This window comes from Haliotis cracherodii, unplaced genomic scaffold, assembly GCF_022045235.1.
Source record: "Haliotis cracherodii isolate W230 unplaced genomic scaffold, xgHalCrac1.p SCAF_3, whole genome shotgun sequence".
In the NCBI taxonomy this organism is placed as follows: Eukaryota; Metazoa; Mollusca; class Gastropoda; order Lepetellida; family Haliotidae; genus Haliotis; species Haliotis cracherodii.
The window spans coordinates 49,080,150-49,152,238 of NW_027266286.1; the positions used below are offsets into that span (position 1 = coordinate 49,080,150).

The 72,089-nt window shown below is 39.3% G+C and overlaps 3 protein-coding genes across 6 annotated transcripts; 1 reads left to right on the forward strand and 2 right to left on the reverse strand.

Moving 5' to 3' along the window:
• Positions 1 to 16,406: 16,406 nt before the first annotated feature.
• LOC139474442 (uncharacterized) lies at positions 16,407 to 46,795 on the reverse strand. 3 transcript variants are annotated; one of them, XM_071257467.1, is made up of 8 exons: positions 46,394 to 46,795; positions 44,099 to 44,398; positions 40,784 to 41,110; positions 40,082 to 40,249; positions 38,720 to 38,794; positions 37,520 to 37,594; positions 18,858 to 18,927; positions 16,407 to 18,693 (listed from the first exon to the last, which is right to left on the reverse strand). In XM_071257467.1, the coding sequence occupies exons 1-8, from the start codon at positions 46,446 to 46,448 to the stop codon at positions 18,111 to 18,113; spliced, it is 1,653 nt and encodes a 550-aa protein (XP_071113568.1). In that variant the 5' UTR covers positions 46,449 to 46,795; the 3' UTR covers positions 16,407 to 18,110. The 3 variants fall into 3 exon arrangements, with proteins under 3 accessions (XP_071113568.1, XP_071113567.1, XP_071113566.1); XM_071257466.1 differs by lacking the exons at positions 16,407 to 18,693; positions 18,858 to 18,927 and adding exons at positions 20,611 to 22,443; positions 22,649 to 22,730 and having other exon boundaries at positions 40,784 to 41,086; XM_071257465.1 differs by lacking the exons at positions 16,407 to 18,693; positions 18,858 to 18,927 and adding exons at positions 20,611 to 22,443; positions 22,649 to 22,730.
• A 2,340-nt stretch (positions 46,796 to 49,135) lies between these two features.
• Positions 49,136 to 56,841, forward strand: LOC139474586 (uncharacterized). Of its 2 annotated transcripts, XM_071257655.1 has the most exons (7): positions 49,136 to 49,256; positions 49,563 to 49,619; positions 50,199 to 50,270; positions 50,755 to 50,811; positions 51,256 to 51,291; positions 53,990 to 54,077; positions 55,177 to 56,841. In XM_071257655.1, the coding sequence occupies exons 1-7, from the start codon at positions 49,187 to 49,189 to the stop codon at positions 55,916 to 55,918; spliced, it is 1,122 nt and encodes a 373-aa protein (XP_071113756.1). In that variant the 5' UTR covers positions 49,136 to 49,186; the 3' UTR covers positions 55,919 to 56,841. The 2 variants fall into 2 exon arrangements, with proteins under 2 accessions (XP_071113756.1, XP_071113757.1); XM_071257656.1 differs by lacking the exon at positions 51,256 to 51,291.
• Positions 56,842 to 62,945: 6,104 nt separating this feature from the next.
• On the reverse strand, positions 62,946 to 65,345 carry LOC139475099 (uncharacterized). Its single transcript, XM_071258343.1, has 3 exons — positions 65,294 to 65,345; positions 64,973 to 65,048; positions 62,946 to 64,511 (listed from the first exon to the last, which is right to left on the reverse strand). Exons 1-3 carry the CDS (start codon positions 65,343 to 65,345, stop codon positions 63,974 to 63,976), a joined length of 666 nt encoding a protein of 221 aa, XP_071114444.1. The 3' UTR covers positions 62,946 to 63,973.
• Positions 65,346 to 72,089: the final 6,744 nt, after the last annotated feature.

Below are 72,089 nucleotides of genomic sequence, written 5' to 3' on the forward strand. Positions count from 1 at the left end.
GACTTTTAAGTTTTTTTAGGTGGTTATTTAGGTTCGTTTATCCTGTTTGGAGTTTTGTAATTAATCTGTCAATTTTTTTAGAGGGGTGTAGGATTTTAGGTTTGGCTAGTGGTTTTCTAAGCACTTTTTTGATTTGGCTATTTGAGTTTTGATATTGATTATGCCATTTATGGGGTATTTTTTGGTTGTTTACACTTTTAATTTCTGATTTTGAGATGGGTAGGTTTAGGCTTATTCCTGGTATTTTGAGAGATAATTTAGCTGCTTTATCGGCGCTTTCGTTGCCGTAAATTCCTACGTGGGCGGAGATCTACAAGAAAGTTATTTGTTTGCCTGCTTTTGTTAGGTCGTTGGAGCTTTTTAAGTATTTGGTTTATTAATTTAGGTCGTTTTTTTGTATTTTTGTTTTGGAGGGCTTGTAGTCCACTAAGGGAGTCGGTGAGAATTAGGATTTTATTATTGTTTTTAGATTGTTGGTTATGCAGGGCTGAGGCCATGCCCATAAGTTCGGCCGTGAATATAGATTGGTTGTTTGGGAGTCGGTAAGATTGTGTGGATATAACTGGTTGTGTGGTTGGAGATCGAGTCTGAAGATCCGTCAGTGTATATGTGACACCAATTTGGCCAATTTTTGTCTATGTATGCAAGTGTGGTGGTTTTAGCTATGTTTGGGTCGGTTTGTTTATTTATTTGGTTAGTTAGTGTTTTGTCTATTTTGGGTATTTTGGGTTTAGGGGTGAAGATATTTGTATTTTTTGCAGTTTTGTTTAAGATTTTGAGTTCATTGAGGTAGTTAGTTATTCTTTGGGATATTGGGGTGAGTAAGGGTTGTTTGCGAGCTAGAGCTTGGTTTCTTGGGCTAATGTTTTGGTTAATTAAGTTTTGGATGAGAGGGTTTGTTTGGGACGCGGCCCAGAAATTAAGGCTTAGATGTTCCCTGCGTAGATTTAATGGCATTTCCCCTGTAAGGGCCTGAAGTGAGGTGTAGGAGGTGTCATGTTAATGTAATTAGTTTAAGGGCTTGGTATTGTATTGTGTCAAGTTTTTTAGTTAGAGAGTTGTTTAGGGTATTGTATATGGCGCAGCCGTAGTCTAGTTTTGATCTAATTAGTGCTGTATAGAGTGAGAGGAGGGTGTCTTTGGAGGCTCCCCTGTTAGAGCCTGTGAGACATCTTAGTGTGTAAGGTCTTTGCTGCATCTAGTCTTTAGGTTTTGGACGTGAGCCTCCCAGGTGAGGTGTTGATCGAAAATGAGTCCTAAGAATTTGGTTTGTTTTTAAAATTTGATCGTTTGATTGTTTAGCTGGAGGATTGGGTAGGCAGGTTTCATGTTTTTATGTTTGAATACTATTCCTGTTGTTTTTTCTGAGTTAAGGGAGAAGCCCCATTTGTCAGCCCATTGTTGTATTTTATTTAGAGATTTTTGGAGTAAATTTTGGACCATTTCCATGCTTTTAGTGCGGATCCAGATGGCTCCATCATCCGCGAATTTTGATGTGTTTACTTTAGGGGATAGGCCCTCGAATAGATCGTTTATCATTATATTGAAGAGGGTGGGGCTGAGGATACTGCCCAGTGGAGTGCCATTTTCTAGGGGACATTGGTCCGATAGAGTTGGGTCTATACCCACGGTTATTTTACGATTGTTTAGACAGTCCTGGATGTAGTTTATTATCTGACCTTTGAGTCCTATTTTTTTAAGTTTGTGTATTAGTGCATCGTGCCATACCATGTCGAAAGCTTTAGAGAAGTCTAAGAAAATGCCTGTGGTATATTGTTTATTTAGTTTTCCTGTCTTAATATCTTGTTCTAGTCGGGCGAGGTTATCTAGGGTTGAGCGGCCAGGAGTGAAACCGCTTTGATCTGGGTTTATGATGTTATTTTGGGTTAAGTAATGGTGTAATCTATTTTTAGCCATTGATTCCATTACTTTACATAAGTTTGAAGTTAGGGATATTGGTCTATATGAGTTAGCTTGATTAGCTGGTTTATTAGGTTAGGGATTGGTATGATTAGGGCCTGTTTCCAGGTAGTAGGAACCTGTCCGTTTAGGTAGATGAGATTGTATAGTTTGAGTAGTGCCTGGGGTAGTTTTAGGGGGAGTTTTTTAATTATTTGGTAAGAAGTTAGGTCTAATCCTGGGGCTGTGCCCTTTTTCCTGTTTTGGATTACGTAGAGGAGCTCCTCCATTGTGTAGGGTTGATTTATTTCTAGATTGTTATTGTTTGGTCCTTTTGTGGGTTTGTTTTCTGTTTTAAGTTTATTTTGGAATTTTTGACTGAAATTGGTGTTACTGCTATCGACTGAAAAGAGGTTGGCGAGATTATTTGCTTTTTGGGCGGGGTTGGTTGAGTTGTCAATGTTAGGGTTTTTTATGTCGTTTTAAGCCTCTGATGGCGTGGATTTTGCGCCTGACCATTCTGGCATCTGTACGGTTATTTATACCTTCGCAGATTTTTTTCCAATCTCTACTTTTGGCTATTTGGACTAGTTTATGAACCTGGTGGTTTAGTTCGTGGGCTATGTTTAAATATTTGTAGTCGCGTTTTGCTTTATTGAAGGCTGATTTACGTTTTCGTCTAGTCTGTTCTATTTCCTCATTCCACCATGCTACCGTCGGTTTGCCTGTCTTAGATGTTTTGAAGGGGATGGAGGTTTGGGCTGCGTTTATTATATAGTCTTTTAGGTTTTTACAATAGGTTTCTGGATCATTATTTTCTATTTCGTTTAAGTTAGCTTCGTTGCAGATATCTTGGAATTGGTCCCAGTTAGCTTTATTGTAATGGAAATTTGGTTCTTGGTTTTCTGTTTGGATTGGTACGTTTGTATTTCCTATGGTTATGTTTATGGGGAAGTGGTCACTACCTAGCGGGACGTCGTGCACTTCCCATTGAGTACTTTGGGCTAGATCTGCGGTGCATAAGGTTAGGTCGATAGCCGACATTTTTTGGTTTATCTTATCGTACCTCGTGGGTTGGTTGCTATTAAGGACGTTTGTTTCTATCCATTCGGAGATTAATTTGCCATGATTATCTATTTTATCATCTTTGCTCCATGTAGGATGGTGAGCGTTAAAGTCTCCTAGGAATATAGTAAATTTATCGCTTATTTGGAGTAGTTTGTTTAGATCCTCAGGTTGGACTTTTTGTTCCGCCCAGTGGTAAATATTTATGATGTTTATGTTTCGGTTATTTAATGTGATTTTAATGCCGTTGGCTTCTAGGTTTGGCGTGTCTATTTTTATTTCTTCGTAATTTACATCTTCCCTGATAAATAGGATTAGTCCTCCTGCGGCTCTTCTTGTTTTAGGTTTAGCTCTGTCAGTTCTAACTGAGTTGTAGTTAGGTAGTGTGAATTTGGATTTTTTTGAGAATTTGGTTTCCTGTATACAAGCAATGTGAGGGCCTTTATTTAGTTTAAATTCAATTTTTAGTTCATGGCCGTGGGAGGTGAGTCCGTTGGCGTTCCACTGAAAAATATTTAGTCCTTCCATTATTGGGTTCGGGTGATTGGTGATTTAGTTTTTAGTTTTTATTTTAGTTCTTTTAGATGGAGGTTAAAGAGGAAGAAGGGAAGATCGGTTAATTTTAGATTGAAAGCTACTTTGTGGAAGGATTTCATGCTAGCTTTTGGTGAGTTTTGACTATGCATGTATGCTAGGAGTAAGGTGAGGTTATTTAGGTTTTGGGTGTTGGCTGGTAGGGGAGTTTGGTTTGTTTTAGTTGGAGTAGTGTCTATTGTTTCCTCAGTAGTGGTTTAATCTTCGTCATCGGTTAGATTAGTTTTAGCTGATTGAGTTTCCATGGAGGAGGCATGTGATGTGCAGGATTGTGAAGGTGTTTGCGGGATGGGTGTTGCTGATGATTTCTTAGTGTTTGTGTTTTGTTGTTGTGCTTGCTTGTGGGAGAGTGTTGTTGCCATATGGGCTGTAGGGTGCTTGGATGAGGGTCGTGTTGTGGTAGTCATTTTGAGGATTGTTTTGGGGGTTGATGTTTTGGCTATGTGAGATGTGGGAGGGTTCGTGGTTGGTTGAGTGGCTGCTTGTGTGTGTGAGGTGGGTGCGGTTTCTCGGTAGGAGCCCCAGGCAGAGCTGTCGGTTATTGGTGGTGGTGTTTGTTTGTGGGAAGGTGTTTGGGTGTGGTGTAGGGAGGAGTGGTTTAGATGTAGGTGTAGCAAATTTTCGTGTTTGGATTTTAGCCGTTTCTATGTTTATGTGTTTGTTGGCCTGCTGGGTGAGTGTGTGTCTGTATGGGCATTGGTTTGAAAGTGAAGTGTGTTGGGTGGATTTGCAGTGGATGCACCAGGGTGTGCATGTGCCTGGGCAGTCTGTTTGTGCGCATTTTTTTACATTTAGTTTTACGGTATGTGCATTGGGAGGCAGTGTGGTTTTATTTGAGGCACTTTGAACATTGCTTAACTTCCTTTATATAGGGTTTGACTTCTAAGTTGGTGTGGGCTCCGAAGGATATGTGTTTGGGGGCTTCAGGGAATTTAGCCGTCTTTTTTAAGTTGATGACAATAGAGGTTGGGACCGTTTTTCCGTTTCTAGTTGAGGTTATTCTACGCGTGATGGTGATTAGGGGTTGAGGGTTTTGGTCTTGGTTTATATTAGCTTCTAGAGAGTATAATTGTAAGTCCTCAGTTGTTTCCCTTGGGTTAACCCTAATTACGCCTCGTGTATATTGTTGCCAATTAGGTGTTTGTTTGATTACCGTGACGTGGATTATTTGAGTTATTTTATTTGCTGCGTTGTAAGATTCTCGGTTAGGAAAGATTATCTGGTATCCTTTGTTGGCTTTTTTTAATATTGTTGTAATTTATTTTTTGTCTTTTGAACCAAAGTCCTATTTTGTCTGCCGAAAGTTCTAGTGAGAGAGTGGTGCCTGAGCCTGCTGAGAAGAAGTAGAGGGCGAAGGTGGTGAGGAAGGCGGCCGGGGAGGGTGTTGGCGATGGAGGTGGAGTGGATGTGTCGAGTTTGCGTTTTTTGGTGTTTTGTGGTGGCGAGTTAGCTGGTTTGGTGGGGTGGTGTATGTCGTGTTTTCGCCATACTCGGTCGGGACGATGTTTTCGAGTGACCTCCCAGAAGTGTTGTGCGCTTCCGCAGGCGTGGGTGAGTAAGGAGCTGGAATGTCTGCGAGTGTGGCGTTGCGGGTGTCAGTCATATTGTTTGGGTGTTGTGTTGGAGAGCGTGTGTTGTGGTGAGCGGTGGTGGAGTGTTTTGGGAGGTGAATTGGTTTGTTGTTTTTACTTGGTGAGTTGTGTATAGGAGGCGGAGGAGGTTGCGGTGGTTATTTGTTGTTGGTTTGAGTAGAAGGGTTTGGGAAATGGATTATTTATTGAAGATTAAGTTTGATTCTGGAAGGCTGGGATAAGGTGAGACAAGGCTAAAGCGGGGATTAAGAGATATTTAGTCGAAGGAGTGGAGGTATGTGAGTGGTGGGCGTGGGTGGTGAGTAGGAAAGAGCGAGTGTTGTGTTAAGGAGAAGGGGGGATTAGGTGTTTTTTGTTTTTAGGAGTTGGGTCAAAGGGTGTGTTTGAGTGGTGGGCGTGGGTAGTGAGTAGAAATGAGTGCGAGCTGTGTTAGGGAGATTGGGTAGGATAAGGTGTTGCTTATTTAGTGTTGTTGTTTTTTAAGGATGTAGGGGTTTTATGATTAATTCGGTGAGAGTGATTTTAAGAGTATGTGAATAAGGATAACGTGATAATTACCGATGATGGAGTTTCCTTGGCTGGCTATCAGGCAATGCTCTGTGCTGTCTTGGGAAGTGTTGCTCGCTGGGAGTACAAACTGCAACTGATTGTCTGGCCAAGACTCGTTTATTTACAAACCGCTGTCCTGTAGCTGGAACACTGCTAGGTTCGGCGTTAAACAACAAACAAACAAACGGTGAGAATGATTGTAAGAGTATGTGAATAAGGCTGAAAGGATGACGTGATAATTACCGATGTTGGAGTTCTCCTTGGCTGGCTATCAGGCAATGCTCTGTGCTGGCTTGGGAGGTGTTGCTCGCTTGGGGTACAAACTGCAACTGGATAGGATAGGCTGACTGACTGACTGACTGATATAAAAGATTTAACGTGCGCTTTCCGACTACAGCGTATTTCGCACACGGGCCTGGCCGGACCATTTAGTGTATTCCGAGAAGGGTGAAAGTGGTGTGTGCAACCCAAGAGGGGGCTTTTAGGGGTTGCTTATATTGATTTTTTGAAATTTTTAAATTTGGAATAAATGCCGAGGTGGGTGGAGGAGGGAACTAAGGGAGCCGGGTGAGGTGCGTGTTTGTATGTTTATTGGATTTTGGATTGGTAGATTAATTAATTTTTAGATGCGCTTAATTAGGTCTGTTTTGATTAGGAATACGCCTAGGGCCTTGAAGTTTTCTAGTTTATTTTGAGGGTTTAGTATTTCATCTAGAGTAGGAACCTTATTTAGATTGAGGGCGGTTTGTAGTGTGGTTCTGTGTGTTTGATAGTGGGTGCAGTGAATGAGTGCGTGTTCTGTGGTTTCGGGTTGTTTGCAGTGGGGGCAGTTGCCTGTGGTGTGTCTTTTAAGTTGTTTTAGGTGGTTATTTAGGTTGGTGTGTCCTGTTTGGAGTTTTGTAATTAATCTGTCAATTTTTTTAGAGGGGTGTAGGATTTTAGGTTTGGCTAGTGGTTTTCTGAGCACTTTTTTTATTTGGCTATTTGAGTTTTGATATTGATTATGCCATTTTTTGGTTATTTTTTGTTTGTTTACACTTTTAATTTCTGATTTTGAGATGGGTAGGTTTAGGCTTATTTCTGGTATTTTGAGAGATAATTTAGCTGCTTTATCGGCGCTTTCATTGCCGTAAATTCCTACGTGGGCGGGGATCCACAAGAAGGTTATTTGTTTGCCTGCTTTTGTTAGGTCGTTGGAGCTTTTAAGTATTTGGTTTATTAATTTAGGTCGTTTTTTGGTATTTTTGTTTTGGAGGGCTTGTAGTCCACTAAGGGAGTCAGTGAGAATTAGGATTTTTTTGTTGTTTTTAGATTGTTGGTTATGCAGGGCTGAGGCCATGCCCATAAGTTCGGCCGTGAATATTGATTGGTTGTTAGGGAGTCGGTAAGATTGTGTGGATATAACTGGTTGTGTGGTATGGACTCCGAAGCCTGTGTGGTTGGAGATCGGGTCTGAAGATCCGTCAGTGTATATGTGACACCAATTTGGCCAATTTTCGTGTATGTATGCAAGTGTGGTGGTTTTAGCTATGTTTGGGTCGGTTTGTTTATTTATTTGGTTAGCTAGCGTTGTGTCTATTTGGGGTATTTTGAGTTTAGGGGTGAAGATATTTGATTTTGAGCTTGGTTTCTTGGGCTAATGTTTTGGTTAATTAGGTTTTGGATGAGAGGGTTTGTTTGGGACGCGGCCCAGAAATTAAGGCTTAGATGTTCCCTGCGTAGATTTAGTGGCATTTCTCCTGTAAGGGCCTGAAGTGAGGTGTAAGAGGTGCCATGTTGGGTGCGTGTAATTAGTTTGAGAGCCTGATATTGTATTGAGTCAAGTTTTTTAGAAAGAGAGTTGTTTAGGGTATTGTATATGGCACAGCCGTAGTCTAGTTTTGATCTAATTAGTGTTGTATATAGTGAGAGGAGAGTATCTTTGGAGGCTCCCCAGTTAGAGCCGGTGAGACATCTTAATGTGTTAAGGTCTTTGCTGCATCTAGTTTTTAGTTTTTAGGCCCTCGAATAGATCGTTTATCATTGGGATGCAAAGGAAAGAATTTCTTTAAGCAAGTCGTCTCTCCTCTCCTCTCCTCTCCTCTCCTCTCCTCTCCTCTCCTCTCCTCTCCTCTCCTCTCCTCTCCTCTCCTCTCCTCTCTTTGAACAGCACGGGCGCTAATCTAAACTACGGTAATCCGGTGTTTTTATAGCAATTACCCATTTCTCGCCTTCGTAGGACAAATACCCCAACTTGGGTTTTCGCTTTACTGATACTAGGTAAAATTGGATTTTCGCTAACCCGGCACGACACCATCGAGAGTTGATCGGCCAGGAGTGAAGCCGCTTTGGTCCGGGTTTGTGATGTTGTTTTGGTCTAGGTAGTGCTGTAGCCTATTTTTAGTCATAAGTTCCATTATTTTGCAGAGATTTGAGGTTAGGGAGATGGGCCTATAGGAGTTAGCCTGATCTGCTGGTTTATTTGGTTTAGGTATTGGGATTACTAGAGCTTCCTTCCATGAGGATGGGACCTGTCCGTTTAGGTAGACTAGGTTGTATAGTTTAAGTCAAGTTTGGATTAGTTTGGTAGGTAAGTGTTTGATTATTTGGTCTAGGTCTAGGCCAGGGGCTGTTCCTTTTTTTCTATTGTTTAGTACGTGATTTAGTTCTTCTATGGTTTAAGGTTGGTTTATTTCTAGGTCGTCTTGTCTGTTTTCTTTGGAGAATTTGGTTTCTTTTTTTAGTTTATCTTGGAATTTCTTACTGAAGTTACTGTTGCTACTAACTTTAGAGAAGTGTTTGGCTAGGTTGTTGGCCTTTTGGGTGGGGTTAGTTGAATTGTTTATATTGGGGCTTTTTTGTGCCGTTTGATGTCTCTGATGGCGTGAATTTTGCGTGTCGGTGTGGTGGTTTAGCTCCTCACAGATTTTTTTCCAGTTTTTGGTTTTTGCAGTTTTAACTAGGTTTTGGACTTGGTGGTTAAGTTCATGGGCTGTTTTGAGATGAGAGAGGTCTCGTTTAGCTCTGTTGAAAGCTGATTTGCGTTTTAGTCTAGTTAGCTCTATTTCCTCATTCCACCATGGGACAGTGGGTTTTCCTGGGTTGGATGATTTGAAGGGGATTGCGGATTTGGCTGCGTTGATTATGAAATTAGTTAGGTTTTGACAGAATGTTTCGGGGTCTTTTGTTTTATAAATCGTTTAGATTAGCTAGGCTGCATAATTCTTGGAATTTGTCCCATTTGGCGTTTTTGTACTGAAATTTAGGTTCCTGTTTAGTGGTTTGATTTGGTATTTTTTAGATTTCCTTGGGTTATATTTATAGGGAAGTGGTCGCTGCCTAGAGGTACTGGGTGGACGTCCCACATCAGACTTTGTGCTAAGCCTGGCGTACATATTGTTAAGTCGATAGCCGACATGGTGTGGTGGATTTTGTCGTATCTAGTGATATGTATGGCTGTATGTACCTATAAATCTATACTATACTCAATAATGTAATGTAATGTACCTCCCCCTTACAATTAAGTATGGTGGTTTATATCTATTAAGCACATTATTTATTATTCAACCCGACCTACCCCGTTGAGGAAATACAAGACTGTGAAGTTGACGTAAAACCTAAAACTTGATTGTGATAATATAATGCAACAAGTGCTGCGTGTGAAGATATATTGAATACGTTTGACACATTAACATATTTCAACACCTTTTTCAACGGTAAAATTAGATATATTTAAACGTAAGTAGCACATAACCGTTGAAATTAAAAGGTGTACAAGAAGATGTATTCCTTTTAATAGAAAGTCCATAAGGGTATTTGACCCGTGAAGATTCCGGGATAGAATAGGTCTTCAGCAACCCATGCTTTCCCTAAAAGGTGACTATGCTTGTCGTAAATGGCGACTAACGGGATCGGGTGGACAGGCTCGCTGACTTGGTTGAAGCATGTCATCGATCCCAATTGCGTGGATCGATGCTCATGAAATCAATCACTGGATTGTCTGGTCCAGACTCGATTATTTACAGACCGCGGTCATATAACTGGAATATTGCCGAGTGCGGCGTTAAACAACAAACAAACCAATCATAAGGGTATTTAGTATTTCGTTATGAAAAAATAGTTCTCTTGATATTCAATACTGGACATTTCCCCGCACCCCACTTTTTGTCTGTTTATTGTAAAAGTTAATAAGAGGAGGTTTGGTGGGGGACTAGAGGTATCTTTTCAGATGGTGTTATTCTGGCATTACCCACTATTTACTGGAGGATATTGGAAATGAATATAGACTGTCTTGTTTGTCTGACTACAGATAGGATTTGTTATCTTAACAATAATTGGGGGTTTCACATTAGGGGTTGTGATTTTTACAATTGCCTAAATGATCCTGCTGAGTATTGGTGCTTAGTGATGTCAAATGGAACGTTTTATTATTAGAGGACACTGGTAGTGAAAACTTAATACCATCTATACAGGATATCCTCAGGATTTTTAGCCCTTTCTTTCTCTGTGTGTAATTCTGATGGAAAGAAGTCACTCAACCAGTTCATGCATTCCATGGTAAAAAAAAGATCAGACTTTGTTAGAATCCGTGTTTATCTGAGACAACTTCCCACTGGTGACATTGTTGTGACCTTGGGAAGTGGTGATGATTTGTCATATTCATATTATTATAATCTGTCAAATTGTACATAAATGTGTGTGTTAAATCATAAGATTCAAAAGGACTGTTCCCTACACCCATCAATATCATCATGAATGAACATAAGTTTATTGTATGGATTATGTAAAGCTCTCACAAAGTATATGCTTTACATGCATGAAAGATGGGATTAAGGGAGGGAGGAAATATTTTCCTGAACCTTTCCAATAACATGTGGAGGAAATTGGAAATGGCTGAACCCGTAGATAGCGTCAAATCCGTGATGGATTTGACAGATCTCACAGGGTAACATTAAACAGGCTCATTAACTTGTGATCATGTAAACATTTTTTCAGTTTAATTAAGCAGTTTAGAAAAAGAGAGGATATTTGAAGTGAACTACATTGGAAAATGAGAGGAGACATTAATAGTCAATGTTTTTCTCATATAAACTCTCTGTTCAGTAAACAACAGTTGTTACTTTAGTACTTTCAAGAGGAATCCCAAACCTTCTCTCACTCTGTTATGATATATGATGTCAACGTGAAAGCAAAATAAAAGTAACTAACTTGCAACAAAGCATTTTCCATGGACTTGTTTATTTGCTTTTTTGATGTAAATGTGTTAAAATTGACTTTATTATTTCGGATGTTACGTCTAGTACACACAGACAGGACCGTTTAGCCTATATAGGGAATGTAGCACGCAGTGGATCTTCCAGTTGGCTAACTTACTGTTGGTAATATCCGTTTTCTTTCAGCAAATTAAGAGGATAGTTAGTAACAAAAATATACGATATACAACGCACATTTGCACAACTTTCACAAAACCATTCGACACTGACAACGCATCAAACACCTGCGGTAGAATGCACACTGTTATGTGCTCTCCGATTAGATAATCCCTATCGACAGGGTGGGGATGGTGGTTCAAAGCGAAACAGACAACACTGTCTGTTGTGTAATAAATGTTGGGCGGCGCCTTTGATCTTGCCTCTAACCATGCGTGAAGTAGGAGTAAACGATGATCAGGATGGCCTGGAAATAAACAAGATTCTTTCTTGTTGTATATCAAGGTACCAATTCATAGGTCACGGGGTTTTCTTATGTATATGTGTCTAGTGTATCCACAATTAACAAGAATGTTTCATATCTACAAAAATGTATATGCGTCAGTGTGGTTTATCAACACATGTATAATGCTTATTCACGCTTGGTGTGCCAGACTGAAATTGAACATTAGGATAGCGTCAGCAGGGATAATAGAGATTAGAAGATTTCGTAAAGAAACCACTGAGTCGTTGCCACAGAAGTGCGCTTGCTAGATTTAGATGCGGGGTAGCCCCATTAAAGTTAGGAACCGGCCGCTATTCTAATATTCCAGCAGAAGAGCGCCTTTGTTTTAACTGTAGAGACTGTGTGGAGGACGAGATACACGTCTTACTTTTATGCCCACTATATAATGATGTGAGAACAGATCTTCTTAAACGATGTACTATTACTGATCCGTATTTCAAAGGCTATTCCTACTGTGAGCAATTTACACTACTTCTATCCAGCTCGAATCTCACCTTTTACGTGGCCAAAACCTGCTATGATATTTTATTGAAGCGCCGATCTATTTTATAATCATGATGTATATATTGTATGTATATTTATTTTAGTATACATGTTTGTTTTATGATCATATCGTCTCTCATAAGTCGTCTTACGACTGGCCGTAAGTTTTACGCGTGTTTTGATTTTATATGTATATTGTACAATGTACCTTATGGGTGAGACGCAAATTATTGTCTGTCTAGAGGTCATAAGACGTGGCATATGAAGATCATACATAAATATGTTTAAGTTACAGGGGCAGTAGGCTAGATTATTTACAGCAATACAGTTCAAATATTGTGTTCAATAAAAGAAAACGTTGATTTTTAACACACTTATTTTTGTACAATTAAACAAACTGTGGACTTTGAAGACATTTTCGCTTATTGTAATAACATCAAGTTAAAACATCATATCTATCTCTGAAATCCACGGGCATAGTTGCTGTCAAACATAAGAACGTAATCAGGGCGGCCAGCTTTGACTTGTTATGTGCCTTAAAGTGAGTTTAAACATGTCAAAAGCGATTGACCCTACAACATAGGGTCATTTACTCCAACGTTCTAACTGTCAATCGTCTAAACAGGACCATAACGTTTGTTATATATCGACTACCTGTCTCAATGTCTTAAGTTGTTAATCGGTAACTGCGGTCCAAATTTATCAACTTATTCATCTATTGTTGCAAACTTTACTGGGTTTTTTGCACAATAAAAATTCTAATTGATCATTCACTACTGAGGCAGTCAAGCACCTGTATAAGAAATATAAAAGCAGCCAAGTTACATGTAGTCCCAAAAGCTGGCAATTATTTCGCCGCAATATGAACTGAAAAAATGCCGATGTGACGTGACATATAAACTTACCAACAGACAATACATTTTTCCAGAGAGTGTAGCACAATTTTATCAAAGTTTTATTTATAATTTGAAAAAATATAATAATATGAATATTAAAATTCATCATCACTTTACAAGTTTACTAAAATGTAACCAGTCGGACGATGTCACAGATAAACAAGGATTCTAACTAAGTTTGATCGTCACAGGTTTATCCCCATTTTGCCAGCACAATGCAGAGGATTAACAGTTACTGTGAGTGAGCATGGTTTTACGCCGCTTTTAGCAGTTACTGTGTTTAAACAAGCACAGTAGTCATGCCAAAAACAATCACAGTAGTTAGTGAGTAAACTCAACTGAGGATTTTACAAGTATCCATCACAACCTTTGAAAGCTAACATGTGAATAAACTCTGTTCACTGAAACTTAAATAATTAAGGCACTTGCAGTGACCAGTTAACAAGTAATCAGTGAGATAGTATATAAATACTGGGAACGCCAAACAACTTCATTGTGAATAGACAAATGCACATGTGAATGGTCAAGGTTTTAAATACCGAGTGAAACAAAGACGAGGTGCCAGCCTACACTGGGAGTGCTGTATGCTGCATGTCCAACCTCCATCAACACCTCTAGTGATCTTTTCGCGATTCCGAGGCTTGCGTATAACTGTTGTCATGACCTAATTGAGTGACTTCCTTCCATCAACGTGTCAGGATTACCCACAGGGAAAGAAAGGATTAAAATCCTAAAGATATCCTATCCAAATGGTATAAGTACTCACAATCAATTTCCTCTAATAGTAAACTGTCACCTTTGGTATCCCCAACAATCCTCACCATGGTCAGGATAACAAATCGACTTTTGTACAAAGGAAAACCACATGTGTTACCAGATGATGTCACAACTGATGAAGAAAAAGCTGAAAACTTCTCCAGATTCTTCTCAGAAAAGATTTGTCTTATCAGAAAGAACATTGCAGACCTTCCTTCAAAACCTGTACAACCCAATCCAACGGCTACATTATATCCAATGTACACAGATCAATTACATCATTTTCATCTGACAACAGAGACAGAGATCAAACGAGTCATCGGTGACAGTCCAGCGAAATCGTGCTCCATGGATCCACTTCCAACTTGGCTGCTAAAAGAGTGCCTTGACGAGTTCACTCCTGTCATTACTCGCATTGTGAATAAATCACTCGAGGAATCCTGCGTTCCAGATGATCTAAAGTATGCTCTTGTCACACCTTTGATAAAAAAACCTCAGTTGGATGCAAATGAACTGAAAAATTACCGTCCAGTCTCCAACCTCTCATTTATATCTAAAGTGATTGAACGCATTGTTGTGAAGAGGCTGACGGATCACGTTACTAAAACGGGAATGGCAGAATGTTTACAATCTGCATACAAATCCGGTCACAGTGTAGAGACAGCACTAATCAGAGTACAGGGTGATCTTCTTCGAGCTGTTGATTCTGATGGCGGTGCTATCTTAGTGCTACTCGACCTTTCGGCAGCGTTCGATACTGTAGATCACGGTATTCTGCTCAGAACACTAAAACACCGGTTTAATGTGACTGGCGACGCCCTTTCATGGGTGACATCATACCTCTCATCTCGCTTTCAATCAGTGCGGATTAAGGATAAACTGTCCGATAAAGTGAAGCTTGTATATGGCGTCCCCCAAGGTTCGGTCTTAGGACCAGTGCTATTCACCATCTATACATCTCCACTTGGTGATATTGCCCGACATCATGGAATACTTTTTCATCTGTATGCAGATGACACACAACTCTATCTGTCCTTTAAACCGAATCAACTTAACTCAGTGCAAAATTCCCTTCAAAGGTTGCAGACCTGTATAGATGACGTAAAGAACTGGATGCTGACAAATTTTCTCAAATTAACCTGTGATAAAACTGAAGTTCTCTTTATGTGCAACAATGCCATCAGAAACCGAGTGAGCTATCCTTGTCTCGACATCGGATGCAATATGATCGTTCCAGGCAAAGAAGTTCGTAACCTGGGTGTGATTTTCAACTCATCACTATCTATGGCTTCTCACGTGGATAACATCTGCAAGCGAGCATATCTGAACATCAGGAATATTGGACAGATTCGCCAGTGTATAAATGCAAAAACAGCTGCTTCTCTAGTTCACACATGTGTTCTATCACATCTAGATTTCTGTAATGGACTACTCATCTGCCTTCCTCATAACCTTTTGACTAAACTTCAAAGAGTTCAAAACTGTGCTTCCAGGCTTGTTACTAAATCCAAAAGGTTTGACCATATCACACCGTACGGAACCTCCACTGGCTCAAAATCAATGAGAGAATCCAGTATAAAGTGATGCTGAATGTGTTCAATGCGAGACACAATCAAAAACCAACTTATATCAGCGAGCTTCTTGAAGAGTACGTGCCTGGGAGATCTCTCAGATCAAGCTGCCAGTCCCTACTCTCTGTGCCTAGTGTTAGAACGGCGACTTTTGGAGGTCGGAGTTTCGCCAAAGTTGCCCCTGATCTATGGAATAGGCTGCCATTGGATATTAGGAACATTGACAGTCCTACTTTGTTCCGATCAAGATTCAAAACCTATCTTTTCACCAAATCTTTCTTAGAGTATTGAGGCTTTGTGTCTTCCTAGCTGTGTAATGTCTCTCTTTTTTTGTAGACTCAAATGAAGAGCGTTTGAGCAGTTCTTCGAACTGGATACCAGCGCTTTATAAATCTGTAGTTATTATTATATCATATCATGGTCATTTGTAAAAATCATCTAATCCCTAACGAGATTCTGTTTACATGGTTACACCCGATGATTGTGAAGATCTAAAATTATATCAACAGTGAGCCAACATGGCTGTTCAAATTCATTTCCAATATCCTCTTAAAATTAGTGATAAATGTTAAGTCCCACACATAGCTTTCTCTTAATAATTCTTACAAAATACCAAACAGAAAGTGGGATGTGGGAAAATGGGACATATTCCTACGTGAAATAGTAAGACATAAGTAGTGATGACTGTTCTCTCATAATTATACTAAATAATTATCTAAAGCATAAATTTGGCGAACGAAAAACGTTATATTTGCAGTCACCCTGAATGACTCACGTGGGCAAAACTTAAAACGAATATGTCCGCAATCCACAAGCAATCACTTCAATAATGGCGAGCATTTACCAGCCCGCGACAATAGTGTCAACTCGGGGATTCGCCTAGCAATAAACTCGAATCTAAACTCACTACTGTTCTACTGTTGGGTAGCCACAATGGCTAGACTGGACTCTCGTGGAAAGTCCAGCAACCGAACACTAATTAAGACGGGCTGACCTTGTGTTCATGGTCTGGTGAACACAGGTCAATGGCCGCGCATTAACTTAAGATTCACTTCTCACTGTTTTTATTTATCTCACTATTCATTTGATATATTTTCCATCTTCAACTGAAATACGTTCCCGTGTTACACGCATGGCACATGCATGTGCAACGAGTGACTCCTTGTTATAATTTTGGGATGCATTTTTACCTTATAACAGTATTCAGAACAGTTGAATAAATAACTAAGTTGAACAACCACTAACAAAATAGAAGTACTTTATTCAGTTCAGATAACAATGAGGAAAAATACCATAACACCGTAATTTTTAAAATAGTAATTGTATAAACGTTGTTAACAGACTGACATATGTCGTATACAGTCCTCTTATTTGATAAAAAAAAAACAGTAAGTAAGATAAATGGAAAACCAACTGGATGTTACATTCCTTATATCAGCTAAGGGTCCTGTTTGTGAAAATATGCACTAGACAAAAGATTTAAAGTCTAATCAAATCAATTTTAGGCCCATGTAGACAATACAACCAAATAAAATATGTCTTGGCATCATCTGTTGTGTATTAGAGGATGGTCTTGATCTGAAATGTTATAGCGTTTTGTTAGGAAGAAGAAACATTAAAGTGTAAAACACTGATACACAAGATACACGAGATTTGGGAACACTGACATGAACAGTAATATTAAGAAACATAAAATAAACATGCATAAAAGGGTATACAGAAAATGGTGGAAACAAATTGAAATAGGTTTTAATAAAGAAAAACATAACTTGCTGTGCACAAGCGGTTACCAAGGATAGGATATAGCATAGACAACACAAAGTGGTTTGACTGAAGACTACACGTATGCTTCATATTACAATTTCAGATATTGGAGCTGAGAACTGAGATGCCAAGTATTACGTGCATTCACGCACGGAATCAATATAATTCATGTGTGTATGTCCATTCCTCTAAAAGATGTAACACTTAAGTATTTTGAATTGTAGAAATATAGTAAATTAAAATGAATAAAACTTAGTAAATCTGGGGTGTCTCCGATAGATATGACTTTCAGTTTATTGACAGATTTGATTAAAGAGGATTACGTAGATGTAGTCACTTTCTCTAATTAATCTGTTAATTTGAATTCAATTGTCATGTAATAGCACTGTTACTAAAACCTGTCTTTTGTTTTTATATCGGGTGTGAATAGTTGATCGTCTAGTTATATATTTTATAGATTTATATAGATTTATGTTTATACTTTATGATATACATGTGTTGTTGATTGTTGTAGATATTTCAATCACTGTTTCTCAGAACGCAGAACTGATAACATCGAAACATGTAATAAGAACACAGAGGATTGTTACATATAATTTCTTGTATATTTCTCCTTGAACAAAGAGCCTAGATGTATTACGTAATCGGTGCAACTTTGTGTCCACATGCACAGTCTCAGCTGTCTGACGTCACATCTCCCATCAAGTCAGCTCTATATTCCAAACATTTTATAATTCCCGAAGACATTTTGAATGAAAGGAATTTAAAAGAAATTCGTTTTATTATCATATTTAACACACCTACATGTATTTTACCAAATACATGTCTCGTTCAATCTATTGTATTTAACATGTGTAGTCATTGTAAAGTTTCAAGGAGTACTGTGATTGTGTGGTATTATCAATAAATTAGAATATGAATATTGTAAAAACAGTCACCATATTGGATGTACATGTATAACTTGTTTTCCAACACCACGCTTGTGCCGACCCCCGGGGTCATAAAGCTAAATGGTGCAATTAGGGGCAATTAGTTTCACAGATTACTCCTCCTCTACCAGTGTCAGTGTAGCTGTCTTCCCCACCACCACTGTTGGCATATGAGGGTTCCCCTATACCGGTGTCACTTTAGCTTTCTTCCCCACCACCACTGTTGGCACATGAGGGTCCTCCTCTACCAGTGTCAGTGTAGCTGTCTTCCACACCACCACTGTTGGCATATGAGGGTCCTCCTCTACGAGTGTCACTTTAGCTGTCTTCCACGCCACCACTGTTGGCATATGAGGGTTCCCCTATACCAGTATCACTGTAGCTGTCTTCCCCACCACCACTGTTGGCATATGAGGGTCCTCCTCTACCAGTGTCACTATAGCAGTCTTCCACGCCACCACTGTTGGCATATGAGGATCCTCCTCTACCAGTGTCACTGTACCTGTCTTCCCCACCATTACTATTGGCATATGAGGATCCCCCTCTACCAGTTTCACTGTAGCTGTCTTGCACTCCACCACTGTTGATGTACGACGGTCCTCCTTCAATACCAGCATCACCTTTGTGATCTTCCCCGTCAACAGTGTTGATATATAACGGTCCTTCTGTAATGATGTAACCATAGCCATGTTCCTCACCACTGTCGTTGCGTAGATGTAGCCTCTCGTAGTTATTACTTCTATCATACATAACCAGATTCGAGTAACTGTTATCCTCTGTAACATTGTTATTTTGTATTCTATATTGACTTGGCGTTTGTAATACCTTTCGGGGGATGTTTTCTGATGCGGATGTCTGCGAATTAGATCTCAAGTTCGTTCTGTAGGGCCTGATTACCTTGCTGCAAAAATTAAATGCATTGAAATATTGAAATACATCCCCATTAATATGAGCAAATAATGATGTCATTGCAACGTTTTTATTATCACGATTACATTGTTTATATTAATATCTCTGTCGTCTTGCCTTAAATGTTCGGATGTAAAGATAACAGGAGATACTTACCAATACACGATGAGCGATACGCCGCATAACGCCAGAATACCAATCATTACTGCTACAGATGTGTTGATGTCTGAAATAAGACATGCGTTACACGTGTTCGATACTTTCGATGTCCTTTAGTAAATAAATGAAACCGATAATATTTGACTTTATAAGGATATACAGTATACATTGTACAACATCATGGTTTTCTGTTATTAATAACGTTTTGTATCATTTCATGAGAACGAGCATTATGTAATTTAACATTTATGTCATTTGTTCAGTAATTATAAAGATTGTGCTGCGTCATGATTGACTAGAATCTTATATTGTGCCTCGTTCACGCTCATGTAATTAAGCACAGCCTGATGGTTTGCTATCATTTTCCGTTATTAATTGGAAACGTTGTAGACCATTTTACTGCAATAAATTAATCATGGTCGTGTGATCCTTCTCCAGACCGGTCAAATCAGACCACTTGTCTTGGTGCTTGTCTGTTGGTGCAAACTATCACTGACGCTGTTCATACCTTGATACGCATTTACCTCTCAACTATTACCACTTCGGCGATCTTCACGAGTACCCCTGTAATACAGTGTTATACCCAACGTTTGAATCTGTAACAGGTGCGCACATCGGTCGGTCAATTCATGCATGTATGAATGTGCAGACGGACCAGTATTCAATATGCAAACTGTGTTGCACTTATGGGGATAATCCCCATGCAATTAGGTCAGCAAGGAAAAGGAAAAGAATGTACTCGATCAGAATATTTTGTTGCTCAGTGTCTAACTATGACCATAGATACATATCATTAGTTTGTATTGCTATTTAACGAATCCAATAGAAGCCGTGAGCGGTTAGTAAGCATTCTATTTTTGGAATTTATAAGGAAAAGTTTTCATTTGATGATGATATGATTGTCGAGTCACGAAAATACAGGTTTTATATGCACTAACTATATAAAAGTGAAACAGTATAAATAGTCATTTTCAGGCTTTTCAGCGACCTGCATTTTCCTCATTTTAGTGAAAGAAGTCGATGAGCCAACTATAGTTAACATATGCTATTCCTAAAATGTAGGTGATACTGTGTAATATCATAAAATTTCAAACTTGTAAGAGATATTACTTTCTAGTAATAGTTGTATGATAAGAGCCTAGATCCATGTCTGAACGAGGTCGATCGTCAACATTTTGGGTTTGTTGGTATGTTCCATAGTCTGCGAATCACACACTATGAAACATTGGACGAATTGGCCACTGCACTCTGACTTCTGCCAGTTTCAAGCATGCAAATAGCCCGTAGAAGATCTCCGCGTTGCAGACGCCTCATTGCTAGTTCTTACACAAAGAAGTAAATCAAGTATATCACAACTGTATGAAAAGCACAATTAATAAGATTGACAGAAATAATGGTCCACGGAGATTAATCGACCTTCCATGAAAGTGTCAAAACCAGAAATGAGTCACGTGATATTGACATATATGTATTTCATGATCCCATATTTTTAGTATATTTTATCACGTTTATCTTCAAGCTTGATGGTGATCACTGTTTGTTCAATATTGCGCATGAGGCAATAGTCATGGGTGGAATTTGCTCAAATTATTTGAAGAATACATACATTCACATAGGAGAATGCTTGGTCGTAGGGAAGTCAATGGAAATGTGTGTATGCGATGTGTTTGGCGTTAAATGTATCTAGTTAGGATGTATAGAATATACTCTGACAAACAGTCAAATAATGTTTATTAGTTTCCATGTGTTATATCAGTGTACATATATACATTTAACGCAATCATCTGAATTATGTAAATTAGAGAAACTGGAGAAAGTAAAACGAGAAAGGGGTGATTGAATCAGTGAACAAATAATATAAACAACATAAACATAAGCATGAAGACATAAAGATTGTTTTACTACTTCTCCCACATTTGGAAGAAGCATTAGCTCGTAAACATCAGGAAACCGACGACTTTCCATGTCATTGATACAGGAAAAAGGCATAAAGATTTTCTGCTGAGGAGAATAACATCGGCCTCTAACATTCAATTTGTTCTTTATTATCGTGTTTCCTCAATTTATATCGTGTTGTTAAATTTCATCACAAGTGAAAATGCAAAAACTGCAATATATGGAGAATACGAACAGGGTATATATGGAAAGAACACATGACAGCACGAGTCAGTCGAAGTGACATACGCAGAGGTGAGTTTATTTGTATCTTTAAATATGAAAAATCTGAAAAGCTGATGTACGAAACCATCTTAAAATTGTTTTGGGTTATAACAGCAGCAAAAGAACGGTATATACCTTTAATTCAGTGTCATTCAGAAGAGGAGCATTGCTTATTTTGAAAATAGTCTTCAACAAAACGAGTTCGGTCGCATTTGAACATTAAATATGACCAAATATGTATATACGTCAGTTGACCAGTGGGTGACGAGGGAAGCAATATGTTCCGTCTAAATTTATACACTTAGATCAAACTAATGTCTCTAAATTTTGATTAGCTATGGACAGTTTCTTTTCATTTGCTGCATTTCTACATATACATTCTTGATTATGCACCCACTGATGCCATGACGAAAATGCCTAATAACCGTTTTGGGTGTAAGTTTCAGATTTACATACATCCATCATTGAAAGATTCATCTTATTCCAATGTCCGTTATATGATATTATCCTGTATAATCATCAGTTCCTATTGAATCATCGTCAACACAGACCTTGTCACCTGCAGCGTCTCTGCTGCTACTTGAAACTGTGGTAGAGACCATTGGACACCATGACGCTATCCTCGTCATCCTGAACGTTTTTATCAAATGCGTTGATGGGAGAAGCGTCCGTTTCGTCCTGTATAGAATCCCTTTCTCTGTCATGTCCAAATTTATCATAGAGTTCATTGTCAACCATTCCCCCACCAGTATCATCACCCGTATCCAGTCCTCCAGCATACAAATCATGTTCTGTCATATGACTTATTTCTGTCGATGTGCTTCTTTTATCAGGATTGTCGTTGTCATCTTTGCTACCAACGTGGTCAGCTGGGAGAGGAGGCCCTCCGTTGTAGACGTCGTTTTCTATCATGTCACAATTTTCTTTTATCGTCTGTTTCCTGATGCTAGGAGAAGTGTCCGATTCGCCGTGTACAGATCCCTTTTCTCTGCCATACTCGAATTTATCATAGAGTCCAGTGTCAACCATTCCCTCTTCAATGCTAGTGTCATCTCTCGAAACCAAGCCTCCATCATATAAATCATTTTCTGTCATATCATTATGATCATTGTCAGTCGTGCTGCCAACAGGGTCTTTCATGAGAGAGAGCGCTGTAAATTTACTGTTGTCGTACGTGTTTAGTCGAGAACTCCTTGGCAACACCGTTGAGTACTGATCTTGCATTGGACGTGTATAGTTCCCAGTTTCGTGTCTACTTTCTGTATGTAATATCGGTTCACCACTTCCAGACACGTTACTGCTCGGATTTTGTCCCGAACCATAGGGCTCTTTTTCAATGTTGATAGAGCTGAGTTCAAAAGGACTTTCGAAACTCTCGTTATCAGGAGGATCATAAGGACGACTGGTCTTCACATCTTTTCGCCTGAAATAAAAATGACAATTAATGGACATTTTGATATGATATAAATATTCATTTTTAACGTGTATATATTTTCAGACAGTATTCAAGGTTGTTAGTTGAAAAAAAGGTAGATTCAGTTAGTGATTACTCAGATTAACTTTGACCGGAGACATGAGTCTTTTAATAAATCTCTATATAAATATATCAACATTAGATTTAATATTACCTGCATAGTACAACTGCAATCACGACAATTACGATCGTGAAAATACAGCCTGATGAGACAGAGGCAACCAAAACTATCAGTCCTGTAAATGTAAGGTTAATACGTTATATTAATATAAGTGAGTGAGTAAGTAAGTTTACACTATTACAACACTATCACGACAGGTTACACGAGTGTCATCACACGTTCTACCCATTTGGGGAATCGAACCCAAGCCTGTGTCATGAGGAGGGATCGTTTTAGCCACTGGGCTTCCCCCCAAACCCCTATAAATTAAACATTACTTCTAGTGGAGACAGCTTGCAGCAAAAGTATTGCCGAGAAGTCCTTCGTAAATGACAGTCCTGAGCATCAAAACATTACATTAACTTTTCTTATGTTTTAACAAATCAACGAGAACAGTCTGTGACTACGATTACGTCTATATATGTATCTTATACAGTAATTTAGTTTACATTTCCAACCATGTTTTATTAAGTTCGTATTTCCACGTCAGAAAGGTTTGTTAAACATGGACTGCTTCATGCAGTTTTATGAAGTCTCACATTGTGACCATGTAATGCTCAGAGGAATACCTTCAAATTACATGTGTTTTTTTGTTAAACGAAGATGTGTTAGGTGTTAAGATATTTACCTGCATCAGAGCTTGCTGCCGTTGACACGGTTGTTGAAGGTTTTGTGTCTCCATATGTTTAATTTTTTGCAGTTGTGACGAAGAAACGGACAAATGTGATGTAAAAGGAATAATTAGATACACAAACTATTTGGGTTTGATATATAATACTACGTCGTTTTCAGGAAGAATAAACTTTAGAAATCTGGTACTTTACCTTAATATGGAATTGTGTCAGGTTGTAGTTAATATTTAATAAATAAAGTTCATGTTATTTCCATCCATTTTGGACATGGTGTAAAGCATACAAGGAACACGATACAACAAGATGTTCAGATTCTAATCAGTTGAATTTGGAGCGCAAGCAGGGCTGTTTACAGCGACAATCTGAGGATATGGATATGTATATATCATTTCATTTTATAATACGACGAGTTCCGCTAGCATGTCTGATTAGTAAATACACAGCGACAAGAGGATATTCAGATTCTTATCAATTGAATTTGGAGCGCAAGCAGGGCTATTTACAGCGAGAATCTGAGTGAGTGAGTGAGTGAGTTGGGTTTAACGCCGCTTTTAACAGTATTCCAGTTATATCACGGCGTGTCAGCTTAATGTGGGAGGAAAGCCCGAAGTGATGCATGTCTCAGACGTTTACCACTTCGGTGTCATCTTACCACTGTAAGCTGTCATCTCACATCAAAAGTGCAAATTGAAAGCTATCATAAATTCGCTCCCCGGATGGTTAAATAATATAACCTTAATGTTAATGACACAAACAAAAGCACACAGGTGATTGGTATTGACATCCAACTGTCAGATATTAGCTTAACAGTAACAACAATCAGAAACTACTACAGGGAACCTACACTGAAATATACCCTGCAAGAAACGCAAAAGCAGTAAAGTCGTAAATATCTGTCATAATGTTGCCGACATCCATACAGAATTAATACCCAAAATGAATTGATCATTTCTACACGGATTGGGAATGTTATGTGTGGAAAGAATGAGGTACTGCAGAAATATGGTGAAAAGATCGCAAAAACACAACCACGTCAAAGCCTGGGGCAGAAACACTCCAACATGACATGCACGTCCAACATCACTTGTTGGGCTATGCAAACTTTGGGGTTTTTTTGCATGCCATCACAATCTTACAACAAGTGAACAACGAAAACGGAATCCCAACACAACAAAGCCATCGGTCGACTTCAAACAGACGAATTATCTTCAGCTGTAGCAGGTTTTCCACGTAGCACCAAGCACCTTTACAAGGCTGTGTAACCGTTATTAAAAGTACTGATGGAAATGAAAAAAAACTGTTTTGCTGGATTTAATAATCGACACAAAGCATTTCGTAGATGTAAATACGAAATAACAAAACAAATGGAAAAGTACTAGTCTGGATTTGCTAGTTTTATCAGTGCTCAATACAAAATGTACTTTACAGGAGGTAATTTGTAGGCACTATCAACATTCAAAAATAAAACTAAGTCCAAATTGACATGGCAGAAACAGGCTATAGGTATTATGCAAATTAGCCTGGAAAAAAGTTATTAAAACAACAATAAAAATAAAAGCTTTGTTTATGTACATAATAATAATGACATGTAAGTTGTTTTTTGAGAAGGGAATATGTTACTTTTACGTTCTGATATTTTGACGATGATTCACTATGCCACAATGCCACTCACAAATCACTAACCACTAACAAATCACATGCACGTGGGTTTCAAGCACCTGTTTTCACCTGTCGCTAAGGTGTCATAGGTCATGGACATTTACCTTGATCTACTGACACCTGGTTATGCTCAGTTCCACAACAGTCTGTTTTGTTCATATTTTTACACACTTTTACGTGTAAAAAGACATAAAAACCTTTGATACGCTGTATTTGTGCCAAGGCCCAATTAGTACTAATTGAGTTGTTTGAATATTTATATATTTTGTATATTAACTGCATTTATTTAAAATCTGAGATCGAAAAAAACAGTTGTTTTTTTATTTCCGTGTGTACACGTGACCTTCCTAGATACGGTCGACTATGTACTAGAGCACAGGACAGATTCATACGATTACGTCACTTCCGTGAAAGAACCACCATGGCCAGACCTACAACAACGTACACGGCAACACCGGGATTGCGTAGGATATTAACCCAGACAGTGGGAAACGTTCACGCGCTGAAGGCATTTGCGCTAGACGACCAGTCCGAGATGTGATTTTGACGGACCTGCATCGTCGGCTGCAACGTCAATGGTGTCCAAGTCACCAATTGCGATGGAGACAAGTTTCATTTAGTGACGAGTCACGTTTTATGCTTCGCTGTCCTGATGGTTGACGTCGTGTTTACAGGCATCGCGGGGAATGTTGTGCATACAGGACGTGGGCGGGTTGGTAGTGGTAGTGTGATGATGTAGGCAACCATCTCCTACACTTGTAAAACAGAATTTAACGGCACAACGTTTTACGGATGAGATTCTTAGGCCACACGTCCTTCATTATGCAACATGCGAACGTCAATTTCCGACAAGACGCCCGACCTCGGTCAACAAGACTGACAACAGTCTCTTTCATGAACCACAATATCCAGGACAAGGCATGACCCTCCAGATTTAAACCCAATCGAACATGAATGCACTGGACCAATGACTGCGAGCTCGTCAGCAACAACCACAGAACCTCTGGTAGTTGACACAAGCACTGCAAACAGAGTGGGTCAACATTCCCCAGAACACAATTCGGGATCTGATTGCTTCCATGGGACGACGATGCCAGGCGGTATTGGACTCTAATGGTGGTAATACAAGATATTGGCCTTTACCTTGAAAATCTACAGTTCCATATGTGCCGTACAGAACCGGGGTTAATGACAATGATGTGTGTCAATTTTGAACAGTCGATTACCGCCTCTCGATTATTTATATGGCATATAAAATATACATCTAAAATAACTTTTTTGCATATATATAACTAGGGGCGTTCAATTAGTTTTGCAACTTCAATATAAGTCCAAGTCGCAGAATAGCTTTTGCACTTTTATTTTGCAATATAATCTCCATTCAACCCAATACCCTTATTCCATTTGTCCTTCAAGCTTTAAATTCCACTTTTATAGAAATCTGCAGATTGGCCCTCTAACCACGCCTCTGTGGCAGCCTTTGTGTCCTCGTTATCTTGGAAGCGTCTTCAACGTAGGGCAGCTGTTGGGTGGGTGATTTAACTGTAAGTCTAGGCTTTTGGGTGGGTGCTTTTAACTGTACAGTTAAATCACCCATTCAACAGCCAAGACTTAGCCCTAGCGACTATTTCCTGTTCGGGCAAATGAAATCTGCCCTATGTTGAATCTGTACAGTTTAATCACCCACCAAACAGCTAAGACTTAGACCCCAGTGACTCTTTCCTGTTCGGGCAAATGAAATCTGCCCTATGTTGAATCTGTACAGTTTAATCACCCACCCAACAGCCCAGACTTAGTCCCCAGTGACTATTTCCTGTTCCGGCAAATGAAATCTGCCCTACGTTGAAGGGAGATCATATTGAAAAATAAATGAGCAAATGATATTCAGCAACTTGGTCTTATATTGAATTTGCAAAAAGTATTGAACGCCCCTCGTATGTTTGAGTATATGTATAATAGTTCTATCCTAGTATCTTAACTGCGCGAGTAGTAATCGAGCAGCCACATTGACGCGCGCCAATTCGAAGCGTATGTTATCATTATTCAGGTTAACAGTTGCCCTGCCATTGCATGTTTTGTAACGGGTGCTTCCTGGTAAACACCTGGTATCATCATTATTTGATATTTATCATAAACACCTCCTACATTGTCGGAATCACATAAATGTTTTATATGATTACGGAAAGGGTTTTGTGGCTTTTCTTTTCCGTTATTTGAATGGCATGTGGAACTGATACACACGAGAGAGAGAGAATTTATTCATGTAGTAGTATAGGTAATGGGGGTTCTGGACCACTTCCACTGGAGCCGGATTTATATACCTATACCACCACTACAGGGGGAATTTTTTATGTGTAAATGATTATGCGATTCAACGATAGTCATGAGATTAAACTAAATTGACTCCAGCTCACCAATACCTGGGTCCAATCATTGCTTTAGATGAGTCTAAATGGTAATAAAAATATTCTTCATTATTTTTATCGACAAAGCGATATATATTCAACATTTTTATTAAGTTCTTCGTTCATTTTACTAGGAGACCAGACTATATAACTACACTCTTTTTGTAAATTGATAAGAAACAATTGATTACCGTATTTGGTTGGTTTGACATCACTGATATAATAAAAACCTTGTGGTAATTCTCTCCATTTAATAGTTTTTTCCATTATTATATATTTATGTAAGCATTTGTCTAAATGTAATCACACGATAGTAAGCAATTTATTTTTAATCTCCAACCAGTTCTTTGGTTTTGGCACGGAATAATTGACGCGCTTGTTGCCTCCCCTGTTCTATGAACTTTTTTTTATCGTCTTCGCTAATACCACTGGTCTTACGACAATTTGATCGAATCTGCTGCTTCATTTCATTGTATTTGGTGAGTTCCGACAGCACTAAACGAAACTCATCCTCGGATATCTTACAATCGGCCACTGCTGTCGAAATATGATCCTCGATGCTGTTCAACTTTGCATCGGCGAGTATCCGAATACTATCGTGTTTTAATGCTTTCTTTTGCAACCTACGAGAAATGAATTTTATCGCTATTCCTGCCAGTCCCGAGACTCCGGCGGTTATTTCCATGCCGAGCACGATAGGCGCGGCGATTATAGTTGATAGTAAACCGACACCGGCTACACCGAGTCCCATGCCAGCTGCTACAAGCGCGGTGTCAACTCCATCCAGAGCATTCACGGCTCTGCGATACTTTTTATACAATCCAAGTCTCAACTCCCTATCCTTTTCTATTCGATGTTTTATGTCGCTTATTTGATGTAATTGAAATCCATCAACAGTTTCCATCATTTCATCGAGCGCTGGATATAAACTCATAGTGTATATTACGAATATATAATAGTCTTTAATTGGTCTTGCTTAAATGTTTTGAGAGTATACATCAACCTTATCAAATGTATATTATACGGCAAGAATATCTTAGAAAGAGAAATACTACCACTTTTAATAATTTGAACCCCCTCGAGGGATGTAACGGGTGATGCACCGACATGAATATTACTGCAACGTTGACGCTCGTGTTTCTTGAGCCATTTAATCGATAGACCTGGTAATATTTCGAAGGCATCTACCGGTGCATCTCCGAACAAGACTTCAATAATAAGCGTAGAAATATTAGGTATTGCACTCAAGTTAACTTTAATATTATCGAATTCTGTAACCAAATTTAAACTAACATTTTGGATTGCCGGACGACTATATAACATATGACCTGGTTTTTCTGGCAGGGGAGTGACTAACACACTTTTTCGTTTTGACAGGATATAGGCCGCGAGTACGATGCCACTATTTATTATCTTAGTTAAATTATGTCCCTTACCCATCATCGCATAAGGTGGGGTAATGACGATATTCAGCAGCCACTTGATGTTTGCTTCGACCATAGTCCATTTATTCTCACTGTTGTAAATAATTTTGTACGGAGTGGTTTTAGGGAGTCTACTAACGTCGACATCGCTTAAATCTTCTAGATTACCCGCGAATGTAACTTCTTTCCGCTTGTATACATTATCGTGTAAGTGTAAAGCATATAACTTACCATTGGTACCGGGTTTACCGAATCCTTCTGTGTCTCCGAGATCAGAAAGCGCAATTGTATTACATTGTCTTATCGTTCCAGGGCCTGATGCATCAACCATTATTTATAATATGGAGTGTTACACTTAAGTATCCTATATGTACAGGTTCGTGTTTTACATCTAAAACAGAAATTTTAAGGTCTGAAATAATACCACGCTTTAATTTTTTATATTGTAATGATGAGAAAGATTCCGTTCTACCGCTATTGTATTTTACATCTTTGACCGGAACACTTCTGAGTAGAGTTGAAGGACTTTCTAGTTGAATATTATCCGTCGTGCTTATTTGATCAAGATGGATGAACAACTCTTTATAGGGAACTAAATCAGGTAAGTCGATAGTATCTGCAATCACTATCGTGCCGCTTGGTAATGTTATTGCCTGATTAAATCCAAGTGTGTATGCTAAGTTCTCACCAATAATTATATCTGAGTTTTCATTGATGATTTTCACTGTCCCATTGGCCTCACTTTGTGTGATAATAATTCCAGTAGAAAATTCATTATAAAAAAATTCATTATTAAAATATTCATCATTGAGTGAGCTTATGCTGTAATACTGATCAGGTATAGTAACAATTCTATTAATTCTACCTTGGTCATTTGTTATCATTATCTCATTATTACCTCTCGCAGTACTTATATTGGTCCACCGTTGGTAATACGTTACATCGCATAGTGCTACTTCGAGTTGTCCATCCGAGTTATCGATAGTTTGAAGCAGTTCAATAGACTGGCCATTTGTTATTCCCGGGAGTGTAACATACATATTAAATATACAATGATACTATATCATAACTTAAATATGAAATCAACTTACATTACTAATCAATCGATTATAGTAACTGCCTCTGGTGCTGAATTTTTAGTTACATTCCCCGATATCTTTGAAAAAACTAGCGATAAAATGGTGCACGATTGGTTTCACAATCCGATGCAATTTTGGCAGAATCAGTTAAACTTTGCCGTATGGTGTGCCACAATGGGATGTGGCGTATCTCTTTACGCTCCAGGATTTGAACTGAATAAGTCTGTTATGTCATTTCACGTGTACTATCAGATTAGACGTATACTTAAAGAAATTAGTGCTCCATTACCGCAGGATCGAGCGTGGAATTCCACAAATAATCAGCACGATAAGAAGGCATTCGAACGTATTTGTAATTAATTTAATGTTTCTACGAGTAAAGATTGGCGTCTGAGTGGAGTTAACCATGGTCTAGGTATTCCATACGCTGGTGCACACTCTGTTAAAGAAGTCAGCGATGATTTACTGAAAAGGGGTCGGCTCCTTCCGAGCTTTGCTCTCTCAAGTAATGAGTGGAGAGATGATCGTATGAACTTTAAGGGTGGTGTTGCTTTCACCATCCAAAAGGTTGAGCAACCACCCGGAGACGCTTGGAATGAATTTCTTAATGATAAAACGGAAAATAATTTTACTAACCCAGGATTTGTAAGAGTTAATGAATCGATAAGAACTTATGTATGGGCAATTCTCGGAGCGCAATCTCAAACACGAACGTCCATTATCGGTTCTGGGACGGCGCTCGATGCACAAAAACAGTTTGTCGCAAACGTGGAGGACGCCATTAATTCGCCAGTTGACATACCATCGTCTATAAAGCGTTTTCAAGATGCATTACAGTACGCTCAATCCAAAGTGGACTTCGTTTATGCACCGGGACTATACATGTCTCCGAGTAATATGGAACTTAAGATCGGTCAAGTGATAGGTTATAATAATAAAATTGTTATCGCTACCGATCAACAAAAACCAGGTATAAATTCAGATATGAATGTCGAATTAGTAACGCAAACGATCACGGGTGAAAAGGGAATAGTCAAGCCGCAGTTATCTACTAAAACATCTTTTAATGCACAAACATCTACTGATGCACAAGTGTCACCGCATATTGCGGCTAAAAATCAACAACATATCGATGAAAAAACAGCGCTTGTAGTAGGTGGAGTCTCGGTTGGCTTACTCATGATTTGGTGGTTAAATAGTTCTTAGCGAACACGTACAACAGCCCTGCAATTGCTACGATCAACCCCCACAAGTTTTGACTAAGCCAAGTGGTGGTCTTAGCTAATAAATTCAATAGCCAGGAAACAACACTCCCTATTATACCGGGAAGTGCGGCCGCGGCTTTCTCAGCTAGCTTTCCCAGTGCTGAACCTAATGCTTTTAAATGCTTTTTTATCCACTCTCTTATACCGTTTTTATCGTTAGGCGGTGATCCGCCTCCACCACCTGTTAACGAGAGAGTCAAAGTCGATATGATAAATCCCAACGCGGTTAAAATACTGGCAATTGTTATTCCCTGTTCTCTGAACAATGTTTTAATTTTATCGGCCAGTGTAGTGTCATCGTTTATGACTTGATCGATAGTTTCTCGAATACGACTGATTTGCGAACGAAGTGCCTTTCTATTACTGGAAGCTGCTTCGAGGCGGGCCAATCTTTCCTCTTCTAGGTTACGCAATCTTTCAGCAACGCGACGTCTACTGAATTCATCGCCCGCCTGTTCGAGTTTTGTTTTCTCTTGAGCTATATGCTTGTCGATTTCGGATAGCTTGGCTGTATTATTTATCAGTTCTCCCCGCATAGTTTGCATTGCCTTGTCAAGACCTCGTAATTCCCTAATACTGAACTCTGAATGTGGTACCTGTAACGTTGAATTATCGTAGTAGGTATCCAAGATTTCTCCGAGTCCGTCCGAGGCCACCATCGAGGCTGCTTCCAAATCATCTGTATTAACGAGTTCTTTCCTCATAGTCTGAAGAGCCTTAGTAGTCTTCGTGGGAAGTCGTCGGTAGTCTACAAAACCTAATTCATCACGAACAAAGCCGATGCCTTTTTTAGCGGCTATCGTAGACAAGGCTAGGGGCTTACGAGTACGAGAATGCATAAGATCAATATCCGGAGCGCCACGCAGTTGCAATATTCCTTTACTATCTAGCATAAACTTTGAATATTCACGACCTATTGGGATAACATAATTTTTATCATCTTTTAATGTATCGTAATAATCATCAACGGCTGATTGTAAAAGTTCATCATTTACGGTTGGGATCATAAAGCTGGTGTCATCAGTACCCTCTTCGATGGTACTAGTATCAGTTATGTTATCTAGATCAAAGTCATTATGTTCAAAATCAGTCATTTTTATATTAAACATAGGGTACATGTTTTCAATATAACAATGTCTTCGCAATACGGACGCAAGTTAAACCCACAACGCAGACTTCGAGATCCATTGGGGGTCAAAGCAATTCGTCAGTCTGTTACTATAACTAATAACCCTAGTACCATCGATCAGAATCAAACGCTTCTGGTTCGCTTTCCTAATCTCGGCGCACATGATGTGTTAGTTCCGGGAACTGTCCGACTAGCATTTACGATTGTTTTGAATTCTACCGACGTTAACAGGGAGCCGGTTCAGAACTTAGGTCGTGCTATCGTTAAGAAAATCGCTATTAAAATTAGCGGTAATGAGGTTTTGAGTATCGACGATAGCGATGTATACTATTGTTACATGGATCTCTGGAGAACGGATAAAGAGCGGGAAAACTTACAGTACCAAGGTATTTGTAATAAGAACACATTGAGACTGCGCGTAGGTGCTGAAAATGGTGATGGTACCATCGTAAAAGATCAGGCCGTTGCCGACGCATTAGGTAACAGATTTTATATTCCCCTAGACTTTGAATTACTAGATTCCCACATGCCCTTTTATCAAGCATCCCTAGGTGATAGGTTAGAATACGAACTCACTTTTAACGACTACGGTAGAGTAATCAGATCCGCTAATGTAGATGCTAGCTATTCCATTGACAATATCTCGCTCGAGTACGATATGATAACGGATCCCGAATTAGCCAGACAAATTCGTAACCAGTATTCGGGAAGTTTAGCCATTTTGTACGATCGCGTGCTGCGACACCGAAAGATCACGAGGGACAAAAAAGATACGATGTGGAATATCAATCTAAACGTCCCCACGAGGTCGTTGAAGGGTATTTTAATGTTGTTCGAGGATCCCTCTGATGCGTTTAAAAGAAATACCGAGAAGTTCTACAATCCCAAGATTACAAAAGTAGACAAGCATCCGGATTGTTCCCCGTAGACAAGCATCCGGATAGACCTTCTAGCTATCCCCAAAACGATGGACTCAACTTCGATGGTATAGACGAACCTACACCAATATCACAAATTGATAAGGTGGAAAAGCAAAATAATTTAGCTATAAATGTTTTCGGACATTCTAAAGGAATTGTTGTACACAGGATAAGCTCCGCTCCGGAACATATTCCCAGAATCAATTCATTTCTGATCGAAAAAGATGGTAAATATCATTATACGTGGATAAAGAGTTTAAACAGGGTGCTATACGATCAAACAAAACATAAGGAAAAGAAATATTTCTGCGAAAGATGCCTGCATGGGTACAGCAGACAAGATCTATTAGAAGCGCATAAAGAAGACTGTAGAGGTGTTGGACAGAATGCTATCAGGATCGATATGCCTAAAGAGGGAAAAAATATTATTAAAATTTGAACATTATTGTAATCAAATGCCAGTACCGTACGTAATTTATGCCGACTTCGAAGCGCTTATCAAGCCCATAGAAAATACCAACCAAAGCAATAATACGTACAAAACTCAAGAACATATTCCTTATGGGTTTGGATATATAGTTGTAAGGTATGATGGGAAAACAAACACTCCCGTGATTTACAGAGGTCCCGATGCAGTGGGAAAGTTCCTAGAATATCTACAAAATGAAGAGAGAATGATCAGGGAAGAATTATCGTGTAAGAAACCCATGCGTATGACGATAGATGATTGGAGGGCCCACAAGAAGTCAACGAGTTGTCACGTTTGTAATAAACCCCTTCATAGGGATTCCGTAAGAGATCATTGTCACGTCACGGGTAATTATCGGGGAGCCGCTCATAACGAATGTAACTTGAAACTAAAAATGAATGCTCAAACAATACCCATCCCCGTTGTGTTTCATAACCTTAGAGGATACGATTCACATCTCATTATGCAAGCTATCTCAAAGACCGACGGTGGTTTAACCTGCATTCCTAACAATATGGAAAAATACATATCGTTCTCGTTGACTAAACCTATACATTATAGGGACAAGGATGGGAAATCTAGAATAAAGCAAAGTAATGGGCTTAGATTCATAGACTCCGTACAGTTTCTGTTATCTTCCCTGGACAATTTAGCTAAAGCGAACAATCCCGATGACTTCGCGATAACAAATCAATATACCGATAAGATAACTCGTCATTTGTTGCTGAGAAAAGGTGTATATCCTTACCAATATATGGATGATTGGTCTAGATTCGAAGAAACTGAATTACCACCCCTCGAATCATTCTATAGTAACTTAACAGAATCTAGAATAACAGATGCCGATTATGAACACGCTCTGACGGTCTGGGATAAATTAGGTTGTAAGAATTTAGGCGATTATCACGATCTGTACTTAAAAACCGATGTACTGTTACTCGCCGATATATTCGAGATATTTAGAAAGACGTGTTTGAAACAATACGGCTTGGACTTGGCATGGTACTATTCCAGTCCCGGACTATCGTGGGATGCATTGTTGAAGAAGACCAGCGTAGAACTAAAACTACTCACAGATTACGATATGCACTTGTTTATTGAGAAAGGATTAAGAGGGGGTATATCGATGGCGGCGAAAAGGTATTCTAAGGCTAATAATAAATTAGTGGAAGGATACGATCCGAGTAAACCCGACACGCATATATTATATCTCGACGCTAACAATTTGTACGGATGGGCTATGAGTCAACCTTTACCCACGGGTGGTTTTGAATGGGTCAATGTGAATGATATCAATAATAATGATGAGAATAAAGGGTACATACTAGAAGTTGACTTGGAATATCCGAGTTCGTTACATAAAGATCATAACAGTTATCCGCTAGCTCCCGAAAGATTAATGGTTAATAAAGACTGGATGTCGGAATATCAACGGTCCTTGATGGGTAATAGTAGGTTAGCTAACGTAGAAAAACTCGTACCAAATTTGATGGATAAGACAAAACATATAGTTCACTACAGAAATCTCCAGTTGTATCTATCGTTAGGTATGAAACTAAAGAAAATACACAGAGTTCTTAAGTTTGATCAAAGCCCTTGGATGGAGCCCTATATAAGATTGAACACAGATTTAAGAAAGATAGCTACCAGCGATTTCGAAAAGAATCTGTATAAGCTCATGAATAACTCGGTATTCGGTAAAACTATGGAGAATCTAAGGAAGCGTGTTGATGTTAAATTAGTCAGATCTAATGAGGAAGAAAGACTCAGGAAACTTATAGCCAGTCCGGCTTTTAACAGAAGCAAGATATTCGATAACGACTTAGCCGCGTTGCATATGCAGAAGAGTAATATAAAATTCAACAGACCGGTGTACGTCGGTATGAGTATTCTCGACTTGTCAAAACACTTAATGTACGACTTTTATTACAACGAACTTAAGAAGCAATACGGCGATAGATGCGAGGTGTTATATACCGACACAGATTCTTTGTTGATGGAAATACAAACCGAGGATGTGTATAAAGATATGGCAGAAAAAATAGATATGTACGACACGAGCGATTACCCAAAAGATAATCCACTGCACAGCGTAGTAAATAAAAAGGTGTTAGGTAAGATGAAGGATGAATGTGCTGGGACCTCTATAGCGGAGTATGTAGGATTAAGACCTAAGATGTATTCTATAAAAAAGTCCGATAATGGAGAGATAAGAAAAGCTAAGGGTGTTAAGAAGTATGTGGTAAAAAAGCATATCAAACATGAACAGTATAAAGAATCATTATTCAACGGTAGAACGTTCAAACACGAGATGAACTCTTTAAGAAGTTACGATCATAGGATATATGGATTAACAATGAACAAGACATCATTATCCCCCTTAGATACAAAGAGATGGATTGATAATGATGGTGTTACTACCTATGCTTATGGTTATGGTGGTAATACCGTACCGTCGGGAACTATGAACAACTCTTCTCGTACAAATGCCCTACCCGGTCCATCTTGAAGATAATAAAGAATAGGCTCTCCTTCTTTCGTAACCAATCGACTAATGTTATACGTCTTAAGGGACCATATGGGATCGGTTGCGCGACGTAGGCCTCCTTCGAGTTCACCTGCCTGGTATAAATATCTTACCCTTACTCTATCCGGAAGTTTTTGTTCTTTGCCTCTCCTCGGTGCTGAAGATTCGGAAGTCACGGATTTCATTTTAATCGCATCGGATGGTTTCTTCCCTATTAATCTCGTTACTTCATTATTCAGCGCTGATACAACGGCTGATAATCGTGTCACCCATTCGGTTGATCTCAGTCGCTCAGATTTCATTTCGATCCCATACTGATAGCCAAACAAACGTTCCGCTAGAGTCCGGTTAAATCTTTCAACAATGGCTTGACTACGGTGGGCCTCTCTTTCACCACGGACGATTTTGACGTTGTGCTTTGTTAAAAGTTTAGTTACCGATCCCATAAACTCTCGATCGGGATCTACTTGAAATAGCTTAGGCCATTTTAGCGGTCCACGTTTATATATGCGACTCAGTGCATTAGCTACTTCTGTTGAATCTTTCGAGGTTAATGGCTCAGCCTCTTTGTATCGACTAGCCACATCCACTACTGTTAAAGCGTATTTATACGTTTTGCGTTTTACCTTATCATGAGGAAGAAACAACAGGTCTGCCTGATGAACTTCATTCGTTGTAAAAATATCAAACATCTTCCTCGGTATATAACGCGGTGCCGGTAAATATATTTGCCACATCGCTTGTTTCTTTAACCAATCCTTGGCCACATCTTTAGATACCTTAGCCACGGTGGCTAATTTTTTTATTGCTCCTACACCTTTCCAATATCCTCGTGGGCTATAGTAAATTTTATTCATTATTAATTAATATTGATGTTTCGTTTAATACAAATCCGGCTCCAGTGGAAGTGAGCCAGAACCCCCATTACCTATAAAAATTTATATCATAGACTCCAGGTGGTGGTCAATTTAACTTAATCTCATGACTATCGTTGAATCGCATAATCATTTACACATAAAAAATTCCCCCTGTAGTAGCAGTATAGGTATATGAATCCAGCTCCAGTGGAAGTGGTCCAGAACCCCCATTACCTATACTACTCATGTAAACTCCTTTATTATGAGGAACACAACGTTTCGGAGTATAAGCCTACTCCTTCATCGGATGAATGAATGATTTTGTGCAGCGCGACTATCATTGTTTATCGTCGTTTTTACGTTCTCCGCTTTTCAAATTTGATTTCGATAATGTGTTTGTGATCAAGAATGCCCAAAAGTATTACAATCACAAAATGTCTGTGTTCACTACATTATCATTGCTCATGCGATCTGTTTTAAATATGTTTCAATTATTCACCTGTATCAGATGTAGTAGTGGATGTGGTGGTTTCTGTTGTTGTTGGCTCTGCAGTCACAGTGGTTGTCGATTGGTCTGTTAGGGAAAGGAAGCTGTAGAATGAACACTGTCGGTATTTATAGCATTGGGCAGATTTGGGTTAACTACATTGTATCAATCAGTTTTATTCAGTACTCAAAGGGCCACAATGTGTATTTACATGTAGGTGACGTGGTTGTTAACTAACAATTCTGTTTCTATGTGACATCGCGTGATAAACATATGTTGACAAGTTACATAATATAGTATCATTAGATGAAGTTAAAAGATCTTCCAACTTATGGACATTCGGATGTACAGAGTAGAAAGATGGCAAATATTTATCACGTAAATGTTTGTAAGCTTGACATACCAGGAGAAAGTGAAACTCATCTTCAATTGATCTTGTGTTACACAATGTGCATATTCTGTTTCTTCTATTAGTGTGATTATATCTACCAGTCTCTATATACAGGTTGCGAGAGGAACATCTAAATCGTGCTAGTGCAATTCTTCTTCTTTTTAAAACTCAAGTTTACAGAGGTACGCCTCAATTTCAATATTACTTTTCATGATTCTATAATATAAACATTTTTTTGATTTGGACATTAATTCTAACCATTTCTGCAAATAGATATCTTTTAGTCTCTGGGTGAAGGACATTTAAAAGAGCGGTTCTGATTCTACACACTGATTATACCACACATAATTAAAACCCGTAATAAATAATAATTTTTTTTACGTTTGTTACCCAATTTCGTTTTCCAGTACTGTCGTAGAGTTTTAACATGTCATAGCACTTCCTAGGGTTTCTATCATGAGTCATGTTTATCAACATTACGGATAGGGTTTTGTGGCTTTTCTTTTCCGTTATTTGAATGACATGTGGAACTGATACACACGAGAGAGAGAGAGAGAGAATATATTAATGTAAACTCCTTTATTATGAGGAACACAACGTTTCGGAGTATAAGCCTACTCCTTCATCGGGTGAAAGAATGATTTTGTGCAGCGCGACTATCATTGTTTATTGTCGTTTTTACGTTCTCCGCTTTTCAAATTTGATTTCGATAATGTGTTTGTGATCAAGAATGCCCAAAAGTATTACAATCACAAAATGTCTGTGTTCACTACATTATCATTGCTCATGCGATCTGTTTTAAATATGTTTCAATTATTCACCTGTATCAGATGTAGTAGTGGATGTGGTGGTTTCTGTTGTTGTTGGCTCCGCAGTCACAGTGGTTGTCGATTGGTCTGTTAGGGAAAGGAAGCTGTAGCATGAACACTGTCGGTATTTATAGCATTGGGCAGATTTGGGTTAACTACATTGTATCAATATTATTAATCTCAATAATGTGTTACTGTGTATACATAAAGTGAAAATGTTAAGGTTGAAGTGTATTTATTTGACAGTTCAAAAGCTCTTTTGAAAGTTACGCATACAACTTGTAATTGTATAAAAATGGTATTTGTCGAGTATTATATGATCATGGTAAGACCAGTTAATCATGTTGTTAAGAAGATAGTATCAGAATGCTCCCTAAGTTATTTGTCAGCGTGGCGGAAGGCCAAAGATCGTGAAAACGAGTTCGGGAGGTTATAAAGTGGGATCTGTGTTAATATAAAACTTTCATTTCACATTCACATGTAGTTTCTTGAAATATACGCTTGGGTTATCATGACATGACAACTGGTCAGTAATTTATTTTTACATTTTTGTATCATTGTAACATTATTTAATGTTGTGATCCTGATCACGGGCCAATGTTTCTGCATTATATGCTGTGTATTATTGCTAAAACAACTGTTGATTGTACCATCCTGTTTGAGCTTTCTGTCTTTATTCGTTCCGTACATAATTCGTCGGATCATTTATACGCTTCATAATGTAACTCAAAGTAGCCATGGAAAGCCAATTTGAATACAAGTACACGTACGCTGAATAAAAGTAGCAAACCCTCAAATAATCATAACGAGAAATCTTTCATTAGGATGGATTATTTTACGTCATTAGGAAAACGGTATGCATACATGTACATGTATGTAAGAATGTGTCCTGTGTACCCTAAACCTGCATTGGAAAAGAACATTTCCGATATAATTCAGCTTTCGAATACAATGTCCTTATTTAATTTTGTCACAAATGTTTTACTTACAAGATTTTGATTTTATTTAATGTATATTTTCCCGTTATTTAGCTTTTGGTACATGTTGTGGTCATCCCTTTCAGACAACGAGTGAATGCATTCGAGCAAACATTTTGATACGGATATGGAGGAGCCGGTTGTGGTTACAGTACCCCTATCATGAAGGTGGTATTAAGTTTTAATGGGATGTAGTTCTTATGAAATGTAATCATAGAATGTGTATGCTAACTTTGTTTATTTTAATTAATAGTTTGTCGTTCATTACGGCAATCGACCACACGCAAATAATCAAACGCATACAGATAAATATTAATATGTAAAGGTAATCAGATCATATAACCAGCTTATCACGTATCCCCGGGACCATAAAACATCGTCATCAGTCGACACTCACCCATTGTAGTAAACGGTGTACTTGCTGTTGTTGCAGTTGTCGGTGTGTCCGAAGTACTTTGACTGGTTGTTCCTTGTGAACGTGGTGCCTGCTGTGTTGACGGGGGTACTGATGTGGCGGATGCATCCGACATTTGTTCCTTGGAAGTTATATTCATTTGACCTGAAGCTATTAATAACATATTTCTGTGGCAATCACTATATCCTCGTCAGACATTTATCTTAAAGAAGGGATGTAAATTCTTGACATTGTGAGAAACTAGCAGAACTATTGAGCCGCGTGTCATGTTTATATTTACTAAGGAATTTGTTCCAATACAAACTACTGTGAAAACAGTATATACGTTGAAAGGTGCTGGATACCAGTCACGTCAAATATCATCAAATTATCTGAGTAGATCATGGATCAATGTCAAAAGATGGGTTTTTTTCAAAATGGCTCACTGCATTTTCGTTTGGTGGAATCTGAAGTCTGCGTCGAAATTGTAATTTGCAATATGATACATTAATTATTAGATTTATTAATGGAATCTAATCATTAAAAGGAATCACACTGGAAGCAATTAAAGTAAATGGAAATAATTTCATGTTTTCTCGGAAATGAAGCAACATTCAAATCATGCTGGGAATCAGATTCTCCTTAAGCGTGAATTCGTAATTACATTAATTGATAGATATATTTGATTTATACACTCATACATACCATCAACACGTATCCATATATTTGATCCATTCCGATCATGGTTATCATAGACTATTACTATTTCTGCAGCTGCTTCCAGCAACATCCTGTTGTATTGGTTCACGTTCACGTTTGTCAAGCGTTGTCTCCCGTTACCTGAGATGTTAAGTATCCCTAGGCCTTCCTTTATCCGCTGTTCTATCAATGTTACTCGTATATTCTGCCCTGTGATCCTAACAACACAGCTGTTGTTCACACCGACACTGTCAGGGAAGCCCGGGGAATGGAGGTACACCAGCCCGTTTACTGTTAGTCTGTTAGCACCTGTAGTACACAAATCCATACTGCCTGAAACACAGTGCATATGACAAGTAGAACAATTTACATGTTGGGTTAAAATTAGCGACATGTGGTGTGGGTCATATCAAGCAAATTGCTCACACGCATGCTTGTTTTTGTATTGGCATCCGGTTGATCAAGGACGAAATGAAGGGAACGCGAAGCTCAAATGTAAGGGTATGGAATTATTTTCCTTCCGGTAACAGTTAGGTGACAATCGGAATATACAGCTGGTCATAATGTTAGATAGGTAGTTGAAAGCATCCTTTGGCCGGTGATTACAGAACATGTACTCTTGATGGCAATGATGGTGAAAATATGAGATGAATACAGTAAAGCATTCCCGTGCATTTTGTTGTGCCATGAAAATGGTCCAATTAATATCTAACACGATTCTGAAACATGGTACTTACACACGTCTAACCTCTGATCTACATGTCAAGATGTGTTAATGAATATTGTAACAAACAAGAGCCATTTGTTTTTTCGTTTCTCAAAACTAAGTTATGAGGAACAAAAATAGTAACAGAAGCATGGTCGCTGTTAACATAGTTATACCTCTTACGTGCATGTATCTATGGAAGTATCGTTAAGACGCGAATTACACGTAATCGACACATGTATATGCATAAGGCAACATCTGAATACGTAACTAATTACGTTACAACCATTTTAGATGTTGTCCCGTGTGACATCATTGTTGTATCTTAAACCTACTGCCACAGTATACTGTAATATTTGACTTTTTTCAATTAACCTAGTTAATAGCTATAGTGAACTAATAATGAGTCAGGGGCATTATTTAGGTAATTACATTATAGTAACTCACAATCTTTAAATCAAATAGTACTTGTGTTCCTGGCCTCAAGGCACTAATCGTTGGTCTCTAGATCTGCAGTCACTGACTCAGGATATTATGTCCTGATTTTTTTACCCGATACGAGAACTACAATTTCCTACAAACTCATGATTCGCACATGGATGTAGTATGCAAATTGGATGATTTCGTTTGTATTTTGTTACCACTGTCCCACGATACAGTAACGTGAGGTGAGGTGAATTGGGATTTAATACCGCGTTGAATATTAGTGCACTCTTATAGTGACGTGCCTTCGACTTTTGCCGGTTATATAGAGCCTCAGTTTTATCCCCTCAATTCAAAGCGCCAGGGTAAGCCAGACAGAGTAAGAAGAAGTATCACCTTTTGGAATGACGCGACTGGGGGATGGAAGTTACGATCTCTGGGCATTCGATCTATCCACTCGAAGGGGGTCCGTCATAAGAATAACCAGTCAGTCTTGCGATGACATCATTAGGCTAACACACTATTTTACTCTTACTTGATTCCGGGAGTGTCTTGTAGCAAACTAAGAATTATAAAAATGTGTTTGTGTTTGTTTAACACCGCCTTGAACAGTATTTCAGTTATATCAGAGATCCTGGCCCTGAGCACGGGGATGGTTTATAAACATCAACGCAGTCAAGGGCGAACCGGGATTCGAACTCAAAATCACAGGTTTATAGGCTTCTTACACGCGAATTACGACGCCTCAGACGACTGGGTCACCCGCGGCCACGTAATATATAATATGTTTTAAAACTTCTGACTAGAGGCCGCAAAACACCAATGATCATGATCACCCGTACCTTTCGCCATCTCTTTTGACACAACCCGCTGTGATATTGCTGGAATATTGCTAAAAGCGGCGTAAAACCATACTCACTCACTCTTTGCACACAAAGATTAATCATACATGTATTCACACTTCTTCACATATACGTTGATAGAGACAGGAAGTATACGTAGAATTTGTATTCATATCAAAACTACATTTAACACAAAGATTTGTGAATTATGCCAAAGCATGATATGAGCATGAATGAACTGTTATATTTAATTTGTAGTTGATAATCAGGAAAAAAAATTAATATTCTCGCCTAACAGCGTCCAGTAAATTATCATGTTTGGGTCAGGCAAACCAGTACGATGATAAATCAGCCAGAATACATATTGTAACCAACCGATCTTTATTGAAGTTGGCACTTACGATCCCTGCATAAAGGAATGTATTCTGTGATGTGCAGACAATGAAAACGATTTTGGGTGATGATATGCACGAGATCAAATGTCAAAGAACGGCAAACAACGAAGATCCAGGCTTGACAGAAAATGTAGTATATCATGGTTCTTTGCAACAATTGCGATAGGGAGCTAATGATTATAAGGTACACGTGAACTCTTTTATACATCCCATAATGCATGTACGACTATAAGTTTACAATATAGTGAAACATGTAGACATTACTGAACAGTGGACCGCTTCCGTGGTCTAGTGGTAGAGCTTCCGCCCGGTTCGAACCCGACCGCGTCATGCCAAAAGACGTTAAAAGATAGTACTTGTCTGTCTGGCGCTCGGCATTAAGGGGCTAAAACAAGGACTGATAGGCTCGGAGTCAGTATACTTTGTCTGAGTGGGGTATTCATGTTAAACTGCGTTGGGAATGCACATTCCGGGCAAAGTATATAATTCATACAGGACCAACACGAGCACATTTATCAATCACCTAAATGTGACTTGCACATGTTGATTGGCCTTTTACATGTATGATCAAGATAAGAGCAATTTCTTTTCTATCTGGGCGTTTCTTTGAACGAAAAGCTACCTAATCACACGTATGTACAATGCCACGAATTACATGAAACGTACAGCATAAAACACATATATCACCGTTAATAAATGGATCAACTATTAGTAAGTAAATATTGAGTTATTTTCATAAAGTTACCCTTCGGTGGGGTGGTGGGTGGTGGGGTGGTGGGTAGGGTGTGGGGGAGATTGCGGGTTCGAATCCCGCTGACAACACGTGTTTCGTGTACTTTTTCTATCACCAAGGGGTATAATAGGTAAAAGAGTTCCGTCATTGCCAAGTTGTCTCGAATTATAATTGACAATTCAGTCAAAGACAAAAGCGCCATGGCTTTTACTGGCTTCTCACCTTTAATACAGTTGTACTGTACTTCCGCAGCAGCATCTGTGACGTTACAGTTTCTTAGGGGTGTTGCGGTCATGACTTCACGGCATGACTGTTTCCCATTACAGTTGACGATCAGGCCATACTGACTGCTGGTGTGAACCTCACTGCACGACTGAGCAGATGTCATACGACATGTCGCGGCGTCTCCATCTCCATACGCCTCTTGCTCGACATGTATCCATTCACCGGCAGAACACTGAAGCTGTACTGTAAAGACTCTCGACAACCCCTCTATACATCTGTTCCCAGTTATGGCGTCACCTTTGAATATAATGTAACCATGCACTGTCAAAAAAACTTGGCTAAATATGATGTAAAGATATTGCTACAGCCAGGTAAATACCATATGCATTTTGAAACAAACGAGTTATAATTATATAGTTTCTAGGGGTGGAAGGTGCCTTTATGTATTTAAGACATTCTTTAATTTACTGATGTTTCAAATACGACATTACTGATGAAATCATAATGTGTGACTACAAAATATACTCAACAACAAAAGTTCCTGTGACACCAATATTTTAGTGTATTTGTGAAACAAGTACAGCAATTATTCAACATTACGAAATGCCACGCCTGTCCGAAAATGAGCGTCTGCGGGCCATTGGTATGCTTGAAGCAGGATCGAGTCAACGTGATGTTGCAAGACAATTTAACGTCCACAGAAACACCATTTGGTGTGTATGGCAACGTTGGCAAAAGACGAATGCAGCCAGAGACCATCCTCGGAATGGCAGGCCACGCGTAACCTATAATCGACAAGACAACTGGATTCGAACAACACACCTACGAAATCGATTCCAGCCAGCAACAGTGACTGCAAGAAGCATCCCTGGCCTTCGACGACTATCTTCACAAACCGTACGTCGTCGCGTCAGATTTGCAGGGATTGTCGCCAGAAGACCCGCCAGACGTCCCATTCTGACAGGAAACCACCGTCAAGCATGTCTACAGTAGTGCAGACAGGGTCTATGCTGGACGGCCATTCAGTGGGGACAAGTTCTATTCACTGACGAGTCTCGTTTTCACCTCAGCCACAGTGATGGACGGATTCGAGTGTACCGACGTCGAGGTGTACGTTACGTCAATCATTGTGTCAAGGAAAAAAGATCGGCTCGGGGGCGGCAGCGTTATGGTATGGGGTGGGATTACAGCAAGTCAGAGGAACCGTTTGATAGTGGTAGAGGGAAATCTCAATGGACAGCGCTACCGCGACGAGATCATCGGCCCTGTTGTTCCACCGTTTTTGCGTCGTCATGGCCCAGGCATTACCTTGCAACATGAACGCCCGGCCTCATATTGCTCGATTTTTCAGGATTCTCTTCAACAAAACAACGTGAATGTCATCCCCTGGTCTCTCACCAATCGAGCACATGTGGGATGAGATGGATCGGCGCCTTCGATGTTAACCACGTGTTCCACAGACACTCCAGGAACTTCGAAACATGCTCTAGCAGATATGGACATATATCCCACAGGACTTTGTGCGATGCCTGGTCCATTCCATGAGACGAAGGTGCGTTGCTTGCATCGCAGCCAGAGGTGGACACACACGTAAATTGACATTTTGTCCTGTTCATGTATATTTTATGAAATCACGCATTTTTCGAGGTCAGTATGGCAAATTAAACCATTTGAACCCTTACAGGAGTCTTTTATCTATTGCAAACCGAAATTGTTTCAGGTTTGGTAAAAAACATAATTTTGCATGAAATCTTATTCAATGTCACAGGAACTTTTGTTGTTCAGTATATGTAACGAGTGGGCTCCTAGCATCTTTCATTTCCAAAACTGGTGAGTATATATATGTTGATACGTAAATGGTGCAAACGAAGTCTGACATTGCCTATTGCATTAATTGTGTAGACATTTCTAATGGTATCTCAAATCAGCATAACGTCAGTGTGTATTATGCTGATACTTGGTATTGCAAATGAATCCCTTTGCACTCTACATAAGTGAAACACGACTGGCATTTCCAAGTCTAAGTCAGGAAAAGACTATTGTCTCAACTCTACTAACATATGAGCTCACGTAGTTTACGTTGTAAGTGAAGAAAGGCTAGTGCACAATTAAATTCAGTGGCACCAAGGGAGTTTGACGTTCGCACTTCTGTCAATTGAGTCGTAACAAATCACAGGTACACACTCAGTTAAATCATATTGCAACGATTGTCGCAATCACTTGGAAATCTGATGAAAATCATGTTACCCAGTACACTGACTAAAGGGAACGTCTATAATCCCTTCTACTCACCGTGTGTTGCCAATAAGAAATGTACACAAACCACAAACGCTCTTTCAGCATACATAGCTGTTAATCTCTGTTCTCAGAAGCACAATACGTTTTTTTGTTTGATCCATGGATACACAACACGTCGATCCTATTCAGGCATGACATGTCGTTCAGCTGTTGTATTCCTATTCAGTATGTAGCAAGTCGCCTCGCTGAAGTCACAAATGAATCACACAATGTAAACAATTCTCGCAGGATCATTTCAACACTGTTAGCACGTAATCACTCTCAAAAGACATCTTCAAAGTGTCGATTTCCATCCCAATGAATCATGCAGGTATACCTTCAACCATAGTTTCATGCCAAGCTCACAGTTAACAACATGTCATAACCAACACAAGCCAAACAAGACCCAGCAAACCCAACAAGTTGGGCTGGAGCTATTGATAGCTTTATGTAATAGTTCAGGGTCCCTAGTGGCCTATGAGGTGGCGGTTGTAACAAGGAAGTAAAATGACTACAAATTTCAGAATGCGTCAATGCGTAATGGTATTTCACATGTGAGGGTAAACATAGAGATTGCGATTGTCAGTGAAGTACTGTGTATACTCAGAGCCTCTGCATGCATGGAATCATAAAAAGGGAGAATAAATGTAAACAATACAATATGGCAGATCCGGACATTCGCCAAAAATGGAAAGATGCGCGTCGGGTCTTTTTAAAGGGTTAAAAGTAAATAACACAGACAGAATTACACCAAATACACTGTAAGTCACCTATCCCACAGGTCAATTGATGTATTTCATTCAGTCGTAAGGTCTGTGGCATAACAGCAGTACTCAAACTATATGTGTGTCAACTGACAAAATAGAACCACATAACATCTTATGGAAGTGCACTTGATGCACATCAGGATAAGGAAACAAATGCAGTTAGACTTTTCTGAGATGCAGTGCCACGGCTACAGTGAGTGATTTGGTTAAACAGCTTTAATGTTTTCATCCGTTGTTAATCATCAGCGATTTTCTTGATTTTAAATATGTTCCACTGACAGGTATTTAAATGCCATATCTTTCTTGTTTGATATCTGTCATACTTGACGGGGAACGAAAGTTCAAAGGTATGGACTACTCGCATTCATTTCATAACGCATGTTATGCTAGGTATTGACACTCGTATTAATTTGGTGGCGCATTATATTCACGATACAGTAATTGTTTATAATCCTGCATGTTTGTTAGCAACATTCCAGCTGTAAGTCGATGTCCTGGCTATAATCGAATCTGGGATTTACAAACCAGTGATTGATATCATGAGCTATGTACCATGCCGCTGGAGTACGATCAACGTTAACCAAAAAACCGAGCCTGACAACCCGCCTCTAACGACAAATATTGGTTGCCGGGGACCTTAATTCTCACCCGAAATGTCCATGGGGTGTTAATATTTTACAGAACACAGAGAAGATATAATTGTTATTATATGAAGATATATTATTATCTAGAAGTGTATTAAAACTATGACACAATTCAAATAATTCACTATATCACACTTACAAAATACTTTGATAAGTTTGAATATTATACAATTATTCATAAGTAATACAAAACCGAACGAAATGCATTGTTTGGGAAACGTTTTTATGTATTCTCATGAATGGTGACGCTACTTTGTATGTGTTGAGTGGTTGAATGGACGTTTACACTGCAGTGAGAAACAATCCTGCTATGAGAAACAATCCATGCCCTCCTAGTATAGCCTCCACACACCCGGTGATCAGTTTAGCAGCCATCAAACCGCAAAAGAGTGGGTGGAGAAATGGAAAAGCGCCCAGGTCGTCGACTTAAGGACCAACTTCAACAAGCAGAAAAAAACTACACTCGCGTACCTGGATGCTGTTGGCCAACTACATCGCCTTGGGTAGGCTATTGCTTCATGTAAATTTATAAATAGTCTCATTCATAAAATACAACTTTAATCTTCAATTCTTTCTGGGAATTCTGCATGTGTGAAATAAATATTTACTTTGCTAAATATACACCATGCCGTGAATTCGTTTTAGAAATAAATGCGCTTTGCATAGAACACCATAGACAATCTGTATGTATCCATTACTACTGTAACGTTCGGTAAATTCCGATTTGCTGAGTCACCAGGCCATCAAGGGCAAAACCATTTCCTGTGTGGCCAGTCTCTGTAAGAGATTCTGCCGTCAGTTGATCTTGTGTACCGACCACACGCATCAGGTGTATTTAATATTCCTCTTTTACTGCAAGTATGGGTTGCTGAAGACCTGTTCTGCCCTGGATTTTCAAGAGTGTTATTCACCTTCTAATGGCATCTTAAAAAAAGAACATGCAATATTTTACCCCACTGTGTTGAATGAATCACATAATTTGACCAAACATATTTTGAGTGGTTTAATTTCGATATTATATACTTACAACGCAATGACATAGTATTTTCTTATTCCAGACTTACGTCTATCAACATGTGAACTTAACTACGTCATGTACTGACGCAAGGGAAAATATGCTAATATCAACTTCAACTTATATCCACGGTCGCGATTGGTAGTCAACACATGTTTGATTTGATACAAGATATACCTGACATGGGTTGATCAAGGAAAACGAAAATCTGACAATGTTAATCAGTAATTAATATTTATGATTTAATGACGTTATTATAGATCGATTGGATTTGACGGGATAGATAGACAGGCTGGGTGTGCCATTTTGCAATACTAGCTGAGCGGAGAAAGACATGCTAGTGCAACTGTGTGGTTCCTTGTTCTCCACGATCCGATAAGAAATGGGCACTAACAGTTTTGCCTTTTGGGCTTGTTTGCTATTCAGCATGCGGTGTTTGCACATTTCCACAGGTAAGTTTGCCTGAATATTTTAAACGTTCAATTGTACAATTACGAAACTGGGTCCACAGATACATGCATGTCGACCAGTCACCTCAGTCAGCGTCAATGGACCCAGGTACAAAGACATACATGCATGAAGGGACCTAGGTACACAGGCATACATGCATGTACAAGGAAGGTTGAATACAAACACGTGATTTCTAGTTCTTACTCCTACCTACCTATCTTCAGCATCAGTGATCTAGCTTATTTTTTTGTCTATCTATTAGATGCAACAATAATAAGAAAAGTAATACGTATATTTTTTCCTTTTAGCCAACGCCACAACGGAACAAGGATCTAATACATCCATCTCTAGTACCACTACGTCAGGTAATTTGGTACAATGGTTGGTTGGTTGGTAAGCTGGTTGTTTAACGCCGCACCGAGCAATATTCCAGCTATATGACGGCGGGCTGTAAATAATCGAGTCTGGACCAGACAATCCAGTGATTAATATCATGAGCATCGATCCACGTAATAGGGATCGATGACATGCATCAACGAAGTCAGCGAGTCTGACCACCCGATCCCGTTAGTAGCCTCTTATGACAAGCATAGTCGCCTTTTACGGCAAACATGGGTTGTTGAGGACCTATTATACCCCTGATCATCACGGGTCCCAAGTACAATGTACACAGTTGTAGCTTCTGCCTAGAATGCATGATATATTCCCATCCATTTGGCAAATGCCATGTTCATGTTATCATGCGAGGAAGAGAATTTTGCCATCAGTGCACATATCCTTAATGTATCCGTATATCACGAAGTCATAACGAATTTTGTACTTTTTCTAGGAGATAAAAGAGTTCTGCATTCGTACATTCCATTGACGACATTGACCATATTCGTGTTGTGTGATTATTTTATACTCTTATATACATGCACATGACTTTCGATACTTTTCAACAGGTTCGACAGACGCCTCAACTTTAACCGTGAGAACAACTCCCACAAACTCCAGTGTCCAGACGTCTCTGTCGCGTTAGTAGGTTTAATCTGTCAGCTAGAGTTGGATCATGTTAGAAGTACTGAACGAAAGGCTATTCAGTGGGCACCTGTGGCATTTATAATGTTTGTCAAACATGATTGCAAATTACAAAATGATTAAGTAGTGTCATTTGTAGACATGTGCTTGTTTGAAATTATTTCATTCACACAATGTAAAATGACAATAAATGATTCTAAGCAAGACACGGTATCTTTTGCTGAACACATACATGTATGGATGGTAATTAGTACAATGTATTGTACTTCAACTTGTTGACAGTGCAAAAAGCTTAGAATATTGAATATGATGATTTTGCAACAGAATATGTGTACCATTCAAGGCACCAGTTAAATAAATTGTATAGGGATCGTCCACTGACAAAGTCGAATACCTGTAAGTTTCATACATGGAAATTAAATGATTTTGTCATTATGGCTTACTAGGTTGTGCGTATGTTTTTTGTTTCTATCTTTTCAGCGACACAGAGAGAGACCTCAACTGACCAAACGATCATGACCTCAACTACATCAAAAGGTAACCATCAACCCAATCAACGAGTGTATGTTGAAATGCGTTATAGATGTAAGGAGGCTTACTAATCACAGTGTCAGTTCTGCGTTCTGGTGAACGTCTATAAATTCACTTCTTCCTTGTGCAGTACTTTTGTATTGTTACAAACTTCACAAATGATAACGAGATATTGGCATAATGCTTTGGCGAACATAACAAGTACCTGAACCCCGAAAATGACTTTTTGAGTGAGTGAGTGAGTGAGTGGGTGTGTTGGTGGGTGAGTCGGTGGGTGATTGAGTGAGTGCAGGAAACTAGATAAATATAATGTGAAATACGCATTTCTTATTTACTTTGTACGTATGCACATCTCGATGCATGACAACGCTAAACACATGGAATTTTGATGTACGTAAAACTGGTAGGATATCACGTTATCATTTCTTTATACTTTTGATTTTTCATAAGCAACCACCTCAACTTCCCCAGGCTATGAGAATACAAGTATACGATTTACAACTCTTATCAACTTTCACAATCGCTTCAGTATATGACTTTAATACCATTCACACATCGAAAACTAACGCAGAACACCCCTGTTCGATTCTGCATATGGGTAATATTTGCGAAGCCCGTTCTAAAAATGCCTGCCGTTATTTGCCTTGAACGGTGATAATGGCGAAAGACCATACCCACTCGTGATAAGTATTCAATGAAACAAAGAGCATCATAAGTTATGCATCGGTGTGTGGGTATATAGAAATAAGTGATTTTTGTTTATATACACTCTTCAAAAAATGAAACGCACAGGTAGATAGGAAATTTATTGTACCTAATAAAGTCGATATATTCAAATTAATATCATAGTTACAAATATGAAATTTTGGAGCTCGATAGTCACATGTTGTCGTTGTACACAGGCATTGACAACTGTTCATTGTCATGACACATAAGGCCACAAGGTTGCGCTGAACTCAGTATCTCGTGTGACCGGCCCGGGCAGCAATGCATCTCCACCGCACTGACTGGATAAATGCACGAATTCTGTCCTGCGGAATTCTGGGCCAGTCTGCTTGTAACGCGTTGGCCAGTTGTGGGAGTGTCTCCCAGAGGTGTTCGATCTGAAGATCTCGACGGCCAGGGCAAGTCGTTGATGTGTCTTCCGTGACACAGGCTGTGTGCGGTTGAGCGTTGTCCTGGTAAAAAAGCTCCCTCTGACGGTCAGTGATTGAAAGAAGGTGAGGTTGAAGAATTTGATTCATGTAGTGATTTCCTGTCAAATTTCCCTGAACCACAACCGAGTCAGATATCGTGGTGTAGGATATGGCCCTCACACCATGACACTACCGCCACCGAATCTGTCGAATTCGCGTACACAATGTGGGGCAAAAAGTTCATTTCGACGACGATAAACACGTTGTCTGCCATCCTGCCGGTGAAGAAGTTATCGTGATTCATCGCTAAACCACACTCGCCTCCAGTTTCCCAAATTCCAAGGCATGTGTATGTTACCAACGCAAGCGTCGCTGTCGATGGATCTGTTGCAAAACAGGGACGATAACTGGTCTTCTAGGTCGGATTCGAGCCTTGCGAAGATGCTTCCTGACAGTCTGGTCCGATATCCTCCTCAAACCAGTGATGCGTACTGCAGTCTCCGTAGCTGTGGCATTGCGATGACGTAGGTGGAACAGTCGAATGTAGCGATCCTGTGCAGGGGTGGTAACTCTTGGTCGGCAGGTTCTCGGACGGTCTGCAGTGGAATTGAACTGTGTGTATCGGTCACAAAGGGAGCAAATGGTGCTGTAGTGGACGTGGAAGTGCCGTGCAACAGAAGACTGCGATTCCCCTTTTTGGATACGTCCTATGGGGACGTTCCGATCGGCAGCTTTGAGTCTCGGCATTTTCGAATTTGAATGACAAATTATTGGCTTATGCTTGCCTTTTTATAGCCACTACCACGAGTTACGAATGCCACAACTTGCACGTGCATTTTGCTTTACTTTTTTTCTCCATGACATTTTTGAACAAGAGTGAAAACAATGCCGTTTAAGACATTGCATATCGACAGTGGCCGCGTTTTGGCGCACCTTTTGTCAAATATCAGGCCACCAACATTTTCAAATAACATAATATCCAATTTTTATACCGGATGTTTTGTGTAGTCAGGTTCAATGAACTACATACTACCTGTGCGCTTCTTTTTTAAGAGTGTATGTATATGCACCAATACATAGAATGAATTTGCGTTTAGCTCCTCCTGTGTACCATATTTCAATGAACAGCGAATCGCGGCGCCTTAGACAAAGTTTACACACCACATTTGCATCTAATTATAGTGACTTCCTGACGACTGCTTGCATTAAAAGGTACAACAGTTTTGACGACTAATCACTGTCCAAACACAAAGCAATGAGCACATTTACAATCTTTGTTAAACAATAGAATATACTGCCATATAACAACCTATGGAATAAGAATGACTGAGGTGAGGGACAATAACATGTCCATGATATGGATATCTACATGTGTATATGTCCACTTAATTACTCCTACCAGGGGGGCGGTCGGGTAGCCTAGTGGTTGAAGCCTTCGCTCGTCACGCCGAAGATCCGGGTTCGATTCCCGACATGGGTACAATGTGTGAAACCAATTTCTGGTGTCCCCGCCGTGATATTGCTGGAATATTGCTAAAAGCGGTGTAAAACCATACTCACTCACTCACTCACTCACTCACTCACTCACTCCTGCCAAGTCGCTTACTCCATTCGGCCAGTCTGATCATTGCACCAGCGTAACGACTGCATTCCAAACTACTTTGCATGATATTCCCCAAGATGTATGCACACGGGGAGATCAACTTGACAGCAACTGAATTAGCATTGTGTCCTCGTGTCAATGGTCAAAACATGAAATCCTAACATTCTTCTGTAAACGCAACCCAAAGTCAAACTAGTCATGGAAATCAGAACATAATATATCCTAGTCAAACATTGATCCATATGACAACTTGGATGGTATTTATACTAATTTAAAACAAATACATTTTATTGTGTTTCACATGAAACAGAACTTCTCCCATCAGTGTCAAAGTTACAGAATATGTGTTTCTGACTACACAAACACACATGTGATAAAAACGTAATAGGTTGCTTGTATAATGGCGTTTTAACAGTACCTACACATTTGAAATCTATTGCTTCAGGTGTTCCACAGTTCGTGTTGATTGTGGCAGCCGCTTCACCGAGTGCAGCAGCAGTCATCGTCAGCCTTGTGCTCTTGATCGTATGCTGGTGAGTCTATAACGATCAGTCAGAAAGAAGGAGGATACTATTCAGTAGGGTTGTCACTTCGGGCTATTACATGTAGTGTTAATCTCGAGCTTAAGTGTTGCTTGTATTCAATAATGAGAGATAGTGTTTAAAGCCACAGTTAGCAATCTGACAACTACGACCTGGCGACCTGTAAATGATCAAATGTTTGCCAGGCAGCTCAGTGCTTGATGCATGAACACACCGTCTCGGTACGATTCATAACAGGTAATGTCACAAAGATATCCACCCGACCCCCTTTAGCCGCCTCTTACAACAGAAACTGATTATTTGGTTTGGGACATATCCTAACCAGAAATTCTCTGTAATGACACATTGATGGTCAAGGTTCGCATTTGAAGGTTGTGATCCTGTGGACATGACGGCGTGGAGTATCTGATATCGTTCAATAATGGTCGAAAAGCCCATTCCCTTAAACTGATTTACCCACCTGGACTAGAAATAAGAAAAACCAATGAAACCGCCACATCCGTTTCATATTTAGATATATTTATAAAGATTGAGGGTGACAAAATACTCTCCACAACACAGCATGCAAAACAAGAAGTGTGAATTTGGTGTCTATATTTCCCAACATTTAAGTTACAATAGAAGTGCTCCTTCTACGAAGATTTAAAAGATGGCCATGCATACGACTCTATCTGAAAAGTTGTTTGACCTGGGGTACAACATACAATGGCTCAGTAAAGCTTCAAACTTTTATGGTAGAAAAGTGACAGAAAGTATGTCCCTTGCAACTCACTTTTTTTACTTGAATCATTTGTTCATGTGTTTTTAGGTGAAAAATTGACTTGCCTTTACATGTGTTTCTGACGCTTGCATCCTTCGGGCAGGATACGCTCACCTTTTCGCGAACACCTGGTATCATCACTATTTGATAGTGATTCATGAACACGTGGTTATGATATGGTCGGAATCGTATAGAAGACTCTGCTTTCAGTAGAGACATCTTATGATAATGCTTTTGTCGTTTTTATTGCTATCTATAAGACATCAAGATTTACGACTGAAAGGTTATTAGTTTTACTCATGAGTGTCTTTGTTTTCAATTTCATTTCAGTAAAATCACGAAACACAACATGTCCTCTAACTACGAAAATGCGGATGTGAAGCGTAACAAGGCCAATAAATCTAGAGTAAGAAATTCTATCAATTCTACTATCTATGAAGATTCAGATGTGGCACGTGGACACCAGGGCACGGACAATCGAGACATGTCGCCATACAACACCAACGCTCACAGCAACTACCGTGAACATCTCCGCCAGTTGCAGAATAGGAAAAAAGTCAGTTCTGCAATCTATGAAGAGTCGGATGTTATCCGTGGACATCTTGGAGCGGAAATACGAGAAGCGACTCCATACAAGACCGATGCTGCCAGCAACTTACACTCGGATCACCAGTTGCAGAGTAGGACAGCCGCCATTTCGACAATCTATGAAGCGTCTGACGTGGTCCGTGGACACCTGGGAATGGAAATGTCAGAACTGCCTCCATACAAACCCGATGTTGGAAGCAACTCATTATTTTATATCAGGCACTCGGGAAATAGAAAAGACAGAACCTCGACAATTTATGAAGCGCCCGATGCAGTCCCTGGACCAACAGGACTGGGAACGCTCCCGCCCCCTTATGGCGATACTGCTTCCAGCTCCTACTCTGCCCTCCGTGAGCCGGAAAACAAGGGTGCCGAGCATGACTACACGAAGCTACATCTGTACGATGCTGTGACCAATGAGGAACGTCTTCGAGAATCGATGCAGCTTGGCATGTACAGTGATCCAAGAAACCTTAACATATGAAGGACCGAGGATTCAGACAGGTCCAGGGAACCATATTATGTAAAGTAACCAAACTAATGTGGTCAGGACGTTTTGTCATCACAACTGGTTTTGCCAAACATGACACTCGTCAAACAAACATTACCCACATATCAATATACATGTTGTTGCACAACTATTCTTAATTGCATATATTTGATTCAGCTTTCTCCAGCACTCGTGTCACCCTGGCAACCATGTTGCAAGCTTTTTCATTATGCCTTTTCTTATCAGCACAAAATAGTAAGAAAGCAAAACTCAATTAAGAGTTGTATTGATATTTAGTAGCAAAATAGAATTGAACAGTGGCACATTCAACCGTATACCACTTGAAGTTTGTAAAAGAAGATAAATCTTTTCAAATGTTCTACTCCAATATGTTGACACATGCCTTTCATGGATCTAATTACTTTTTAACGTAGTAGTTAAGAAATTTTACAAGTCACACATCGATGCTGCGCTCACATTACTGCTACATGCGTAGTAATATGTGTCACGTGTTACATTCATAGCAACAGTGTACAAGGAAAACAGGATGAATCATACATGATGTATTATGATCACCATAACAAACGTGGAGCCTGTCAACTGTAAATGCTTTCAAAGGTAGTCATGTTAGGTGCCCATTGTTAAGCTTTATAAATAGATGCTTGTCGATGCATTTCATTGTGATATGAAAACAGACAACAATGATCGACACTTCCCCCAACTACACGTCTATTGTGATAAATCAACAATGGTATTTGCCTCATTATCATTTTCTGGGAAGACTTTATCACAAAATTGCAAAACAGTTTTCCTCATGACAAGTGCACTTGCACACGTTAGAATGTTGCCTCGATTAGATACTTTATACTATGTTATCCGGCAAATATGTAGATAAACATGGTTTGCCGAAAGCGTTTTTTGTCAAGAGTTTTTGGTTTTTACATCTAGAATTTGATTAATGCTGTCGAACAGGATCTGAGAGTAAATTCTTCTCCAAATTGTTTGTTTTGTTTGTTTGTCGTTTAAAGTCACACTCAGAAATAAAATTAAACAAGTTTATGGTAGACAAACAACTGACTGGTCTTATGAAGAACGTCCCACACCGCCTTGTTACAACGACACGCAATCAAGTCACCGAGCTTGACCACCCGATCGAATTAGTCACCGCGTATGGCAAGCAAATATTTTAGGTTGTGAGGGACCTACACTAACCCCGAATCACCACGTGGCATTGTATGGGTGAGTGGGTTGGATTTAACAGTATTCCTGTTATATAGCGGTGTGTCACCTTAATGTGGGAGGAAAGCCTGAAGTGATGCAGGTCTCAGACGTTTACCACTTTAGTGAAACCCAAGAGCACGGGTATGGTGCCGACAAACCTACAAACATAATGGGGGCGAACCGGGATTCGAACCCACAATCATATGTTTCTAGCGTACAAGAGGGACGCAACCCTGCACAACGAATTGCGGCGCCTCAGACGACTTGGCCACCGGTTTGTTTCAGATTGACACTGTTACTGGTAATCGTTACCAGTCTATAGATATTCTTCATCCTCTATCGGGGGCGGTCGGGTAGCCTAGTGGTTAAAGCGTTCGCTCGTCACGCCGAAGACCCGGGTTCGATTCCCGACATGGCTACAATGTATGAAGCACATTTCTGGTGTCCACCGCTCTGATATTGCTTGAATATTGCTAAAAGCGGCGTAATAACATATTCACACACTCACTCACTAAAACAAAATATATGTTAAATGTAATTTGGATATGAATCATACGCACTACACGCACCTCTCTCTATCAGCCTAATGTGAAATAGGTGCGACTATATGTGAGATTAACCTAAATGTGAAAACAGGTGGCAGTGAGGGGGGGGGGGGAGGATCTGCAATGTGTATCCACCCAGGACGGCATGGATTTGACCAGTATCCATTTGTTATAAAGACGGGCGATGGGGTAACCTAACCGTTAAAGTGTTGGCGCATCAAGATTATGAGAGACGAGTTCGATTCATAAACATGGGTATTAATTGTGATGCTCGTTATTGATCTCCCTACAGGCCCATTTTTACTGGCATAATTGTTATGTAGCTCAGAGGGATACAAGTACCTGGCTCCCCTCACTACACAGTGACAATGGGTTGCGTATCGGTGTTTTCAGTCAGACAAACAAAGCACATAATAAACAGGTATCGATTGATTCCTTATCTCAATAAACCTGGCATATTATAGGCGACCTTTAGTCTTAAATTAACGTTGACGTAAATTGATCATCTATTAACAAACAAAGGTCTCCTTAACGCAAAGTCCGACTCGAATTCCCATGGTTTGTTTCATGTATTTTCACAAAGTGCAATATCACTTTAAACGACGTACTTGTACATATGCCTCTGCCTACACTTGAACGCAGGTTCTCTACACGGATATAATTTATAAAACAGGTTTAAAACCAGTGCATCAGAACACGATTGTCTACCTCGTGTGTCAACCTGTAACTCAACACGAGAGGAAAACCTGCTCTACCCATATTCATTCGGCATACTTTTGTAAACGGATTTTCAAGTACTTCATTAACATAATCACAAGCGAACAAAACACTGGAGTGTAATATAAAACGGAGTCGAGTTGAGGCCCCGACTATAAACATAACCCAAACAATGAAATGAAGGTTGTGTCACCAAGCGGAGAGTAATAACGTTTTCTCATAGAAACTTGAGGCAGACAAGAATAGATCCACCTGTTTCACAACAAGCCAACAGGCCGTGAGAACAAGGAAGTTCTTTGCATGTGTTATTGACGTGTGCAACCGGTGGGGCATGATAAATGAATCCTCATTATTTGATGGTGATTCATAAACACAATCACGCCTTAGATTCTTTAATGGACTATGCTTTAAGCAAACATTTCTTATGATTATAGAAAGGGTTTTGTCGCTTTTAGATTTCTATAGCCTTCTAACTAATGTCTTTCAACGTCGCATAAAAGACTAGCTATGTGTCAAGCAATGACATAAGGAAAAGGTTACTATTCAAAGGTAGCTCATCGTCACACCCAGTAACCGCTTTATACAATCATTTGAGTGAGTGAGTGAGTTGTGTTTAACGCCGCTTTTAACATTATTCCACGGCGTGTCAGCTTAATGTGGGAGGAAAACCCCAAGTGATGCAGGTCTCAGACGTTTACCTCTTCGGTGAAACCCACGAGCACGGATATGGAGCTGACAAACCTAGAAACATAATTGGGGCGAACCGGGATTCGAACCCACAATCATAGGTTTCTGGCGTGCCCAAGGGACGCAACTCTGCACAGCGAATCGCGGCGCCTTAGACGACTGGGCCACCCGTGCCCCCACAATCATTTGATCTGGAACCAGAGATCAGAGATCCGGCTGTGCGAAGTTGCGTTCATAAGTCGTGCCAGGATCTGCTGATCGTGGGTTCGAATCCAACTTGATAAGGATCCTTGGTTTATCAGCACCTTATCTGTGTTTTACATCGAACCAATGTGGTAACGTCTGCGACCTGCATCACATCGCGCAGGCTCATTATGCTGAATGACTGTGATGTTATTAAACGGATGTTCAAAATGGCGTAATAGAAATTAAGGCATTTGATATTGTCACGATTTTCGATGTTAAAATATTTGGCCAACCTGTGATTGAAACGACATCCTTTTCTGTGATAAAAGAACACATTATCATTCAGGCAGGAAGGGAACCCGATTGGCCACAAAGAACATGAATAATCATTCAACTTAAACCAGGAAAATGTTGTGAAATGTTATCAGTTAATAATTTTACCCAATATTATATTTATGATCGAATAGCGAATAAGTTTTCCTTGTTGACGTATGGATATTAATACCTTCAACTTTCAATTTCAATTCTATGATAGACGTTAAGGCTCAATGTATTGTGACGTGGTATTCGAGTATCGGCCCAAGCTCAACCATGTTATATATTACCCATGAGGGCAGAATAATCGTGTGTTATAAACTTTCCGATATGTACACATTCTCAATACCGATTGGTCAAGTGAAGCCACATGACGTCACAGTGCTTAATTGTTGAGGGAAATACCACATGAATCCATCCATTGTTCATGATGTCACATACTTATTACATTACGTCATTTGAACGAAAGGTTGCATCCAGTGAAGTTTATCTGAAGGATTGATATTCATACGTTGTTTATACGCTTTCTCTTTAAAACTATCTCTCAGCATCAGAACTGTCTCGTCAGGTAATCTATTCCAATTATGTGTGATCATGGGTGAGTTCAAAATGAACGTCACATCGGCAATATGGCAGCCATATCGTGACGAGAAGTTATACCTGAATAATAAATACATTTAGACTGCATAAAAACTTGTCGACGATGGACAGTACATCAACTATACTATTTTATTTAGAGTTATTGTGAGAGCATCAAAATGTTATAACTATTATTTGACAATACACTATTTGTCACCTCTTACAAGCATAGGTTACAGGAAACTAGTTGTAACGCAGGGTCCTACGGTGGTAGAGGTCCGAAAAGAAACGGTAAGATACCAGAGCGAGCGAGATAATAGGCGTTTAGATGTAGTTTTCGGTGACTAGACAAATACTAGTATACTCACCGCTAAAAGAAACGCGAACCATAGAAACATATTGAGAAGTTGGTTGGTAGGTTGGTTGTTTAACAATCCAGTGCTTAATATCATGAGCATCGATCCACGCAATTGGGATTGATAACCATGCATCAACCAAGTCAGCGAGCCTGACCACCCGATCCCGTTAGTCGCCTTTTACGACAAGCATAGTCGCCTTTTACGGCAAGCATTGGTTGCTGAAGACCTATTCTATCCCGGAATCTTCACGGGTCATATTGAGAAGGATGTACGTTGAGAATATGTGTTTCCAAGTGTTACCATAGATTGTCTTTATTCTTATCACAATATGCTACACGTTATTTCCAAACTGTACACACTAATCCTGCACGAGGATAAAATGGTACATCTCGAGTCATCTATCTATTATGTCATATGTGATGCGTTCATGAGCATCGGTTCACACAAAATACCAGTATTTTCATTTGTGAATCGAACCAATCTAATCTCTCTTGAATATGAGTAAATCTTCATATAATAACCATATGGTATGCGCGTGATGATAAATTTATATCTAAATGTGTGCCTTGTGTAATGTGTACTGAACAATGTGGTCAAAACCGTTCTTTGGCAAGCACGTCATAATGAAATAGTTTAGATGTAAGGTTTCAGAAGCACACGCAGATGCATAAACTGAAAAAAAAACGTGCAACTATAGCGTGTAATGTGCTGGAATAAACCACGGACTGCGACGATATACCGCACTGCTTGTCACAGAAGCGTACGTACAAGAATACCATGTCAACCACAACACATGTTCAAACTTGCAGTAATACGAGAAGAAATTCTGAATGCAGGCACAATTCACTTAATTTAAATTGCATTTATTTTTCCCTTAGTATCATTTGATGCAGACAAAATAGGAAATATGCTCAAATGCATGTTGATGCAGAAAGTTTCAAAGACTAACGTTTACTTCGACCTGTAGCATCACTGTAATGTTGAATATTCTATTACTTCAAATATGAATTATAAACTGCCGGACAAAATAAAGTACCCATCGATGTTTTTGGTGGCTATAAATGCAACATACAAACGATTAATGGTTTATCGATAGGGATGTATTTGATACGGGTATGATAAGTTTGGATTTGATTTGGACCTTAAATTTGCACTGTTTTCAGCCGATTTGACAACGTTTGCAATAATTTGGTCAAATCCAATTTTAAGAGTATACTTTCTTTTGTCCGGTAGCTTACTACAGTGCGTGAGTGAAACTTGATACAATTCATTGTCCGTATTGTCACGGTGGTGTGTATGTAATCAAACTGAATCAGACAAACTGCTTTGTGTGTACGTGCCTACAAGGAATACAGCTCTATTTGTTCTCCCGTGAATCATATCAGGGTTGTAGTTAAACCTATTATCCTCGGTGCACACGTTTCTTCACTATCATATCAAATAATGGCACGAGTCAGAGGTTTAGAGGAAAATATGTACAAAAAAAATATAGTATTCATGTTCACACAGCTGTGTCGCTTTTAAATATTAACCTTTCAACGTCCGGGTGTTCCCAATAACAGGAAAGCTAAAGGGAAAATTACAATATGATAAGTGGAGGAAAACTTACACCGAGCAGGTTTCGTGTGAAAGTTCACCCAAATTACTCTTACGGATTAAATTCAACAGGAAAGTGTATGTGCTTTCAATTTGAATTAATTATGTTTTGCAAGATACAGTGGATGTATGTGTACAAATTAATATTTTGTTTTATCATTACCAAGGCGGAAGTAGGAGGTGAGGTGAGGTTTAACGTTTAACGTCGCGTCCAAGATTATTGCACTTATATATAGCGACGTGCACGTGTGTTTGTGTGGTTGCTTGTACTAGTCCGGACTGAGCCGATTTATAGTGCTAGCTCACTGAGATACTATGCCGCAGTTTAACATGAATATCCCACTCAGACACAGTATACTGACTCTGAGCCGACCAGTCCTTGTTTTAGCCCCTTAATGCCGAGCGCCATACAGGGTAACAACAAGTACCATCTTTTAACGTCTTTTGGTATGACGCGGCCGGGTATCGAACCCCGGACCTTCCGCTCTCCGGGCAGACGCTCTACCACTAGACCACGGAGGCGGTCTGCGGAAGAAGGAAAATGACACTCAATTGCGAGTTTACTGATAACACTGATTACTATCGGTTCCACTGTACCTACGCCTAAAGCTTCCGATAAAAGGCAGCCGTCGAGCGACCATTTCACCTACGGCTTGACTGTAGGTTTTGAGTAACAAATCCACAAGGCACGATACAATGTTTATATAACCCATGAACTGTTTGTTTCGCTAGACTTATGAAGACGTTGTAATGGCATGTGCAAAAAGAGAATTACACTGCAATGTAAATAGACCAGGTGTAGCTAGAGGTATTCAAGCCGTTTAGTGAGACTCGATAACTATCTTTAGTAAGTCCATTTTCTTAATATGATACATTCACATTCACATTATACAAAACAGCCTAGCGTATGTAAGCCACGGGTGTAAGCATAAAAGGAACATCCAGTAGATGAGTTGTCCAGGCACGCATCTTCCAAACTGTACCGCAACGTTCTATCAACTTACAGGTACATGTATAAATCAGCCGGTATTTACTTGTCAGATATACATGAACATTTACCTTCACTGTTTGAAATTATTTAACCACGTAAACATTAATGTTCTGCATGATTTTTGCAGGATAAAAGTCTTTTGGCATGATCATATGACTCTTTTCCGTAATTTGAATCGATGTCGGATGATAAACACGGGTCCATCCACAAACATACTTGATGATAGCACGTCCCTTTGAATTACTGGGATTATGAATCATATGTATTGATCAGGAAGAAATCAAACATTGAAATATCCAGGAAGCAAAGCAATAAAGCACAAAGTAGAAAATACAGAAATGTCAACACATACAACACTTTCACCCGATATTGGTCGAATGGCTAGGCAGAGTTGACGTCCGTTGTTGAAAAGGTCACTTGTTTAAATGCATGTGTAGATTTTACAGCGTCTTCGTCGGATTTCACGGGCATATTTTTTACGAAAGGCGTTTGAAGAAGCAAAAAGGGGGACTACGCTCCACTCTGTTGTCCATTGTGAAACTAACAACTGAATGACATCATTAAAAGTGATTTAGTAGGCAAAGTGGTGTTTGAAGTGGTGAATCAAATTGTCCGAGCCTAATCCCCCTAAAAGAATCAGACAATGTTGTGACATCTCGTGTCATATATTTGTCATCATGTTTTACAGCTACACACTTTATCATATCCGACATCAAGAACCGTTACCATATTTCGACGAACAATTCGAAAACTTGCAACACTGTCTTGTTCAAGAGTTCCACGCGGATGCACGCTTGATGTTTTCTCTTGTGAAGGAAGACGACTGTCACACAAACCCGGCATTTCGCCTATTTCATAAATGGGTGATAAGTGAGTAATAACATTCAGGGTTTTGTTCTGGTATATTCCCTAGTTTGACAGGTGCCTCCGGGGAAAGGATGGGGTCTACAGCACTGATCGGAATGGAATCGGCGCCTTGTTCTGTGTCATGCATCTCAGATCCTTCTCCCCTCATAGTCCATGGAACCTGCTTTCGGTGAGCATTCAGGCCAGTAGAATTCTCAAAGCAAGTGTTTAGGGTGGCCGGTGTAAACGGCCTCAGTGTTGTCTTTGTACATTCAACATCTTCATAGGGATGTGACACTCTGTCGGTTTCATATCCTTCCAGGAGGGAGTGGTAAATGGCTTGGTCCGATGCCATGTTAGGTTTGTCCCGCATTGTTATGTCTTCAGCTTCTGGTATGGCAGCAATGTTATGGCCCAAAAAGTCGCCGAGATTGACTTGCGTACCCACAGTCTGTCCCATGTCCTTAATTTCAGTTGGAGGTTGTGCATTGACCATACTAAGATTGAGTCGTCCATGTTTTGGCGTAGCTACTCTTACTTTCAATCTTAAAAGAAATTGAAACATCGAGATATGTGTGAGTTTAACCTTAACGTCACATCGTTTTTCTTCAGTGATGTAGTAATCAATGAACGGCTATGTATTAATTAAGGTCATATATCACAACATCGTTTTTCTGAGGTGTCAATATTTCTTATCCAAAATATACAACAACATTAACATTAACATGGTCTTAGAATCTATCGTATAAAGTAGACTCGATAACTTCAAATATACGGGAAACTTCGCTCGGGACATTTGACAGTCCTATCAAATTTGAATCAAGTTATTTTATTTATATCCGCTTTATTTGTTAGCTAAAATTGTGGTGTTTATCACTATGGAAGTTGATCAATACAATAATTATGCAGAGATCAACGTTTTGATCTAGAACAAAATTTGATACCTCGTTGTGGAGCATTGTCCCCTATTAAAGGCATGTGATAGTTGAGAGGCGAAAGTACTTACATGTACACCACCAGAATAAATACAACCATGAGCAGCAGCCCAAGTAGGGTAGAGAGGGTCAACACGGTCACACCTACTGAGTAAAAGGTGGAAGACATTACAACTATAGCCTCAGGGATCAACCATCTCTCCCCTGACCACCCCACACCCGTACCTCTCGCTATCTAATAATCTGCACCTGCACACAAATTGTGTAGTCCCTAAAAGGCAAAGTAAAACTATTATGAAATGCTTTACACAACAGTTTCAGATGTGATATTGATAGCTTCCATTTTCCCCTTTACATCTATTACCATTTCGATTACGCTAACACGGTTTTACCATTTGGAGGACATGCTGCCGTGCCATTTACTTGGGCTTCCGTAGTGTTCATGGGATTCTGTGGAAGAAAAACGTGAATTATTACACATAATGATATTAGCACACCCTAGGTTGAGCTTGGACCACTGGAATCTCTTAAATCTATAAAGTTATTCAGCTATGGATTTGGAGAATATTGGATTACGAGGTCATTTTCTACACACAACAAATTACGTTAAAGTTTAAAGAGAGATGTACTGATGTTGATAATCCTTTGTATGTAGAAAGTATACATACAAATTCTAGTGTAAGTCTGTACAGAATCTTAAAAGATAATAACATGTTTGAATATTATATATCAGTTTTTAGTATTAAACCATATAGAAGTGTCATTTCCCAGTTCCGATGCTCAGCTAATGATCTCATGATTTCCGAAGGCAGAACGTTTAGCATTCCCAGATGTGAGAGATAATGTCCACCGTGTGTAATCCCTGTATTAGAAAATCAATTATACTTCTGTTTATATTAGTCCTTTTAATGATAATCTCAGGGAACATATTCTGGCGACATATTATTGTGAAACCCGCCGGAAGCAAACTTTGTTTAATTGCTAACTTCAGCAAATATTCATAACGTCCAACGTTTATACTAGTTTAATTTCCGTGCTTTCTTTTTCCTTGTAATACGTGACGCTAAGAAAATTGTATCTTTTTGTAAATTAAACATTACCCTATTGTTGTGACGCTATCTCGTATGATATTATGTTATTGTATAATGTGCCGATGACCCTTTGCCAAATGAAGCATTCATTCATTCACTTGATTGCCTCTTTGCACCCAAAATTACACGAATGAGTGATTGAGTGAGTTTGGTCTTACGCCGCTTTCAGCAATATTTCAGCAATATTACGGCGGGAGTCACCAGAAATAGGCTTCACACAGTGTACCCATGTCGGGATTCGAACCCGGGTCTTCGGCGTGACGAGCGAACACTTTAACCACTAGGCTACCCGACTGCCCCCAACATTACACGATTACTGGAGCCAGAGTCATCGAACCTATTAAACCATACATATATGCTCCTTGTTTGAGACTGGGTAGCTATATTTCTAGAGATCCTGCTTTACAACACGGGATTTGCAGATTCTCCTGGTTTCGATCGGTTGGTAAAATGTGACAGCTTGATGTTGGGAATATGAGTTCCACGTGAATTAATGATTACAATCACCTTTTATTCTATCAGTGACAAGTAATCAATTCAGGGCGGGAAATCATTAACAGATAAGACTCCACCCCTCTTAATATGTCGCAATATGTATGTTCCATATTCATAATCGTATATCTATCATTATATTTGCAATGTGCAAAGCTACTCGCATCACACTTTAGACACGATAGATCTGAATTACTGCCTATGTGCCTATAAATTGTAACACACATATTAGCCATAATTAGTAACATACTATCACATTTTTCAATTAGCAGTCAATTAATCATCCCACGTTTTTCTTTTAGAATCAAACCCTTGGACGCTTTCGCAGTATCGAGTATACGCCACCTCCGTTGGGAATCCGTGTTAGAATTGGTTCTCAGTAACATATGCTTGTCGCACGATGTGACTGAATTGATCGGGTGTCAGACTTATTGGAACTGGTTCATAACATGTCATCACATGGCGTGGATTATTTTCATGTCAATCACGGATTTGTCTGGTAAAGATTTGATTATTTACAGATCGCCGCCACATAAACATGTAGCTGAAGTTTGCTCAAGCTGTATTCTGTTGCAGGTAAACATATGGGGAAAACTATAGAATTGAGACGATGTTGTAATAAGCATATTCGAATAACTTACAGGATATTGGAAGACGCAATACAATAACGATATAGCATAGAGAAATAGCATCACTTTCTTAAAACTGACACTTTGCGATCAACCAAAGCAGTTTACTCACATCGTCTTTACACCAGCGTCACAAAGTAGCCTTTCGTAGTGTATGGTGTAGCCCTGTTACTCCATTAAGTATTATGAAGCAAATGATTTCCTTTCGCTTTGTATGTTCACTTGTTTCAGAAATCAAATTCGATTTCCTTCTTCGCGGACAAAATGTCAACACCTTAATAAACAAATAAGTGAATGTGCACGAAACATGATCGAATCGCATGAATAATTATAACGTAATGTTAATGTTTGATCTTTTACTTTTGCTCTGATTATTTGAATGTTTTCATTTCCGTTTTTTCGGTAACAGCTTCCTGTTTCCTTGCCTTTAGGTTGTTTTAAAATATCAGGACTCCATAACATATTTTTTTATTTTTCTCCCGTCCATATTTTTTTCGTTAGTTTTGTGCGATATTGTTAAAGTGACCAGGACCCTCAGTGGTAAAAGTGTACCAAATTCGGGTTTATGCAATTGTCAAGATATCATACACAATGTACACTCTTCAAAAAAAGAAACGCACATGTAGTATGTAGTTCATTGAACCTGACTACACATAACATCCGATATATAAATTGGATATTTGTTATTTGAAAATGTTGGTGGCATGATATTCGACAAACGGTGCGTCAAAACGCAGCCATTCCTACCCCGGATTCCTTGCAGGGCAAATGTGTTTGAAAAGCAATTTTATAGTGTGCTCTTAATGTCAGAGTATAAAGGAGAAAATAATCACATTGATTTCAGGATTTCGGGTCTATGTTCATTCAGGTTCTATTGTTCAACATCGCCTGGTAATGAAATACAAGTATGTGTATTTGGGTTGCTGTTTTCCGTTATATGTCATTATGTGGGCCTTACAATAAATGAGGTTGATTCCACAGGCATAATCAGTATCCATTATCGGTAGCCAGCAATTCCCACACATGGATTCAAGAACTGTATTTGCACTGTGTATAATAAGCTTTGCTTTATTGATTTTAACCGTGGTAATGGTTTCGCAATTGTACAGTAAATGCTGTGTTTTTGTCACGATGATTACGTCCTTACTGTTTTCATTATCACCGTAACACTGAAAGTAGGCGTCTTTCAATGTATGTATGTATGTATGTATGTGTCTGTCTGTCTGTCTGTCTGTCTGTCTGTCTGTCTGTCTGTATGTATGTATGTATGTATGTTTTCCCATGGATATGTCATCCCCGTGGCCCCGCTGTAGAATCGGTTCTTCCAGCTCTATTGATCCTGCCCCAGAGCGATATCTCTACATTTGACATGAGCTTCATCAGCCAAATGCAAACGTGCCTGCCTTGTGATGTCGGGTCAGTGGGATGCGAATGCATGTCCTCCGTGGCCGGAGACAAGCCTCACGAAGACGATGACGCGCTGTCTGAGTAGAAACGTTCCGCAGGTCATTTCTTGATTGATTCTGACGACATATGGAACCCATCTGTGGAGAGATTGTCACGTATTCCGACAGATACACAACAACAAGTTACCTCTTCTGCGTTGTAACAACATCTGTTGTAGAAATATGCAAAACCACTTGTGACGTTGACGTTGGACATTCCATTTGACAGCCATACGTGTAGGCTCGGTATGTTTGCTTCCCCTGACTTTCTACAAAGATCACCGTTTGCTTATGACTATGTCTTTGTAAGCTATAAGCTATGGTGTTATTAAAAAGCATGTGGACCCCGAATTGTTTTCACACAATGAGCACAGATCATGATCTATGATTCTCAACACTTATTTACACAAAATTAATAAGATAACAATAGGTGGAAAATAACAAAGGGTAGAAGCTAACAAAGGAAGCCATCACCTATCAGTACCACACCCCCATTGAGTCTATCCATATTGTGTGTTTTTTTATCAATACTATTTTTTAATCCAGATACTATTTATATCATTAGACTAAATCAACCAACCACGATCAAACCAAACACAACTTTGGAGATAGAAAGGCTTCGACATAAGCGCCAGGTAAATAAACACATCTTCGTGCAAAGCTCCACATATCATTCTGAATTTTATCATCAATTTGGATATGCTACTCGACCTTTATCTCAAGCTTACATATGTTCAATCGCAAATATAATATCAACTACGTTTTTATCTTAGAATTAATTGAAACATAATTTCGATGTGGAAATTTGGGTTAGCTGAGGTAAATTGTGTGGTTATTTAATATTGTGTACATTGCTTGTAGGGATAAGGCAAAGAATTCAACGCTTTTAATTGCTCACAGTGTTTCATTTGTATCAATTAGTGACTGGTAACCTGGGGGCAAAAAGAATCGCCTGAGTGGGATAGAAACAGCACTTCTGAACAAAATCACAGATACAATGTATTCTGAATGACAAAGAAACAAACAACATGATGTGATGTGAATCAGTTTATTCATAATTATGTGTTACGCAACATTTATGTAAAAGGTAGTGTCCATTGTATTCCACATAAAGGCTACTTCATTCTCTTTTAAACCACAAGAACGTAACAAAAAGATATCTAAGAGAGGCGGTTAAACATGATTTCATTACTTGAAAATCATGCTTCTATTACCACATTTGCAAAATATATGTTCAGCGGGAAATTAAGTACATACATTTGCCACATTTATAACGAGGTTGTTCCGATGTTTGTCTGTATAACGTTATGATAAAGCTTTGGATGCAATTATAGAAACTATTTTCCACTTCACTTTACTTCAGATAATGTAAATACATTTTCAAAGATCCCGATCCCTTTGTATGTAGCAACGTTCTCTCTGTTGTAAACAAGGAAGAGTGAAGCATTGAATGCTCAGACATCTTCAAAGTGATGAAAAGTCATATTTAGGAGATAAAGTGTAAGAAATAGAAAGTTCTACGTACGAAAGTCTAATGTAGAGTTTTGTTTCTCCTTTGGGCGCCACAGAAATACTTTTTGATGTGACACTAGTACATTTCCGTGAAACGTAAGGTTAATAGAGATGTAAGGTTAATGGTGAATCCCAACATTTGATCCTTTTCACCCGAGGGGCCCAGTGTTCTTATTTGTAACAAGGACGAGAGTCTTATGTAACTATCTCCAAGGAATGTTTCAGCACACAGCACGTGGTAAAAGCTCAATTCCGACGCGATCACCGATACACAGGGCGACGTCATGTTTGTTTGTCAACATTGAAAGTATTACCTTCCGGATCTTTGTTATTTGCATATCTATGCGTATATGCCCACAAACGGATACCTACCCGTTATATGATAAAGAAAATTATCTTTTGTTGAAACAAAGGTATTATCAGGGCGATCCCATTATCCAATCATAATTGATGTTCACATACAAGCAATAGTCGAAATGAAATCGTAATCTTATCAATCTATTACAATTGAGATGGTGTTGTGTAAAAATATCCCTTGGAAAACTTCAGTTTCGTATTTAATTACTTCATAAATCAGATGTCTAGTATCTCTTTATTGACTGAAACAACAAATCTGGTACTAAAGTAAATCCTATGGCTTCGTGAAGTTTTATTGACTTTGTGTTCTTTGGATTAATAAATACTGATACACATTGCCACTTCTGAAAACACTTGCGAGCCAGATGTGACATAATCACCTTGGCGTATCCCTTCCCTCTGTGTTCCTCCAACACGTGTAACATCCCAATGCAGCCGTAGTGGTAGGTGATGGCAAAGCCGACCATGCGTCCCTCACTGTTGTAAAGACAACATGAAGGTAGTTTTCGTATCATTTCTTGGATGTAACAAGCAGAATATTCTCTTCTGAAATTCCAGGAAGTGTCAACCATTTTGGCTTGATCTGGTTTGAGACTCTCAAGCATAAACCCTTCTGGTATTGGCCTGAAAATTAAGATCAGGCATATGAATCATACTGCTTACTCGACTGATCTTTGATGTTGTCGGACGAGTTGGTATTATTATGGCATATTTTCTAAAAATACAATTAAAGAATTGCAGATTGTATAGGTCAAATGATTACTCCAGCACAAACAGAAATCGCTGAACATCATAGTCAAATACGTATCGATACAGTTACATATTAATACGTTACATCATTAGTGTTTACTCAGCCTACTACATTATTATACATATGTATATCATACTTCCCCTTAAGATGTGTCATCATATAAATATGTTTAATAGTCTTAGAGTATACAGAAGAGTGTTAGAAGGGCAAAGAACTTGAACTCACATTGCACTACCTCAACATGCCTGTCACCTTAACGAGTAACATGGATACCATGTGATTAATCCGATCATCTGATGTAACGTTTCATCCTACTTCTAAGTTGTATCTTTTTCAGTGTGTGTGTATGTGTGTGTGTGTGGGGGGGGGGGGGGGGGGGGGGGGGGGGGTGGAGAAGGTGGGTGTGTGTGTAAGGGAGGGGGTTGCGGGGTCTGAGACATGCAATGTCGTCTCTGCATGAAAGGATTTTGTTGAATTGTTGAATTCAAGATGACAAATTTAATCCATACTTGGAATCATTCAATAAAGTTAAGTCAATATTAAACCCAAGTGTGTTCAACATATTGCTCCGTTGCACAGCATGGTTATAACTTAAAAACATTAATCCCTGGGCTTTTCAATACATTTAAGGGGGCAGTGGGGTAGCCTTGTGGTTAAGAGGTTCTCTCGTTACGCCCAAGTACGACTTCGATTCCTCAAATGGGTACAGTGTATGTCCCTTGCCGTAGTGTTACGGGACTATTGCTGAAAACGCTACTCAATCAATCAATCAATCAATCAATCAATCAATCAATCACAGCTTACTTGAGTTCCAGGGTGTCTTCTGTCGCTCGGAGGAACACGGCAGTCGATCCAAGTAAGAGGGGAACCTGATGATGTTTCATCACTTCTATTACAACAGATAACAGCCT

Bases quoted from the DNA above. Each gene is read 5' to 3' on its own strand.
- LOC139475099 (XM_071258343.1), bottom strand. From the start codon at position 65,345: ATGAACACTACGGAAGCCCAAGTAAATGGCACGGCAGCATGTCCTCCA. The intron at 65,049-65,293 runs GTAAAACCGTGT...CCTTTTACTCAG, and splicing joins GGCAGCATGTCCTCCAAATG to TAGGTGTGACCGTGTTGACC. The intron at 64,512-64,972 runs GTAAGTACTTTC...ATTTCTTTTAAG, and splicing joins TTTATTCTGGTGGTGTACAT to ATTGAAAGTAAGAGTAGCTA.
- LOC139474586 (XM_071257655.1), top strand. From the start codon at position 49,187: ATGGGCACTAACAGTTTTGCCTTTTGGGCTTGTTTGCTATTCAGCATG. The intron at 50,812-51,255 runs GTAACCATCAAC...ATTTTTCATAAG, and splicing joins GACCTCAACTACATCAAAAG to CAACCACCTCAACTTCCCCA. The intron at 51,292-53,989 runs GTATACGATTTA...CTATTGCTTCAG, and splicing joins CCCAGGCTATGAGAATACAA to GTGTTCCACAGTTCGTGTTG.
- LOC139474442 (XM_071257465.1), bottom strand. From the start codon at position 46,448: ATGTATGCTGAAAGAGCGTTTGTGGTTTGTGTACATTTCTTATTGGCA. The intron at 38,795-40,081 runs GTGAGTGTCGAC...TTTCCCTAACAG, and splicing joins TACACCGTTTACTACAATGG to ACCAATCGACAACCACTGTG. The intron at 22,444-22,648 runs GTAATATTAAAT...TTTTTATTTCAG, and splicing joins ATTGCAGTTGTACTATGCAG to GCGAAAAGATGTGAAGACCA.